The sequence below is a fragment of the Lygodium microphyllum genome, chromosome 4, assembly GCF_053477565.2.
Source record: "Lygodium microphyllum isolate KBCC chromosome 4, Lygodium_microphyllum_v1.1.10, whole genome shotgun sequence".
In the NCBI taxonomy this organism is placed as follows: Eukaryota; Viridiplantae; Streptophyta; class Polypodiopsida; order Schizaeales; family Lygodiaceae; genus Lygodium; species Lygodium microphyllum.
The window spans coordinates 142,822,341-142,894,429 of NC_141138.1; the positions used below are offsets into that span (position 1 = coordinate 142,822,341).

The 72,089-nt window shown below is 41.5% G+C and overlaps 1 protein-coding gene across 4 annotated transcripts; it reads left to right on the forward strand.

Annotated features, from left to right (window-relative positions):
* Positions 1 to 1,095: 1,095 nt before the first annotated feature.
* LOC148037707 (O-fucosyltransferase 39-like) lies at positions 1,096 to 58,181 on the forward strand. 4 transcript variants are annotated; one of them, XM_087676643.1, is made up of 11 exons: positions 1,096 to 1,511; positions 1,700 to 1,765; positions 33,253 to 33,336; positions 33,902 to 33,973; positions 34,100 to 34,188; positions 51,555 to 51,764; positions 54,746 to 55,123; positions 56,809 to 56,947; positions 57,117 to 57,317; positions 57,409 to 57,587; positions 57,752 to 58,179. In XM_087676643.1, the coding sequence occupies exons 1-11, from the start codon at positions 1,266 to 1,268 to the stop codon at positions 57,936 to 57,938; spliced, it is 1,851 nt and encodes a 616-aa protein (XP_087532769.1). In that variant the 5' UTR covers positions 1,096 to 1,265; the 3' UTR covers positions 57,939 to 58,179. The 4 variants fall into 4 exon arrangements, with proteins under 4 accessions (XP_087532769.1, XP_087532771.1, XP_087532772.1 ...); XM_087676645.1 differs by having other exon boundaries at positions 1,374 to 1,511; positions 33,258 to 33,336; positions 57,752 to 58,180; XM_087676646.1 differs by having other exon boundaries at positions 1,438 to 1,511; positions 51,565 to 51,764.
* The last annotated feature ends 13,908 nt before the right edge of the window (positions 58,182 to 72,089 follow it).

Consider the following 72,089-nt stretch of genomic DNA (forward strand, 5'->3'; position numbering starts at 1 on the left):
GCTAGATAGAAAGAGTAAATAAGTGGTCGGGGAGTTACCTTCGACATTTTTGTCATTATGTATAGCATGTGTGGAAATTTTAGTTGCATTTGGTTGAGCTTACTTATAATAACTCTACCCGTGCTAGTATTGGGATTTCACCCTTTGAGGCTATGTATGGTTACAAGGTACCCTTGCTCATTGTTATTTTTAGTGAGAAGCTAAAGCCTCATGGGAAATAAGAATTTGAAAGAATGTAAGCCCTTTTTTAATAATGGAAGCTCTACCTGTCTCTATGAGGATATAGAGGAGGAAAAAAAAGATGGATGGGAAAAAATTTACAGTTAAAAGAGAAATATTTGGGGAGCTGATGAGAGGTTGCCATGTGGCACTCCCCAAAAACCTTCTCTCAATAGATAGTAAAGATAATGAAATAAATCGTGTGTGTGTAGACATATGTGTGTGTGTGTGAGAGAGAGAGAGAGAGAGAGAGAGAGAGAGAGAGAGAGAGAGAGAGAGAGAGAGAGAGAGAGAGAGAGAGAGAGAGAGAGCCCACTTATCAAGGAGCTAGAGGATGAAAAAGGAGAGGCAGGGAAAATTTTGTAAATAAAAAGAGAAAGTTTTAGGGGATTGATAAGCCATTGCCAATGACACCACTCCAAAACCTTCTCTTAGTAGATAGTAGGTATAGAGATAATGCAAATAATTTTTTATTTTTTTAGGTAAGAAAAGACATTCTACCTCAAGTGAGTACCATCCTACTACAACTAGAAGATCAAGGCAACCAAGCAAGTAGATCTAAAACCACAAATGTTAAAAATAAGACGACAAGATAAAACACCCACACACAATCCTACTACAATTAGAAGATCAAGGCAACCAAGCAAGAAGATCTAAAACCCAAAGGTTAAAAAATAAGCTAATAAGATAAAACACGCACACGTGCGCGCGAGTGCACACACACACACACACACACACACACACACACAATGTCCTATATGGGTAGTCAGCTGCCCCTAGGGCTTAACTCATGAAAATCACACCCCCATGTTACAAGTAGAGTTTTCTGATAATTTTGATATTTCTGAGAAATTTTATGACATTCTCAGATCGGAAATCCGAATGTTGGAAATTCCGAATGACAAGAGAAAATTTCAAGCATGCATGCCGAAGGAATTGCAAATTGGGCATCCTTTGGATTCATTGAGCAGCTGACGAGCTCTTACACAGGAGATAGCGTAATGGCAGCAGGCAGGTGATACCTAACATATACTCTGTGTGGACAGATGGGCCGCAGCAGCAGAAGCTTCAAGTTGAGAGAATGGCCCTCCTCCCAAGCCTTGGCTAGGTCTCATGGCGGCGACAGCCCATCGACGCCATCATCAGCAGCAGCATTGTCTGCGGCCTCGCCTGTCTGGCTCTCCCTTTTCATCTGGGCTTCTGCCTTTGCCATCGCTGGTTTCAGTGGCTATGATCTGGGGGCAGTTTGCTACAATTGCATCAACAAGATGTTGATCAACCGGTTGTTTTCGGTATTGTCGCCTGCTTAAACTCTGTATACATTTGCACGCAGGTGGATTCAATTTGCCTACTGCATGTTCCCCCTTGCACACACAGATTCTGCACATTTACATTAGTACTGCTCGCATACATAACAGTTCTGCTTAGATGTATGTGTCTTGGTCTTTTACATTCTAATGAGCAGAATTGGCTTATGCAGGAGTATATTCTCCCGGGACCGATGCACATGCATTTGATCTATGAAAGAAATCGTTCATTTAGTCAGGTCTGCCCTTCTGAGAACAAGCACCTGGATGTTGGATGTTTCCCTTCCATGCAATTAGATCGATAGAATCACTTGGCCCATTTACGTGTTATGTGTGCAAGCTGTATGATTTACTCTGCACGATGTGAGATTGCAGAGTCTAGGTAAAATCACAAGTTTTGATCTAAAAGATGCATGCAAACTTCACGGTAAAGCTGTCAGAGTTGAAGAAACGTGAGTTGCATTTGGCTGTTAATATTCATCAGAAAAAACACCTTAGGCCTGAACTGTTGTTGGAGTTAAAGTAATGTAATTTTCTGTTGTACTTGTTAAACTGTACCATGGGGTTTCAGTTATGGGCGGGATTATTTTTTGGCAAACACATAGCTGTAAGGATAGAATCTCGGTTAGCCCAAGGCTTCTTGTTAGGTCAGTTCTCTTGATGAGTCTGGTATCTTTTTTAAAGTCAATTGGATTGCTCCTATGAAACATGCAGTAGGCACAAGACTGACATTCTGCTGATGTACTCAATTGTACGTCCAAATTGCTGGAAAATCTTATTTCATGGGGCTTGGATGTTGCTATATTAAGCACTGGACATAATTGATGTTTCCATCTTGAGAGATGGAAAATGCCCCAAATTTATTGATTTGTTGGTCCCTTCACTTGAATTTGATTGAAAACAGATTCAGCCCTATTGAATTCAAGTTTTTGGAGTCTCCAATTTCTAGCACACTTCCCAAGGCTGTTATTAAACCCTTATTTCTGCTTTGCAGATTAGGGTCTACAATAGAGAAATCTGAAATTTCTCAACCTCTGGTGATCTCAATGCTGTAATATTCGGAGCAAGGCTGAAAAATGAGAGAGAATGTTGAGCAAATATAAAATTCAGACTTTCTTCGCAAAGAATTGAAGAAAGTCAGTCATTTATTGTTGCTTCCCTTTCTCAACAGCCTATAGATGTTGTCGCTTGTTATTGGGAACCCTCTCTCTATTGTTGTGTGCAATAAATGCTGCCGCGAGCAGCCCTGATGTCATCACTTGCAATTTGGGGCTCCCCAGGAGTTGTCGTCTGCAGCCAACCTGCTCTTTCCTGCTAGAAAATGGAGGAAAAACAGTTCCAATTAGCTCCAACTTGCTCTTTTTTTGCTAGAAAATGGAGGAAAAACAGTTCCAATCAGCTCCAACTGCCCCCCACGATTCGTAATAGTAGAATGGTTATGTTCTTTCTCTTCTTCAGCCTCCCACTAGTCTTCATGGGCAAGTTTGCCAAATGGTAGCCTTCTCAAACAGTTTTCAGTCTTTAAATATTGAAAATTAATCTAATAATTATTTTGCGTGTCCAAAAAGAATCAAATTGGCCAATAATTAAATTGGCTAGGCAACTTCCATTTCCGAGCATCTCTGCCCTATCTTTGATCATCAGATTGGCGTTAGGTACCATTAAACGCCACTTCTCTACTGTCACCAATTGACACTTATGGCCAAATTAAGGACCTAGACGAACAGCTGGCACCAGATACCACCAAGTACCTATGCAATATAACTTATAGTAACTTTTGCTTTTGACATCCTGTGATTTCCTTGGATCTTGGGCTCGTAAATTTACTCTAACCCTAGTTGCACCTTACATGTGCAACAATTACTTAACTATGTGATAAAAAATTAATCCACATGTTAACTGAGGTTCAAAAATACATATCCTCATCATGACAGTCCTCCCCCTTAAAATCCTTGCAATCGTCCTCAATTGCTTTGCTAGATGCATTAAAAGCAAAATAGTGGATTAGAATTTCCACAAGGCATTATAGTTAACACAACATTGTGCACTACTGCTCAACCATTCCATATGCCCAACACATGTTGAAAATTACTAGCCAACATAACATAACACAAGACTCGTAAAGAATCTCAAAAACATAACTAGAGTATCATGTGATATGTCTATTTTTCATGAGCTCAACTCATTTGGCAAAACCAAACCATAATATAGCATAAACCAAGCATAAACCATGGCTAAAACATCAATGGTATCATAACACATGTTGCTGTCTAGAAAACCATCTGAATACCATTGAATATTAATGATTATACATTGAAAACCAACATTCGTTAATGGATCCCCGATGATCATTAATCAATGCAAATGTACAGTGCTGTAGTGAAAACCATACCCATGTCCATACTAAACATAGTGACTAGTACACTGAATAGTAATCTCTTGGCAAACATACTGTTAGCTATAGTACCTTGAATGTATACCGAATACATCCGAGATCCATTACATCTAGAGCTGTCCATCGCTGAGGAGCAGAGGTGCTAGCTCCCTCACAAGCATTGCGTAATACTCTTGACCCCTGCTTTGTTGAACTTGATTGAGCTCGAGCTAAAGTTGGTTCTAATTGGAAAGCATCAAGGTAAAGCTGCAACAACTGAGGATGGTCTGCCAAGTCATCCTCCTCCATCCATTTCATTGGTTAATAATTGTGAAACTTTACCAAGTAGCTTTTGAAAACCTTACCCCTGATCTTCCGCTCTTTGTGTGCTAAAATCTGCTATTACGAGTATTTGACCGAGCTCTTCAACCTCAGGCTGAATTTCAGCAGATACATCCTTTGGCACATCACCATGAAAAGGCCCAAGCAAGCTCACATGAAAGACATTGTGTATCCGCTAGTGTGGGGGCAATTTCAGCCTATAGCACGCATTAGTGATCCTCTCCAACACTTGAAATGGTCCGTAGTACCCATGCTCCCATGGATTGGCACTACCAAGTTGGCAATGCATTAGCACTTGTGCCTCATGGGTACCAATTGTTTGTGCTCATTAGGCATTTTGGGCTCTTCCAAAGAAGGCTCAGGCATTTTCTTTGGTTCTTGTGGCTGTTTCGAAGTTGTAGAAGGTGTGTTCTTCTCTTTGCCTTTGCTGTTCTTCCTTGGGGCATTCACGATTTAAGAAAACTAGGGATCCTTTGCCAATTTAGCAAAAAGATTTGCTGTTGTACGCATTCGATCCTTGAAGCTATCATTGAATTCTTCAGCCCCTTGTTGGTCATCAACCTCTTTATGCATTCAAGTGTCAACATTTGGGTCATTTCCCACATTTTTAGCTTGTTGTCCGTGTTGAGAACCATCCCCAACATCGGTCATTGTATTTTTCCCTTTACCATGTGACTGACCAAGGAGTGATGCATCCTCTCCAGTTGATCCCATATTACCATGTGAAGACATGCTTCTTGTAATTCACTGCTAAGAGCAATTTCGGCACTAATGCAATAATCCCAAGCTGCAATCAAATGCCATGAGCCCACCAATTCAGAGGATTTGATGGTATCCTGGCAATGCAACCATGAAACTAGCCTCCCTTCCATTGATGGGTGGTAATTCCCTGATTACAACTTAGTTACAGTAGTAACATTTATTGCAAAATTGAGAAATGCAAATTAACTTATAATCTTGGATAATGGACACCCTGTTGGCCCCGAAATTGGTGCCCCTTTCGGTATTTCTTTAACTTAATTGAAGAAGAAGTTGACGTACAATGGGATTTTCCCAATCTCTTTTCAAATTCCAACTCCCCTTGCTGTCCAAAATGACCATCAATCTGATTTGCCCCTTGATTCGGGCAGTCAATTGCCTTCACCTGCTTCGATGGAGATGGAAAATACCCCAAATTTATTGATTTGCTGGTCCCTCCACTTGAATTTGATTGAAAACAGCTTTACCCTATTGAATCCAAGTCTTGGAGCCTCCAATTTTTGAAACACTTACCAAGGCTGCTGTTAAACCCGTATTTTTACTTTGCAGATTAGGGTCTATAGTAGAGAAATCTGAAATTTCTCAGCCTTTGGTGATCTCAATACTGTAATATTCGGAGCAAGGCTGGGAGATGAGAGAGAATGTTGAGGAGAGAGAAAATTCAAACTTTTTACGCGAAAACTGAAGATAATCAGTCATTTACTTCTTCTCTGTTTCAACAGCGTATAGATGTTGTCGCCTATTATTGGGAACCCTCTCCCTGCTGTCACCTGCAATAAATGCTGCGGCCAACAGCCCAGATGCTGTTGCTTGCAGTTCGGGGATCCCAAGGAGTTGTTGCCTATAGCCAATTTGCTCTTTCTTGCTAGAAAATGAAGGAAAAATAGTTCCAATCAGCTCCAATTGCTCCTCACGATTCACAACAGCAGAATGGTCACATTTTTCCCTCTTCTTCAGCCTCCCACTAGCAAAGTTTGCCAAATGACAGCCTTCCCAAATGGTGTTTGGTCTTTAAATATTGAAAATTAATCTAATAATTATTTTGGGTGTCCAAAAACTTAATTAGATTGGCCAATAATTAAATTGGCTAGGCAACTTCCATTTTTGAGTATCTCTGTGTCATCTTTGACCATCAAATTGACATTAGGTACCATTAAATGCCACTTCTCTAGTGTCACCAAGTGACACTTATGGCCAAATGAATGACCTAGGCCAACAATTGGCATGAGATACCACCAAGTACATGTGCGGCATAACCTATAGCAACTTTTGCTTTTGACATCCCGTGATTTCCTCAGGTCTCGAGCTCGTACATTTACTCTAACCTCAGTTACACCTCACATGTACAAGATTTACTTAACCATGTGATAAAAAATTAATCCACATGTTAAGTGAGGTTTCAAAAATACATGTCCTCATGACACCTCCAGTGTGATGGAGAAGCTCGAAAGGCATTGTGGGATCCCAAAACGAAGGAGTTTGAGACATTGTGAATTGGTTACATGTCGTTTGTGTATCTTGCACAAACTATGCTCTCCACAATAAGTGCAGGATACTCTTGAGAAGAGTGTCAACTCTGATACCATGTGAAGTGATGCTAGGGTTTGCACTGAGAAAATAGAAGTGAATGCATCAATGCAGTAAATGAATGAATTAATGACAGATGCTCGAAGGTAGAGCAATGGAAGTCTATGATTGAGAGGTATGTGATCCAAAGGTTTGTGATCACCAATTGGTGCTGAAAGTGAAAAAGCAGTAGGTTAGAAACCAAAATGCAACAATTTGGAACAATAGGCGAGAGTAGTAGATAGGTTACTAGGGGTTGGTAATGGTGTGGTAGTAGTTGCTAGGATTGGAAAGCCATTGAATGGGGGACTGATGGCTGAAAACTTGCAAGAAGAGCGATGACTTGCAAGAGAAGGGATGTAGTGAGGGGCTTGACAGCCTCCTATTGATAGATGTGGATCCTCCCAAAATAAGGGTTTTGACTTATGGGATTGGTAATCTTTGAGTTTTTGGGCTGTTTTAATGAGTTGATGAAGATTTAATGTGCAACACATCTTCTTTAGCTTAATATTCTCACCAACATGAAGATGAAGCTAGTTTTTTCTCTTTTGATATTGAGTTTCAGGCATCTTCAACTATCACCTTGGCTACTATTTTTACTTTAGGGTTCCAACTATGATACGCAAGCTTCTTTCATTTTTAATTAGGTTTTTGGCACCACAAACTGATTTGGGCTCTTTGTCCTAAGCCATGGGTTTGATGGTGTGGGGGGGGGGGGGGGGGTTCCTTGCTCTTCTGCTACAATTAGCTATTCCTCAGCCTTGGCAGCTTTACTGTTGGGTTTGACTCACGCCTACGCTCACAGAGGAGTGTCAGTGATCTTTAGTAGGACACTGGGGCACTTTTTACTCTCCATACGAGAGGTTTTTCCCCCCAGATTTATTTATTTTATTTTATGTGCCTATGTTACATAGTTTTAGGCACTTATCGTGTTTTACACTCTTGGGGTGTGAACACTCTCTTATAACCCTAAGGTTTAAGGGTTGTACTTTGTACTTGCACCTTACACTTCAAACTATTGCATTGGGTGTCGGCTCTCACACTCTACACTGTCAACTATACTCTTAGTTGAGCTTCGATCTGTACTTCCTCTCACATTTGGTATCAGAGCTCAGCTTCAGCTTAGTTGTCCTCTCGGCCATCGTCAGCAGCTCCTCGGTCTTCATCAGCCTTCCACCGCCAGCTGAGTCACCAGCTCACAGCTCCAGCTTCTTCCAGCTAGTCCACGGGTCTCCATAGCCCTCTTGGTGAGTTTGCCAAGACTACCACCTGCAGCGTCCCTTGCCTGTTTCGCCTCCAGTCCCAGTCCTGTTGCAGCCCTGCCCAGACTGCTTGCGCTATCACAGGCACCTGCCTGCCCTGTGCGTTGCCACCAAATCCGCCCACCAACTGCCAGCGTGATTGTCTTAGACGCCGCTTGGCTTTGGTCCAATGAGCCACCACGTGCCTGTCCTGCTCACTTCACCGCGTTTGTATGCCACCCGTGTCTCTGCTTTTTGGTTTGCCAGCAGCTGAGCCGCCACAGGTCCACCTGCCACAGTCGCTGACGTAGCTTGGTCTGCACTGCCTTCAGTCACCTCCATGGCCAGCTCAGTCCATATCGGAGGTAACAAGCAAGCAAAATTTATCAAATTTTTATTCACATTTAATGCTCTGGAAGGGGCCTTTTGCCCGGGCAAGCAATCTCAGTTCCAGCATGTGTCTGGGACAAAATTACTGCAGAGTTTTTGTGCATTTTGGGCCAGACATTTGGGGTTTTTACAATCAGGTCAGTGATTAACAAATGTACATCTGTGTCAGTCTGCAATAGACTGATTTCGTGCATTTTGGGACAAGAAATTTTGGAGCTTTTGTATTTTCAGTGCTGTTGAGCACTCATTGCACCTTGGACAACGTGCATTTCAGACAGTTGTTGACAAAGTGTGATTAAATTTGCTAATTACAGCAAAGTACTTGTTGTAATTTCTGGAAATTCTGAGATCTCCAAGTTGGTCCAGCTTGAGATATTGCTCTTTTGCTCTCTGATCAGTAACATTTATCATGGCTAATCAAGGAGGTGATGCATTTACATATGTATCCAAGGAGGATAGGTTGGATGGCAACAACTATTCCCTCTGGTCCTTGATAATGAAGAATGGTGCTGATTGCGAAGAATCTTTGGGATTATGTCAGCGGTGAAGAAGTGAGGCCCAGAGTTGTGGCTCTTGCTACTCCTCCTCCAGGAGGATGTGGACAATGGGTGAATCAGCCTGCTTAGCCCGCTCCAGCTCAGCCACTTTCCCAGAGATTAGTAGCACAAAAGGCATGGGATACATGGGATGCACATGCTTTGTCGCTGATTGCATTGGCAGTTCAGCAATCTATCATCCCTCACATTCGGTTTGTAGCTTCTTCACGAGAAGCATGGCTAACCTTAGAGCAAATGTTTGCAAGAAAGAATGAGACATGCATCTCTTTCTTAAAGAAATAGCTTGAGACTGTGAAGATGGATGAGTGTGATTCTATGCAGGATAATCTAAACAAAATTCAGGACTTGCGTGAGCAGCTTATGAATGCAGATGAGTATTACTCAGATGCACAATTGATATCTACTACCTTGAATTCATTGCCACTCTTGTACTTGGCCTTTCATATGGCCTTGAACCTCACTATGAGGATTTCCTCATAGCTACTTACTTTCCTTTAATTGGTTAGTTTGCTCTTAGAGGAAGACTAGACACGAAAGAACAGTGGTGTGGATGTCATAGCCTCTGAGCAAGCTTTTATGGCAAGGCAGAAGGGCAAGGTTAGCCAAGTAAAAAATGCTCCGTCTATTGCAAGAAGCTAGGGCACTACATCATTGAATGTAGAAGGCGCATAGCCAAGGAAAAAAAGGAGGAGTTAGGGATGTTTATTTTCTGATGCACCTTCTACTGCCATTGAGTTCGTGTCCTTTGTTGTAGACAGGGACTATTGTTTTTACTCATGCAAGTATGACTCTTCTTGGGCTGATAGAGCATTGAGCTCTACTGAGGATGTGAGCACATGGTTTCTTGACAATGGTGCTTCTAGGTATATCACATCTTGCAAAGATTTGTTTGCTTTTATTATTTCAACCCTGGTTGGCAAGTTTGTACAGTGTGCTAATAATGCATCATACCCTGTTAGAGGCATTTAGGGAGATTGTGTTGACAGCCATTGATGGCTCTATTCTCCGTTTGCAGGATGTCTTGTTTGTGCTAGGCATAAAGAAGAATTTGTTATCTATTTCTTCTTTGGCAAGGTGTGGTTTGCAAATCACCTTTGATGAGACAAATGTATGGTGAGAGATAAGAAACACATGATTGGCTACATGCAAGCAATATCAGCCTTGTCTACTGTCCTACCACTAGTAATGTGGTAGATATATTCACCAAAGCTCTTCCTCGTGACAAAATTGAAGCATTTTGCAATGCTTTAAATTTGATCTCCTTTGGTGGATGACCCTTATATCTTGATCACTCTTCACTCTAGGGGGGTTCGTTGGGTTTGACTCACACCTGTGCTCATAGAGGAGTGTTAGTGATTTTCAATAGGACACTGGGGCACTTTTTACTCTCTGTACGAGAGGGTTTTTTTTTCAAATTTATTTCTTATATTTTATGTGCCTATGTTACACAAATTTAGGCATTTATTGTGTTTCACACTCTTTGGGTGTGAACTCTCTCTTACAACCCTAAGGTTTAAGGATTGTACTTTGCACTTGCACCTTACACTTCAAACTATTGCATTGGGTGTCGTGCTCTCATACTCTACATTGTCAACTGTATTCTTAGTTGAGCTTCGATTCGTACTTCCTTTCACATTTACCTTGTTAGATCTTTGTCCTTGACATCCTTGCCAAATGATTGTCCTTTATGGGGGATGCTATCATTAGTAATTTATTTAAACAAAAGAAAAGCAATTAGATTCTTTCACTTGGGCTGCCCAAAAAGAAGATATCTATTGCCTTTGTGATTGTTGTAGGTCCTTGGATAGTCTATCATGACACCCTTGGTTTGATGCCTTGCTCGCTTTGGGTTGGGACCTTTTGGGTATATGAAGGTAGAGTTTCTCTGAAACTAGCCTTTCTCCTTGGATAGGGTGGTAAAACCTGATTTGGCACTAATTACAGCAAGCATAAAATTCACATACAATTGAAAATGCATACTTTACCACTTTAATCTTGGACATTGGGCATCCTATTGGCCCCAAAATTAGCTATGCTAATCCAAGTGCCTCTTGTTATCAAAATCGACCAGCAAGCCTCCAAACCAATTTGTCCCTTGGTTTGCTTGGGAATTGGCTTTCACCCTGCTCCTTAAAAGACAAATTCAGCCCCAAACCTGATATTGGATGATTGGCCTCTTGAATCTCCTTGAAATTTCTCAATTTTAGCTACTGGAATTCAAGCCCTAGGCTCTCAATTCTGAGCATGCATCTCGAGGCGCTTACCAAACCCTAATTTGTGCCCTAAAGTAGGGTTTACAATAGAGATTGACTGAAATCTCTTTCTTTGATGGCTCAGACTACCGTAAAATATTGAGATAACTTGAGAAATGGTTGCGGAATGAGAGAGAATGCTATAGAGAGAGAAATTTCAGAGTTTCATCATGAGAAACTTTGAAAAACTATTGCTGCCCTGCTCAAACAGCCATGGAAGCTGTCACTTACAGCTTAGGATCATTAGAAAAACTGTAGCCCTATCTTATATGCTGTCATCTGTGTTGAGCTAAAAATGCATTAGCTTCACTTAAACAACTCCGAAACATGCTTAATTAAGGAAGAAACCTTGTTTATTGAAAAGGAATGCGTTTCTAGAGAGTGTTTGTGTCCCATAAGCACAAACCCATTTGAGAGGGTTCAAACTTTCTATAAATAGGTATGCTGTCCTCCATTCAGTCTTAATCTCGTTTTTGCAAGTCTCGGGTGTTTACTGTCCACACCTCGTTCACAGAAGACATCGCAGTCCAAGCTTTCTATTGTAATTTTTACTTATCTGGTGCTTGTTTCCAGCCTGCCATCATCATTTTGCTACTGTTTTCAGCCAAGCGAATGCTGCTGTCTTCCCATCTAGTTGTTGTATAGTGTGCCACATCAACATTCTACTGCATTTGCATGCCCCAGCTGGCACCTTGCTAGTTTTCTCTCTCCTCTCAGCTGTTGCTGCTGTTTTCTCTCTCCTTTGTGTTGCATTTTGCAATTTTCTCTCTCCTCTAGCTGTTGCCATTATCATCTTAGTTTGCGTTTGCAGATTTTCTCTCCTCAGTCTGCGTTTACAGCGCACACTCTGTAGATTGCCGTCTACATCAAGTCCAACCACACATAGGTTGCGTTTACTGTTGTTCGACACTCGGAGGCTGCCTTGTTGCGATTCGGGATCCGTTCGTAGTACGACTCTCTTCAGCTCATTACCCTTGTCTTGATCCTTGAGATACAAGAGTTCGAGGTTCAATATTCATTCATGGCATAGTGTGTTTGCTGCATGAGCATTGTATATTCAATAGTTACATCACTTCATTCATTCTCTGTGTTCATTTTCTTTGAGTTACCCTAATCCTAATTGTGTTCTTCTATCAGTGTGCTTTGTTGTACGGTGTTATTTGTATTTCTGTGTTAGGGTATTTTCTTCACATGGTATGAGAGCCGAGTTCTCTGAGAGACCTAGGCCTTGATCTAAAAGCTCTACACAAGAAGTAGGAACAATAGAAGGACAAATGACTTCGAATTCTACTTTCACACCACTTCTCACATTTGAGCTAAATCCATTGAGTCAGAGTGGGCCTCGTAGCTTGCTTCACAAGCTTCCGACATGGCCGGACAGACATTGGACTACCATGGAGTTCCATGACCTTACGAGATCATTGCAGCTGAGTACGATCTCAATTTGATGCATGGAGCCCAACAGCAAATAGAAGGTAAGTGTGAATTTCACCCTTTAGATTTGGTACACCGATCTACTGATCATGTAGGAAGGGTGGAATCTCCACTTAGGATTGGCCATCCGCAAGTAGAAACTAGCACAGAGTATACTCCATTGCCTTCATACTTATTCTCTTCAGTGACAGGTATGTCTACCATTTCAGATTCTGTTAATGATGATTTCTCTTCTCCTATTGGTATGGATGATTTTCATGGTGAAGGACGTATGCAAAATAATTTCTAGTTTATGAGTAATGAGGAAGACATATATTTCTTTATGAACTCAAGCCTAGGTAAGCAGTTGAAATAAAAAACTGTGAAAACAATTTTGTTTTCAAAGGTCAAAATGAAATAGGTGCATCTTTATCATCATTATTTCAATTTAATGTATTTAATGGACAAAAGGAACCCACATTATTTTCCACATCTACACCTATCACAAATCCATTTAATCTCCCTTTCATCCCATTCTCTTATTTTGCTGCCACATCTTTTCAATCTCTATTAAGTGCACCGCATGTTGCATCTCATGTAGGATCACATGTGTTTTCATTCACCACATTGGGGGGTTCTTTAAACTTAGACATAGCCGTTAGGACCTCGTCTCTTCCTCAATCGAGTGGTGCTCCACCTTTTCCTCACTCACTTTCAGGATAATTGCAGCTTGGGTATTTTCCCTAGTCTCTCCCGAGTGTGGATTAGTTGGTATCACAATTTGCCTCCATGGCATTACCTAATGGACCCTCTGGTCATTATGCTATGTTCCAATCGACATTTGGACAGGGCTTATGTGTCCCAGTGCCTCCATCTCCACTGACACCTTATGGAAACATTCATGTTTTAGTGCCTTCGTATCAATCAGCACTTATTGGACACTCACTCTCCTCCTCCTTATCAAACGGATCCACCACCACCATCACCACCATCTTACCCCACATTCACGATACCTCATGGTTCTACCTCATTTTTCGCCAAGCATGCATTCAATGACAAGACTTGTTTTAATGGGTCAAACTTTACAACTTGGTCGAACTTGATGAGACATGTTCTTGACTCACAAAACCTATGGGATTTTGTGCAGGGGTTGAAACCCCAATGCGATCCTGCATTTGTTTCATACAAGGTCATTCGCTCATGGAAGGTTAGGAATGCCTCTGCTATTGTCGAGCTGATGCAGGGCTTATTGCCCAAGTCTCATTCTCAGCTTCAGCATTTTGACTTAGCGTTAGAGCGATGGGTACACTTGACTGACCGCTATGTGGTTCGGGATAGGACCCGTTGAATAAATCTCAACCATGAGCTTTAGAACTTCAAAATCTCTGATCGAGATGTCTTGAAAGTCAAGTTGGTTGAGTATTGGTATCTCCTTTGTTGAATTTTTCACTATAAGGACTCCTAAGTCCTCTGATGATTAGGTCACATTGTTTCTTAACAAATTGCCATATAAATACTTCAATTTTGTCTAGCAAGTGGTTTCTTCATCCAATTTACCCACATTCTATGAATTTTAGTGCTAGTTATTGCGTTATACACGGCTGTTTGATCAGTTTCATATGAATAATCCCTCAGAGGAGGCTCATGTTGCTCATTCTTAGAAGGGACAACAAGGAAAGGGTAAACAAAATCAAACTTCAAATCAGACAGGGGAATCACAAGGAAACTTTCAGTCTCAACTCAAACCCGGATGGCAGAATGTATCTTAGAAGAATATGTAGTGTCAACATTGTCAAAAGGTTGGTCATTTTGATGATGAGTGCCAATCAAAGGCAAGAGGTGCAATATCAAAACCCAAGTCATAGATCTCCACCTCTCAGTCGGGCAAACCTCGATCAAGGGAGGCAGGTTGATGGCAAGGGTTAGTGGAAAGGTCAGAGTCACAATGCCACCGGTCAACCATCTCAGTCGACAACATTCTCAACTCCAGAGGGCTTGTCTGATTGGTTTGCATAGGCCCACATTGTCTCTGTAGAGACATCCGATGTGAGTTTCGTTTACATCTGTGAGTTGCCTTTTGATGAGGTTACTGCAAAGGCCCATTTGTCATAGCCGAACACATCAATACCTGTTTGGATTGTGGATAGTGGAGCTACACATCACATGACTTCGATAGAGGATATCTTCTATACTCGAGCTCCTGTAGCCGGGCGGGTTTATGTAGGAAATAACTTGGTTAAGATCTAGGCTTAAGGTTGTGTCACTTTTGCCATTGACAAGGGTCCTGATCTGGCTTTGCTGGACAATGTATACTATGTCTCTCGGCTTGAGGTGTAATATTCCCACCCGTGAATATTGATTTCCCGCACACGGCGTAAACCTCGTGCAAAGGTTATCTTTCATATTGGAATTTCCGGCAGTGTAATCTGTGACCTGCACGCGGGAAATCGGGACCTCCGCATTGGCAAAGCAAAACCGAGGATTCAAACCCACAAATCGCACGTAAACACCCTCTTGGGAGGGGCAAATTGAATATTATCAAGGCAAATTTTTTTATTTTTACCCCTTTTCCCCAGCCGATGCACGGCTGGAGGAGAGGGAGTGTGGGGGGATGGACTTGGTGGAGACGTGGGCTGCATGGGGAGGGGGGGAACCCATGCAGGGGGCCACGTGGTGGAGCCCTTCTCTCCCCCCCCCCCCCCCATGCCTATATAAACACCCGCTAAGGTGTTGAAGAGGGAGAGGGGAGGACAGACGGCTGCTGCCATCGCCGCGTTGGAGGGTGGAGTGCTGTCGACGCTGGGAGAGAAGAAGGACGCCGCCGCCTTGCTGGAGACCACCAGGCCGCCGCCTATCCTCGCCATCGCCATCAAGCCCTTTCCCTTGTCCTCGACGCCTTTCCCTTCCCAATCATTGGGCCTCCCACGACGTCGTTGCTGGTCTCAGAAGCTTCCTAGAAGCTTCTTTAAGAAGCTTCTAAGGATAAGGCCATAAGCCTTGGTCCTACGCGGCCTTTCCGGTTTTAAAACCGGGCCTTCCATAAGCCCAAAAACCCGCAAGCCGGTACTCTCAAGGATCCGCACTTTGGAAAGGATCTCCGGCGTACGAAGGAAAAGGGGAAAGATCTTGAAGCTGCTCGCAACGGTTAGAGAAGACTCATCGATCGCGTAAGGGTAAAGGCAAACCGGAAGTCCGTAAGCACGCTAACGATGGCTCCCAAGAAGTCGCAAGGCGCGCTTGCGGGAGGTTCTTCTCCTAGCATTCACGTGGACATCTCCCTGAACCCACAGACCCAGGTTTTTTTTTTACTATTGTGATTTCATACTAAAGTAATGCGTTAAGCATGACAACTCCATGGATTAGGAAGCAACCGTGCATGTTCAAATTCACCTAACCTAAGTTAAATGCAATTGGTAAAAATTGGTAATTTCAATATAAACGCTAATCGTCCATCCATCTTACGACCTTAACAGTAAATTGCCTTGTCGTGCATTTTCAAAGGAAAGCCACATATTGCCTAGGGTTAAAGAGGAAATTGTTAAGTGCATTGGTCATGAAGGAAGGGAGTATTTTTGCAATAACTCCCTTCGTTAGGATTCGCATGAGGAAATTGTTAATTCCTGTTGCACGGCATGAAAAAGAACCCCGATCTTATATAAGTTGCATGGGAAAAGATGCTTGCAATTAGATTAAATCGACACTTGCCTTAGTATTGCATGAACTTCATTCACGATGTTGTTGTATCTAAGGGTCGCACTTATACTTTCGCAAATTTCATTTCATCAAGTAGCATTTAGGAATGATTGCATGGCTTATAAAAGCATGAAATGCAAATACTTAGACAAAAGGTTGTAGGTGTTATTCCTTGATGTAAATCCTAGTAGGCCCTATGTAAGTTATTCTTAAAATTATCATGCCTTTTGACTTTAGCAAAAAGGGATAGGGCCATTGCGGATCTTATGGTGCGTAGAATTAATGAATTACATGTTTACATGTATTGTAACATTTTGCAACTATTTTTCTACTTTAGATCAAGTTTATCTTCTCTAGGAAAGAATTGTCCTTGTCATAAGACAAGTAGGTCAATTTACCCAAGTCATTTGTAGTATCATGACTGTTAGGGTTTCGTATAGGCATAACTAGCCGATTCAATAAAAAACCTCAAAGTACTAGCTAGGGCTTGGCACGTTAGAAATGCAGCCAAGTATCGTACTTGGACACCAAGTCGAAGTCCTCAAACCCAAAGGTCCTACCCACCTTTCCGGAATGTTGAGTCAATTGGACGCTCACGCAAATAATGATCTAGGGTTTCTACCCTAAGGATCATTCGACCTAATGCTAGAACTTGGGTTGAGTTGGATCCCTATGACCGAACGTTGTCGACCTAGTGCGTTTAGGATTGGGTTGAGTAAGAAGACACCCTAAACCTTACTTCTAGCCTAATCATAATTCCTTGACCAGAAAACACCGTTCAATGGGTGAAATGATCCCTTGGAATAGAGGCGACACTTGTGCAAACAAGTTGCAACGTCGCATAGACTTGGGGTTAGTTCACAAGAGAGTTTTGCCATTTCTTGAAATGAGGTTGGCAAGTTATTGCGCAAATTTAACTTACAAGAGGATGAGAAATCATCCTGTTACATCACCTTTCTTGGGGAATAATTGCCAAGAAAAAGGGGAGATAGGTATTTGCCTGGAAGCAAATGACCAATGAATAAATTGAAGTGACATGGTCGCCAGGATTTACTATTAATAAAACCTAAGGTATTGGTTAAGTTGGGTTAACAGGGTATGGCCCTAACCCAAGGACAAAAGGGTGAACAAACAAACCCTTGGGGATCTTGCCAAGTCGCAATTGATCCCGGATCGAATGCTGGATGCATTCGGAGAGAAGGATTCACTCCTTAACAGTTGGCCAAATATACGACCACTGGAAATTGATTGTGCTTGTAATAGTTTAGAAAGCACTGTTTGCATTGTTTGCTCAAGGAACTAAAGGATGAAAAGATATCTAAATGCTTCAGGTTGAAGGCCTGAAGGGAGAGGCAGCTTCAGTTACCCCCGACTGCCTGCCTGACCCTAACCAAGGGGGTTGTTGACCGCGCCGGAAACGTGGGCCGAACCCGCTGCGAGAGGTCTTTCCGTTGAGCTCTACTTGGAGCAGGAGGACGCTTGGGTGCCAGGGGGGGCTCTGGCCGTAAATCCCTCGCCTTCCGGGTCCTGCACAAGAGGCTAACGTGACTCGGGATTGGATCTCGAGGCCCGCATACTAGTCTACGGGCAGAAGCTTGGAATAGTGATCCCTAGCGGATTACTGGATAAGCCTTCGGGCGGATTATGGACAAGCCTACGGGCGGAACTCCTTGTATTCCAAAGATAAAATGATGAAATGATAATAAAGAAGTTGTTTGATATTGTTTTTCTATGTCACGTGATAAGATTACATGAAGGAACCAGTGCTTAACAGGGTTAATTAAAGAAGCTGTTTGTTATATGTCAAATTAATGTGTTAGATAATTACATAACTAAAACAAACCGAGGAAAGTGCGGAGGATGGACCATGGGTCCATCCTATGGCTGGGTGGTCCCGGTTAGCCGGGAACTTTTCTCAAAAATCTCGAGGAACAGCGGGATGATCATCATCATCAAAACGAATAACGAGAACGATGACCTAGAGTTACATCTTACCCAAATTTACGTTGTTTTAGGGGAACGGAATGGGACTATGCCTTATGGCAGAGAGATTGAGCCTTGCATCCCTCTCGTTTCCCATTCTCCTTGAACCAAGTGCAGCGTGAATCCGCTTCAGACCTGGCGTTTCTGCGTAAAGTAGTTCGATCGGGTCTGACGCTAGTTGTTGTTAGCTAATGACCAAATAGGAAAACCCTAATTCCGGTCGATCCTAAGTGGGAAACGGCCAGGATACTTCCGCTACGTGGCAGACGCGGGAAGACCTAGATTGCAAAACCCGTAACATTCCATGGGAGTGCCGGGCGGAGTTTTCTAGACATCCTTTCCGATGGACTGCCAAGACGTGTCCTAGATGATTCTAGTGGACACATTACATGGGGTGAACTTGTTATTTGTTAAGTAGCATTGCTGGTTGGGGCAAGCAATTTTCTTTATAGTGACCACAGTCGAGGTCCTTGACTCTTAGACTGGTTTAGTGATTGCTTGTGGTGAGAAACAACCTAATGGCCTAGATCACATGACCCATTTTCTTGTGAAGTCGATAGTCGAGGGCTTCGTGTCCCATAGCTTCTAGGCATTTGTCATGAGGACATGTATTTTTGAAACCTCACTTAACATGTGGATTAATTTTTTATCACATGATTAAGTAAATGTTGCACATGTGAGGTGCAACTGGGGTTAAAGTAAATTTACGAGCCTAGGACCTGAAGAAATCACAGGATGTCAAAGGCAAAAGTTGCTATAAGTTATGCCACATAGGTACTTGGTGGTATCTGGTGCCAGTTGTTGGCCTAGGTCATTCATTTGGCCATAAGTGTCAGTTGGTGACACTAGAGAAGTGGCGTTTAATGGTACCTAACGCCAATCTGATGGTCAAAGATGGCACAGAGACACTCGGGAATGGAAGTTGCCTAGCCAATTTCATTATTGGCCAGTCGGATTATTTTTCAGGGCACCGAAATAATTATTAGATTAATTTTCAATATTTAAAGGCTGAAAGTTAATATTTAGTTTTGAAAAATGCTGAAAAAACCATTTGGGAGGTTGCCACTTGTCAAAAATGCCCATGCAAGACTGAAAAACGTCTTTAGAGGTTGGAGAGAGGCATTTTTATAAATTCGGCTTGCAAGAGAGAGGGAGGAGAGGCTGGTTGCTGGTCTGATTTGCAGCCATTGGAAGACCTTCTGAGGCAGCCAGGGGCAGAAGTAGACCAATCAACACCAAGAGATAGCATTTACAGGTTGTTGAGATAGGGCAGCAGCAGTAAATGACTGATTTTCTTCAGCTCTTTGCATCTACAAGCTGTTGTGGCAGGGCAACAGTTGCATTTGACTGATTTTCAGTCATTCTTCACGACAAAACTTTGAATTTTCTCTCTCTACAGCTTTCCCTCTCATCTCCCAACCATTTCATAGCTTTGCTCTGAAGATCTCAGCATTTGGACCCTTGGAGGTTGAGAAATTTCAGATTTCTTTGCTGTAAACCCTAATCTGCTAAGGTTTAGCAACAGCCTCAGGAAGCATGTCAGAAATCGGAAGCTCCAATACTTAGATTTAACAGGGCTGAAGCTGTTTTTAGCCTATTCAAGTGGAAGGACCAGCAAATAATTGAATTTGGGGCATTTTCCATCTCTGTCAAAGTGGGTGAAGGCCAATTGATTGCCCGAATTAAGGGGCAAATCGGATTAAAGACTTGCTGGTGATTCATCACAGCAAATGGAGTTGGAATACCGAAAGGGATTGGGAGAATCCCATTGTAAATCAACTTCTTCTTCAATAAAGCTAAAGAAATACCGAAAGGGGTGCCAATTTTGGGGCCAATCGGGTATGCATTGTCCAAGATCAATAGGTAAATTTGTATTTTCAGATTTGCACCAAGTGTTTGTTGCTGTAATTAAGTTGTAATCAGGGATTTACCACCCATCCATAGAAGGAAGGTTGGTTTCACAATAGTCACATCTTGGGAGCCTACGAAGAATGAGCGTCTTTGGCATTTCTGCCTATGGCATCTTGGCTATGACTCTCTTTATGAGTTGTCTTGTCGTGAGATGATTGAGGGTCTTCCTTGGCTGAAGCTAGCTCGAGATGTCTATAAAGCATGTCAACTCGGGAAGCAACACCGTATCACGTTTCCTCAACAGTCTACACATAGAGTTGAGGCGCTTCTTAGATTGATTCACGTTGATTTTTGTGGGCCAACATCCACTGCCGCCTTGAACGGCGTGTTGTTCTTCTTTTTGATAGTGGATGATGTTGGAAGCGATAGAGATGCAGCTCGAGCAAGAGTGAACGAGTGAGTGTGACGGCTTGAGAGAGTGTGAGCAAAGTGAAAGTACGAGACGATAAGAGTGTATCAACAATGTGTTGGTACACAAAGAATAAAATGTATTTATACTTAGGGCATGTAAAGGGTGCGTTTATATGTACAATGTGTGTGTACTATACACGAAGGTTACCGGGCTTTTATATCCCAACAACCTCCCAGTTAAAGGTCCGATATGAACCTCTAGCTAACCAACTTCCACTAGTCGAATGCAATGCTCGTGATGAGCTTTGCTTAAACTTTTAGTGAGAACATTTGCAGGGTTATCTTGTGTTTTAATTTTGGTCAATGTGATTTGACCATCTTCCAGAATCATTCTGATGAAGTGATATCACACATCTATATGCTTTGTGCGTGAATGATACATGGCATTCTTAGCCAGATACATAGCACTCTGGCTATCACATCCTAAAACTGCAGTACCCATAGAGATGCCGAGATCATTTGCAAGTCTGCTCAACCATATAGCTTCCTTAGAAGCTTCAGTAGCTGATATGTATTCAGCTTCAGTGGTACTCAATGCAATAATATTTTGCAACTTGGAACACCAAGAAATAACCCCACCAGCAACCGTAAAGACATACCCCCTGGTGGATCTACATGTGTCCAAGTCACCTGCCATGTCTACATCACAATAAGCTTGCAAACTAAGTGTACCTTGCCCATACAAATACTTTTTCTTTGTGTACCCTTAAGGTATCGAAGAATACACTTGACAGCCTCCCGATGTGCTTTGCTAGGATTTGACATAAACTTGCTAACAACTCCCATTGCATGAGCAATGTCTGGACGAGTAGTAACCATAGCATACACAAGAGAGCCACAAGATGATGCATAAGGAACTCCTTTCATAGCATTTGCTTCCACGTCATCTTTCGGGTTGTTGGCTTTGCTAAGCTTGAGATAAGGAGGTAAGGGTACCCCAAAAGGCTTAGCTTCAGCCATGTTAAATCTGTCCAGTACCTTTCCAATGTAATTTTCTTGAGATAAAAACAACAATTTCTGCATTCTATCTCTACGAATCCTCATGCCCAAAATATGCTCTGCATTCCCCAAATCTTTCATGGAGAAAGCTGATTTCAGCTGATTTTTGAGAGCATCCAAGCTAGTCTTTCTTTTCCCAGCTAGTAACATATCATCCACATACAAAACAAGTATGATGGGGCTGCCATATGTATCCTTTTTCATGTACAAGTAATATGGCTACGTGTTAACTCATGAGATAGCATAAAAGTGTCAAACTTTTTGCACCTCTGCCGTGGTACTTGTTTCAGCCCATACAGGCTGCGTTTTAGATTACACCACAATTTGCTCTTTTCCAAGAACTACAAAGCCCTTGGGCTGTTTCATGTAGACTTCCTCATCAATGTCACCATGCAAGAAAGCTGTTTTTACATCCATTTAATACAACTCTTAATCCAAAACAGCAGTAAGAGCAAAAAGCACACGTAAAGTGGTCATCTTCACAACATGTGAGAAAACCTCTTGGAAGTCAATCCCTTCCTTTTGTGCATAACCTTTGGCAACTAGCCTTGCCTTGTACTTGGGTTTCCCATCAACTGTCTTGACTTTGTACACCCATTTGTTTGGAAGTGGCTTCCTTTCCTTTGGCAATGACACAAGATCCCAAGTACCATTTGCATATAGAGATTTAATCTCTTCCTGCATAGCTAGCTCCCACTTACTGCTGAACTCACATGACTTGGCCTCTTTGTGTGTAAGAGGCTTGCCCTCATCTGTAAGCATCACATAATGCAAGGAGGGGTCAAACCTATGTGGTTGCCTTCTTACGCGTGTAGACCTGCATATCCAATGATCAACATTTTCAGGAATTGGGTCTGCATCTGGAGGTATATTATTTTCAGCATTTATTGGCTGCTGTAAATCATTTTCAGCATGTTGTTCATGCTCTACAGCACCTTCATTTTCATCTCCAATACCTGCATTTTCATAATCAGCAAGCCTATCTTGCTGTCCATGACCTCCTTGTGCTTCTATTTGCTGTCCATCATCATCTGGCTAAAAAATAACCGGCCGATCATCAGTTTCAGTCTGTGGTACAGCACCTTGAGGCTCATTTTCTGAAGTAATGGATGGCTGTAAACTCTGAAATTTCACCTTTTTTAGATCTTCATTAGAGGCTAAAGAGCCTTTCAGCAATTTTGCCTCATTAAACACAACATTATGGCTGCGAATAATTTTCTTGGACTGAGGTAACCACACTCTGTAGCCAAGTTCACCCTCATCACCATAGCCCATGAAAATGCCTTTGGTGGATTTTGGGTCAAGTTTGTTCCTCAGCTCATCCCTAACATGCACAAAAGCATCACAACCAAATATGCGTAAATGGCCATATGAGGCCGATTTGCCAGACCAAACCTCCTCAGGGATGCCATTATTTAAGGACCTGTTTGGAGAGCGGTTGCAAATGTGAACCGCAGTTTTGAGTGCCTCTCTCCAAAATGCATGAGGGAGATTAGTAGTGGATAGCATGCACTGCACTCTTTCACATAAAGTCCTGTTATATCTTTTAGCCACCCCATTTGAAGAAGGGCTGTAAGGGGCTGTAAGCCCCCTCTTAATATCATGTAAGTCACAAAATGACTTGAATTCAGTCGATGTGAACTCACCCCCATTATCAGTTCTTAAGCATTTCAGCTTTCTACCTGTCTGAGTAGTCATAAATGCATGAAAAGTTTTAAAAACTACAAACAATTCACTTTTCTTTTTCAGCAAGTACACCCAAATCTTCTTGGAACAATCATCAATAAAGGAGACAAAATATGCAGCACCACCCAATGATTTCACGGGCATACTATATACATCAGAATGCATTAAGTCCAAGACATTGGACTTACGAGAGACACCAGAGTAAAATGAAATTTTTATTTGCTTTCCAAACTGACACTCATTACAAAAATCAAGTTTAGAGCCTTTTCCATCAACCCTCTTTAGAGAGGTAAGGACATTAAGTCCTTTTTGGCTCATATGGCCTAATCTCTTATGCCATAACTCCAAGTGGCTGCAAATTTCAGCAATTGCAAGAAACTTGCCATTCAAGGCTTTACAGTGCAAACAATACAATGTGCCCTTCTTGGTGTCTTTTGCAATCAGCATAGAACCCTTTTTTACTTTCCACAAACCACCACCAAACAGTGTGGTGTAGCCATGCAAGTCAAGCTGACCAATAGATAGTAAACTCTTTTTAATGCCAGGCACATATCTGACATATTTCAACACAAGCTCTTGACCATTGTCTAAAGACAAGTGTATGGTGCCAATCCCATCAATGCTGCAAGTATGGTTATTTCCAAGGTACACCTTTCCATAACTGCGTGCATTGAACATAGCAAAACACTCCAAGCAAGGAGTTATATGGAAAGAGGCCCCAGAGTCTACAATCCAAGTCTGAGTGACACCATCATCAATTGACAAGAGTGCATCAATCATATCAGCCTTGGTAATCTGCATATCTTGCATGTGACATACAAGGGCATCATAATCAACTGCACATAATACATTAGCCTCTGTATTTGAAAGCTCTTCTATGACCACGCTAGAGGCCACATTGGCGTTCTCTTTGCCTTTGGTTGTCTCCGATGTATCTGTCTTTTCTTCTTTCTTTTTTTTATCTCTTGGATTCTTCTTTCTCTTTTGTTCCTTCTTATAATACCTGCAATCAGGTTTCTTGTGGCCCTTCCGACCACAATGATAGCAAGTAATGCCACTCTTATCCTTTCCTTTGCTCTTGCTCATGTTTCTTTGCCCTGCATTTGCATTTTTCTTTTGAGCCCGCCTCTTACATTATAAGCTGAGTTGCTGCCTTCTCCACTAGACATACGTCTAATTTCTTCATTCAAAATAGAACCCCTCATCCCATCATATGAGAGATTGGGGTTATTGCTGAGTGAAACCACCAAGGTTTCCCACGAGTCCGGCAGTGTCATGATCAAAAAGATCGCCCTCAACTTATCATCAAAGTCCAAGTTTGCATCTTTGAGCTGATTTAGAATCCCTATAAATGCACTCAAGTGCTCAACTGCAGGCTTTGACTCATCCAGTGGCATATTCACCAACTTGCGCATTAAATACACCTGATTAATAGGTGTGGTGATCTCATAAGTAGTTTTCAGCTTCTCCTATATTGCATAACGTGTGTCTAAACCCTTAATGTTTGTCAGAATGTCATCAGTGACACCCATCTTTATGTAAGCCACAGCCTTTTTGTTCACTCTGGTCCAATCTGCATCAGACATTAGTGCGGGTTTATCTTCCTGCAAAGCATCCTCACAATCCTTCAGGAACAAAATGCCCTGCATACGGTCTTTCCAAAGGTCAAAGTCATGACCATCAAAGCGTTTGATATCCATCAAACTCTTGATGTGTGAACTGGAAGAAGTTGCAACCATTTTATCACGAACACAAGAGTAAATGCACTAATCTGCGGAAGCACAAGCTAAACCAACAAAATACCCGGCTGTTTTTCCTCAACCAGAAATAAATCTCTGTTGTTTGTACATTAACCAGCCACTGCATGAGCAAAAGATGCAGAAATTTACCAAATTTTGCACAAATCCCCAAAATTTCAAGTCCAAAATTACATGATTGTCAGTCAATCTTACCTAGCTGAGTAAATCTTTGCCAATACATGAAAAGCCCCAAATTTTTGGGATCCAATGTCAGGAAATTTTATCCAAAAATGCAAAATTTCGACAAAATTGGCAAAATCCCCAATTTAATTGAGGTCACCGCTCACGATGTCTGCAATTTCTGACTCAAAAGTCACTGACAGGCATGAGCTATGTCAAATCTGGGAAAAGCCCCAAATTTCTGGCTCGAATCCTCACAGATTTGTGATGTGTGCTTTTGGCGTGTGAACTCCCGTCAAAAGGGAGAGTTTAATTAAAATTAAATGGATTTCTAAAAAAAGACGGGGGGTGTTTGATCCGCCGACTTGTCATGTTTGACGGCCTGCAGGCGTTTGTCCCGCGTATAGTGCTGTCGACTATCGTCTCGCGTGCACCTGATTGTCGTTCCCTGGTCTGCCGTGTGCACCCGGTTGTTGTGTGCGCTTGCATGCAATACCCTTCAACGTCACGACGTCTCCCTTGGTCGCTCGCTGGACTACCACGTTGGTTCCCCCCATTGGACCCGTCTGGTCACGACTTGTCTGCTGGTTTCCGTCGGTAGCTGGACTGGTCTCGCTTGGTTGCCACGAGCAGTTTTTTGCTCAGCTACTGGTCTTCTTCGCCTGTTGACTGCGTATCACTTGTTAGCTGTCTGTCGACTGGGAAGATGTTGGGAAGCGTGCACAGAACCTTAAGCTTTGATACCAATTGTTGGAAGCAATAGGGACGCAGCTCGAGCAGGAGTGAACGAGTGTGTGACGGCTTGAGAGAGTGTGAGCAGAGTGAAAGTAGGAGACGATAAGAGTGTACCAACAATGTGTTGGTACACAAAGAATAAAATGTATTTATACTTAGGACACGTAAAGGGTGCGTTCACATGTACAATGTGTGTGTACTATACACGGAGGTTACTGGGCCTTTATATCCCAACAGATGATCATTCGAGATACATGTGGGTGTATTTCCTCAAGTATAAGTCCGATGCTTTCACATATTTCTCTACTTGGGTGCTGCTGGTTCATAACTAGATAGGTCATCGTGTTGGTTGCATGAGGAGTGATAGCGGTGGTGAGTTCATCTCCCACGAGTTTTCTGAGTTTCTATAGCAGCATGGCATCTCTCGTTGGCTCACCTCTACCAACTCCCCCTCTTAGAATGGAGTCGTAGAGTGTAGGAACTCCACAGTCATGGAAATGGTACCCTCTATGTTGTTCGCAATAGAGCTCCTTGAGCACCTTTGGGTTGAGGTTGCTAACATTGCGGTGTACATCCTCAACCTGTCCCCTACCCCCGGTTGTGGCTCTTCCTCAGAAGACCCCATACGAGGCATTATTTGGCTCTTGGCCTGTCAAATCCCACTTCAGAGTCTTCAGGTGTCGTGTATACACACATGCTTGATGATAAAATATAAAAGCTCACTCCTCCAGCTGATCTCCTTATCTTTGTCGGATATTTCTCGGAAGTGAAAGCCTAGCATTTGTTTGATCCTTGGGCAAACAACTACTCGCTCCCGACCTACCTGCGCATTCTTCAGCTCCTAGGCCCCCTTTGTGAGACCTGTTATCTTGTTGATACTCGTAGACCATGCGGGATTCGGGGATCTTACGACTGGATTCCACTCCGGAGGGACCTAGAAGATTTGTCCGGCTTTCACCTCAGGCATCATTTACATCACTGTTTACAGTTGATTGCATAGCGCATTTTGAGTTGGATACATGACAGGAGACTCTTTAGCACTTTGAATGGCGAGAGGCCATGGAGAAGGAGCTAGAGAATATTGACCGCAATGAGACTTGGACATTGGTGGTTCGTTCGAGCAACAAGAAATTCATTGGGACAAAGTGAATTTTTAGTACTAAGCTAAAGGCTGATGGGACTTTAGACAAGTACAATGCTCGTCTTCTCATGCGAGGGTTTCGACAGAAGCATGGTATTGATTATGAAGAGATCTTCGTACCTACTGCGCGGTCGACATTTTTTTGGTTATTACTCGTGCTAGCCATTCACTACGGTTGGCCAATACATTAGACGAATGTCAAGAGTGCCTTTTTGAATGGTTATTTGGAGGAAGAAGTCTATGTGAAGTAGCCACCCGGATTTCCTTTTGCGAACCCGAGGGATAAGGTATTCCGCTTACAGAAAGCTCTTTATGGGCTGAAGGAAGCACCACGGTCTTGGTTCCATAAGATAGGCGAGTTTTTACAAACTCACGGATACCATTCTACCCCTTATGATCCGAACTGATATGTTCGATCTATTGCAGAGGGGGTCAACTACTTGGGAGGGCCCAAACTTTCTATAAATAGGTATGTTGCCCTCCATTCAGTCTTAATCTCGTTTTTGCGGGTTTTAGGTGTTTTCAGCTTGTTGCCCATACCCCATTCGCAGAGGACATTGCAGTCCAAGCTGTCCATTGCAGTCTCCACTCATTTGGTGTGTTTCCAGCTCTCCATCATCATTTTGCTATTGTTTCGAGCCATGCGATTGGTGTTGTCCACCCATCCGGCTGTCGTATAGCTTGCCACATCAGCATACTTCTGCGCTTGCATGTCCTAGTTGGTGCCCTGCCATTTTTCTGCCTCCTCTCGGCTATTGCTGTTGTTTTCTGTCTCCTTCCTATTGCATTTTGCAGTTTTCTCTCTCCTCCAGCTGTCGCCATCATCTCCTCAGCCTACGTTTATAGCATACACTCTCTCTAGATTGCCGTCTCAGCCACACATAAGCTGCGTTTACTGTTGTTCGACACTTGGAGATTGCCTTGCTACGATTCGGGATTTGTTTGAAGTACAACACACTCTCCAGCTCAGTACCCTTGTTTTGATCCTTGAGATATAGGAGTTTGAGGTTCAGTATTCATTCACTGTATAGTGTGTTTGCTACATGAGCATTGCATATTTAGTAGTCATATCACTTCATTCATTCTTTGTGTTCATTGTCTATGAGTTACCCTAACCCTAACTATGTTCTTCTATCGGTGCGTGTTTTGTCGCACAGTGTTATTTGTGTTTCTGTATTAATGTATTTTCTTCACAATCTGCACCAGAAAGACCTTGGGCTGTTGTTAGCTGTTCCTGGAGGGCTCCAAACTGCTGTCACATACTATAGGACTGATCCCTAGTGGCTATAAATCACATTAGTAGCATGTACTTGCTCTCTTACGACCTCCTCCCTCACAATGGCTAGAATAGACTCCACCAACCCCTAAAAATGCTTTTTTCACTTGCATGGGCAAGTTTTGCCAAGTGACAGCCTTCTAATTCTATTTTTCACTAGCCAATACTTCAATTGGCTAGGCCAATTTGTCTTCCAAGTATCTCTGAGCAATTATTAGCCCTTAGACCGGCATTAATTGATTACTTAATATCTAGTCTCTAATATCATCACTAAAATTAGTAGCCGATGAATTGGTCTAGGCCCAAATTTGACATCGGGTACCACCTAGTACTTGTCAGGCATAACTTATACAACTTTTGCCTTTGACATTCAATACATTCTTAGGGTCCTTGGCCTGTTACCATGAAATAACTGCCATGTGCACCACATGAGCTAACAACCTTGCACATTTGATTAATAGCTTAATTAAATGTTATCGGCAAGATTAAAGCATCTCAAAATTTTGACGTCCTTGTGACACACACTCTCTCTTCACATGGAGTGTCTCAAGTACATTACAAATACAATGGTTGTGTGAATAAACAATCTTGTCGGGCAAATTGCTAGACCATCTAAGGGGCATGTGGAAAAAAGGAGCTAAGTTCGTCCCAGGTCCCTAGGAAGGCCTTTCTTCTTGTCCTCATTGTCAGATCCTCGCTGCATTCTCTTCCATCCCCTGCAAAGAGTGTGGATGATCTCTATTCAAATCCTCGATAGAGTTTCAACTGTGGGTACATCCTAGAGATCAATAACGTGACTATACCTTGTGGCCCAGATGTACCAGGCTATAATCAACTCCCATTTGTGTCAATGTCCTTGGGTTCACTCTACTTGCAAGTAGTTTGGTGTGGGGATCTTGCTCAGATGTTGTCCAATAACAAGGACAAGCTCCCTCGAACATTCTTATATCCACATGTTAGACCTATATCTGTGGCCCAAGCTACAACCCCCTAGGTCATGACTAGGGTCTTTGTTGTGCTGTGCAATGTCATCTTGGGGGATTTCCTCCATAGCTCTTGAGCTTTGAGACAGTTCGAGAGGCAATGCCTTTGTGTCTCCTCTAGCTCATTACATCTCGTGCATGCCATTCGGTCCTTGCCGTATCCAAGCCAAGTGCCAATTGCTAAACTCTTTGGCTACACTAGTAGGCTCATCTCTATTCTCCTCCCCAGCCTACTAGGTAGCCAAAGATGGCCAGGTCACATGGCCGATCAAGAAACGAATCCTTCACATCCACTCTCCACTCAATATCTCCACCCATCTACAAGATAGGTCACTAGGTCTAGGTCAATGTGCCACTTTTTGGGCTTGAGAGGGAGTGTTGAGCAAGTAAAATTAAAGGATTCAATTATTGGAATTGCCACATGTTTCAGCCTAATTTAACTCCATAGAAACAGTCTCAAAAGAATTATTCGGAGGAAAATATATTTTATTTGGTGGTAGGACAGATGCCCAAAAATCTCCTGTAAAGGACATGTTGTGGGCATTCTATTTATGAACATTAAACTGTGATCAATCATCATTCCGATCCTCTCCTCCACCTTCCTTCATCATCTCTCCCCCTTCAAGTGGCCGTTGGCTTTGCCTTGGTGGCTGGCACCTGCAGTCACCTTGTTGCAGCCCTCTACTTCAAGGTGTCACCTTGCTTAGCAGAGGCTGCTGCCAGACTACTAGATCTGCTGCCCGGCTTGGAGGAGCCAGCACAAGTTGCTGTCCTAGATGCTGCCTACCATGTCATCATCATTTGGAGGTACTATCACCATGTTATCATCATTTGGGGTAGCTATTGCTTGTATTTCTGCTCTGCAGGCTGCATTTCCAGCTGCCAAGAGGACTGTTTCTGTCATTGTGATGACCATCATCTAATTGAGATTGTGCTGCATTTCAGCTTGCAAATGTGAGGTTTGCTTCCCTAAGTCTTCATGGGCATCTTGCTGCCCAGAGGATTGCATTTTGCTCCCTTCATTGCTGCACACATTAGCATTGGTGGATTGCTGCACTCAGGTTTGGTAATTGGAGAACAACAATCTTTGGCACTTTGCCTTCGCTCACTCCTAAGAGAGTGGTTCTCGGATAGCCTCTACTCCTTGAGCTCCCCTATTGTAGTTTATTCATCATTATTCATTCATTATTTGGGTTTCTGAGTTTTGGTCAGTTTTAGTTGTTTTCATACACGTGTTTTTTCCTTTGCAAAACCCCACTATTGCCTTGGGGGAGATGCTTCCAAGAAGGTAGTTGCTTGGAGGAGTAGAAGAAGCTAAAGGAAGAGAGCAAATAGTTCACATGTAAACCAACAGGGTATATTGCCAAGAATTCCCTGAAGAAGCCTAACTAAAAAGACAAGACTTCCAAGGGAGAAGTCAAGATTGTGGATGTGGCTTCAACCTTGTTTGTCATGGCTTGTACTCTTCTGTTAGCACCCTTGGGAGATGTGGATTCTTCTTGCTTGGGGTGTCATGATCTTGTGCTTGTGCAAGTGATGGTCATGGGATATCCTACACGTTGCTTGGAGGATGGTGGAGCATCTTAACAAATGAGCCAGGATACGTTTATTGAGAACTATCATCTCCAAATGGTACTCACGATGTGGCACAACTTGTGTGGCAGAACTTTTGGTTTAGGAGGAAGACCAAAGCTAAGAAATACTACTTAAGGGAGTAGGTGTAGGACATGGCTATCCAAATAGAAGATTGCAAGGCTCGAGATACTTGTAAAGAAATACTCGAGCACAGAAGATAGACATAGAGTGTATGACAAAACATAGTGATAGAACAATAGAACTCAAATGTGAAGAGTAACTCAGGATGAATGAAGAATGAATGCTGAAAACACATTATGCAAAATTGAATACAGAATCTCAAACCTCATCTCAAAATGGACTAGGACAAAGAACTGGAGAGTGTGTCAAGCTCTGAATGGAACATGAATCAGAGCAAGCAGCCTGTGCATGCAATCAGTTGTTGTAAATACAAATCAGAGTGATGACTCTGTCTGGACTAGGCTGTTCAGAGGTAGTGGTAGCAGGGCAGCCTGCACAGTGGTGAAAATGGCAGGGCAGCAGCTGGAAACACTTACTAGCCTGCAAAATGCAATGGATAGCAGCAAGGTGACTGCACTTGGAGGTTGGCAGGATGGTAGTCGGCAGCAGACAGCTGCAAACACAGACTTTTGGGGCTGCTCTTGACAACCAATCATGAAGAAGACCTCCAGGCTGAGCGTAGCAGCAGCTGGAATGGCAAATACAAGGGCTGAAAGCTCCAAAACAGGCTGTAGATGGTGGGCGACAGCTGTGAAGGGTATACTCAGCTGGGGCAGGCTAGATACGTAGTCCATGAATTGAGATACCCTCTGTGCAGAGTGCAGACAGCAGCAGTGGAACAGGATGCCAGCTGATCAGCTGTGTGTAGATCTGCAAAATAGGGATGGAGCTGGTGGCTGGGCAGGCTTCTATTTATAGATGTGAATCCTCCTGAAAGTTTGGGTGTTTGCTTATGGGATACATAACTTTTGGTATTTTGAGTTTTGGGGCTGTTTTAAAAGAGCTAAGGAAGGTCTAATTGGTAATTGTCATTTTTTAGCTTAACAATACTATGAAGGTAGCTCCTTTCCTAAATGTTGATGTGATTTTAGGGCAGACATGGATGATGGCTCTATGATCACATGGGCTTGGTGGATCATCACTCAACACTTTTTCTAGGAATTCCAGTGGCTTGGTATTGAGAAATTTACCAAGCTTTCGAGGAGTTGAAGGGCAAAACCGGCGACACAGCCTGATTGCCTTAACAAGAACAAGACCTCACTTGTCACTTGCTACCTTACTTCTGTCAAGTGATAATTATCAAAGCTCTGATACCAAAACATAGAGTGAGTGCGGCGAAAGGCGGAAGCGAGAGAAAATGAGCACTGAGCTGAAAGCAAGAACTGAAACAGGAGGGGCTAGAGACTTAGAGTGAAAACCTTGTATTGCTTGTGAATTGCACTCTGTCAAATGAAAATGCAACGCGGTATTTATAGGCTTCAGAGGTGGATGCACACTCCTGAGAGTGAGAAGATAAGGAAGCATCTGGGTAGAGGTTGCTGATGAAAGAATATTTATGCCTTATGGCAAGAAAATGGAAAGGTGTTGTACAAGCAACATTATGAGGAATATTGTACATGACTTTTTACATTTTTCATGGTGGTTGTCGAGACAATAAGTTAGCTACAGTGTTTTGGATGTCGGGAACATGTTGGAATGTTACATCAAGGACATCTTCGTATCTTGACACTTGTGTTGAGATTGCTAGATCTCAATGAACCTTTTGTGGTAATTTGTGATGCGAATGGTTGTTGTATAGTGGTGTTACAGTATTGTGGCCATCTGGTGGCTTTTGAAACTTAAACTCAAGGCAGCTGAATTGAATTATTCCACCAGTGACAAAGAGCTGTTAGCCATTTTTTCATGCCTCAAAGGAATGGAGATGCTATTTAATTGGATAGGATCTTTGTATCAAGTTTTATTAGCAAGCTTTACACTATCTTCTCACTCAGTCTCAGCAGGATACGACTCCTTGTTAATTGTAGCAGTGGCAATTTTTGTCTTAGCCCATGTTCACACATTTAGCTCACACGTGTATACAATTGTGCCCCTATGAACGTCGTACTTGTATTCTGTGTAGTACATGGATGGCTACAACTAATAATGTTTCCTTGTATCTTTTCATCGTTAGATTTATCTGCTAACAAGTATCACAAGACATGCTGATCACTAACCCATATGATGCTAGTGCAGTGCACATTGGATGACAATCATACAATAGATTTTGATATTATGTGCTCATAATATATTGTAGCGAACGTCTGTTTGCTTCCATCTTGAATGAGTTTGTGTCCATATGAAGGTTAAACTCTTCTTGATATGCAAGAGGGCTAGCTGTATTTGTATCATGCTGGAGCTCTTGCAGTGACTTGCAGCTTATTTGGCAAGAAAGATTAATCTGTTATTTGTTGCTAGTGAAGGGTCCGTTAATGCCATTGAATGCTCACATGTTTTTTTCAGAGCAGCATTGAACCATCTGGATTATGGAATCCACCAAAATCAAATGGTTGGTGGCCTTGTCTTCAAAAGAAGTCAAACAAAATAGTAAGCTATTCAGATTTGCCTAGCAAGTTTAATTTGAATGAACTGTCCAAGCAAAGAGTGCTGCATGCTTATTGAGCAATTTTCATATTAGCAATACATGTAAGAAGATCTTTCAGTTAGAACGTCTGCAGCTTTTTTGATTTCTTAATCAGTGGAGGGATGCTGATGACTTGCGATATTGATTGCTGGCTTATATTTTCTAAGCCTTCACTAGTAGATTTATCAGGCTTTAGGCTGATCTCATATCCTTCTCTTGCTGTCTTTATGCAACTAGAGCCTTGTATGCTTGAGGTTAATTGATCAATCCTGCCACCTTATCCAGAATGCGAATCTTAGAGTCATATTTGCTATGGATGTGGATGGTGTGAAGTAGCTGGGTTGTACTCTTTCTGCAGATCATACTTGTGAGATGAAAGCAATTAGGGCCAGCTAATCAAAGATTGATGGATAATTTCTGGTCTTTGAATTTGAAACAAATTTACAGTGAATCTGTTGTTAAGATCTTTCGTACAGAGTGATTCTATATGCCTTTTATTTCTGATTAGTAGTATTTTAAATGGTGTAGATATTGGCTGGTGTAAAGCCACGCTTTATACAAGTTTTCTGCACAGGGGGCTTATTTCAGCTTCACATATGTGTGAGTACAGTATAGCTGATGTAGTTATACTTACTTCAGTGCATTTTGAATGCTGTTGTTTATCATGCCATATTTCTTGTGAACTGATTAGTAATGATGTTCCAAATTTTTGGTCTTTCTGTGTAGGTTTCCAATGCTGTGGCTGTAGCATGGATGTTAAATGCTTCATTAGTGGTCCCTTATTTTCAAGAATCATTAGTATGGAAGGATCCGAGGTGTGGCTTACTGGGGCATGATTTTATTATTAGTAAGTTACTAAGTTGTAATGTTCTATGTTGCTAGCTCTATGATTGCTTGCATTTCAATGTTAGTCTTTTTACCTCTGTTTTATAGAATGTTCAGGAGTGATGCTTGCATAAGAGAAATGTTCTTTGGTGTGATGTATGTGTCTTTCTTCTTTGTTGGTCTACATGTCGAGTCAATGAGAGAGAGAGAGAGAGAGAGAGAGGTGTGTATGTGTTGGTGTCCTTTTAGATGCCTCAAAGGTGGGTGGGTGGGTGTGTGTGTGTGGGGGGGGGGCGCTTTGGGGGGGTGTGAAGCAAAGAATTCTTTGAAGGCTATTATTAACGGGACACACACACACAGAGCCCATACCCTTAGAAACATGGGTGGTGGAGCTATTCTTGATACAAAGACTCGTATGATGGCCCTTCCCTGGTCACTCTTTTGAGCTATGTGCACTGACTGTCAACCCTGGGTCTTTATTGTTTGCTTTTCCTTGGAAGATGGGGGCCTCGTTTATGGTAATACTAGCATACAGGCTTCATGGTGGCACATTCTTGACTCTGATGCTCACTTTTTGACATCCTCCTCCTCTTTGGTGAATCATTTAGTTTGTTCTTGGCGCCTGGTTCTTCAAAAGGTGCATTGGCATCCAGCAGAGGATCGTTTGACAGCTAGTTCTTTTCGGGTGGAGCTATTGGCTATGTCCCGGCTGCTCTCTTGGGATGGGAAATAGAAGATCGCCCGCAAATTTAATTGTATGGCATGCTTGGGTCTGTCTTCTGTTACTGATGCCACTCTAGTGAGCTGTGGGTGCTCATGTCCTTCCACATAGCTAGGAGACTTTTTCAATTGCGAGTTATGGGGTTAGCTTGACAAGATGCTACAGCCTATGCAACCTTTTCTTGCACCTATTCTTGATCATCCTTGGCAGGGCTGGGATCTTGTTGGCTGTCTTAACCTTCAAAAGGCTTTGGCCAACCAAGTGTACCATCTAATGTGATTAAGGATTATCATTGACTGGTCACCAAAGCCAATGTGATTTGGGGCATGTCTAAATCTAAGGCCTGGTGGAAGATGATTGTGATGGAGGGATGGCTGAACAAGATGTGATGGAGGGATGGCTGAACAAGACGCCTTTTAAATGCAAGGTTTCTCTTTGGCGAGTGGTCATTGGAGGACTACCCCTTGCTTCAACTCTTTTGAAGTAGCGAATATTGAATGGTAACTGCTTCTTTTGCATGACCAATGTGGAGTCCTTGTGAGTCATGTCATAGATTTATTTCTTGATCTTTAGCCAAGAAAATTTGGACCCTCTTGTCGGATATTTGGAGAGCTGTGGCTAGGCCATTCTTGTGCCCCTTTGATTGGGTTTTGGCTAGGCCAAATTATCCCACCCTTGTGCAGCTGCATATGAACATTATGTTTCATTTTTTAAGATTTTGGGTTGTTGGTGTAATTGGATCATTGAGAATGCTTTCGTCTTCGATTTTGTTGCCACTGTGAGGGACTTACTGCTAGAATCAGGGGTCTTTTGCACTGGTAGTTAGATCTTATCTAGCATACTGATCTTCTCCCTAGGGCGGATTTAGTTCCTTGGCATATGGAGGATCACATTGATTAATGGCCACATTGATGTACTAAAATACATAAAACGGGTTTATATAGAAAACTCTAATACTAGATGTCTTAGCTATTATAGGAGATTGTAACCCTAGACATACTAGGTGTTCTAAGTGTCCTAAGTATCCTAGTTGTCCTTATTGATAGTTTAGACTAGCTAGGAGACCTAAACTAGGGGACAAAAGGGCATCTCTCCATGGTATGGGCTACTTGATTTGGGAAAACATAGCAAATCCTAGAATTATATATATGTGTGTGTGTGTGTAACCCCCTTCCATGGTATGTGCTAATCTAGGAAAACATAGCAAATCCTAGAATGAATATAGATGTGTGTGTGTGTGTGTGAGGTCATGGTTGCACAAATCCATCCAAATGGATACGGTAACCTATGACAATACAGTGAATGACAAATCATGTGTATCAAATGTAAAGCTTGTCGAAAGGCTTGAAACTTTGATGGAGGAAGAGCTTTCATACAAATATTTGCAAATTGTCTTTTGAGTAACTTGCCATACACACACAGGGGGTTATAAAAAGCCTTGGGATTTTCCCCCAAACCTTGACCTAGATCTACATACATTGGGGTGTGTTCCCACATGATAATGTAATGTATGCTCACACATAAACGTCTTAGATTACTAACAAATACAAATCTTTTTGGATAAAGATCTGGGTAGAGTACATCACACATCTAAGGCATCTTTTGGAAAGGTCTTAACACGTGTGAGCAGGGCTAGTGCTAATTCTGAACACATCTTTATTATTTTTGAATAAAATTCAAAAAGCATACTTAAATGGTCTTTTGTCATCATTGCCTAAAGGCAATGATTGAACTAAAACAGTTAGGACTTTGGCAGATGTAGAAGGTGGTTCATCTGCATTAGTCATTGCTTGGGCAGCTACATAGTTTGCATATTGCTTCTCCTAATGCTTACTCTTCTTTGTGTAGCAATCATCAATGGTGAGATGTAGAAGGTGGTTCATCTGCAGTAGTCATTGCCTGGGCAGCTACATAGATTGCATATTGCTTCTCCTAATGCTTGCTCTTCTTTGTGTAGCAATTGTCAATTGTGTGACCTATGTTTGTAGTATTTACACTTTGGTAGCTTGCTTAGTGTGTAAAAAGCATTAGGGACTCTATTGGCATTCTCATTGCATCGTTCATCCAAGAGGGATGGTGACCATTTCTTCATATTTCATCTCCCTAGCAACTTTGAGGGCTGTCAGAGTCTCATTGAATTTATCTTCCTTTGTGAGGCCATTAAGGAGAATGGCCTTCCTCTTGTCATTATCCAGACGATTGTTAAGAGTAGTCAATTGTTGAAAGAGAAGATTGAGGTGATCAAGATGTTATTTCAAAGAATTGGTGGGATTGTATGGAAGGTGGTACAATTGCATTTTCAAGAACAATTTTGAATTATTGATGTCACCTCCAAATGTTGTAGCAAGACCATCCCATACCTCTTTTACTCTTTTTTTTGGTAAGGTTAAGATGATGGAGTGGGTTGTATTGGAGAGGCTGAATGTGATGATGGCTATTGTGATCTCATTCTTTTCAAGCTGATCTCAATGAAGCTGGGGATTCCCTCGAATATTTTCCAGTTTTATGCATGCGACCTTCCATGCGCCTTTGGGCATGAGGATGAGCTGAGTCTTTGTCTTCTAGATCAAGAACCTGACACCAGAGAACTTTTCAATGGTGATGCCGTATCTAGATGTGTAATTGGTGGATGCAATTACTTGTTGGTCGATGGGAACACTTTTTCTTCTTCTTCGTCTTCTGTTGCTGCGCTGTAGCAGCACTTCGAACAATATGCTGAGGCAGCAGTTGTTGAAGTCAGGTCGTGACACAGTGCAGAGAATGGCAGTACTGGGAGCAAGACAGCAGTGTGTGGTAGCTTAAAGGTGTGGTGGCGGTAGCATTATGTGGTGGCATGGCTGTAGGTGGGGGCAGACAGAGAACATTGCTGTTGGCTAACATGGCGACAGGTGAACAGAATGCAGGCTGTGCCGTGCTGCTAGCTGTGGTGGTGACAGATGAAGAATGTGTAGGGCAGAAGTGTGTGGCTCAGGTCAGAGACAAGCAGGGTGGTGTTTCAGGTGTTCAGCATGGCAGGGCGATGTCATTTAGTTGATGCTGATTGTAGATGATTTTTTGAGGGTTGATTGCTTATAGGTTTGTATTCCTTCAGATCGGAGGGTTTCCTTTAGACTTCTCTTGCTTTTTATCTTCTGGCACCCTCTTCTCTTCTCTTCTCTCCATGTTCTTTTACTTCCATTGTACACTCTCACATCGTCATCATATTAGTTGTTTTGTGACATCAACTTGGAGGAAGCTCTCTATGTCGTCTGTGTGTGGAAAAGCCACATCTGATCCAGGAAGTGTTTTCTTTGGTAGTCTTCTCTTCTTTCTCCTCATGATTGTGCATCTCCTCTTTGATCTTGGAGATTTCTTCCGCAAATTTAGTTCGGATTTTTCTCCTCTCTATCCTAGAGCTCTTCTCTTCTTTCTCCTCATGATTGTGCATCTCCTCTTTGATCTTGGAGATTTCTTCCACAAATTTAGTTTGGATTTCTCTCCTCTCTATCCTAGAGCTGGCCCGCACTTGCTCCAACTTATTCTTTGGCATTGCCATCTCTTTGTCCTTGGCCTCCGCCTCTGTTTTTAGTGAAGCACATTCTGTCTCAAGTTTCTTGATTTTCTCTACATGCTGCCAGTTTTCTATGATGAAAGCATTATCTGCTTCTCTTTTTTGCTTGTTGATGGCATTTGTAATCAACAACTCAATGTTGACCCTCTCCATCCTTGTACAGAAGGGAGCGCCACACAAACAAGATGGAATTAGCTGGTGTGCTGGGACTGATCAGAATAAGAAGTTAGAGGTTGGCTAGGAGTGGATGACATTAGGAGGGGGTGCTGGGAGGCATGAAGGTGGGTAGGTAAAGGTAGACATGGTGGATAGAAAGCAAAGCTGATAGGCTGGCAGTAGTATGAAGAGCTAGTGAGAGGACTGGAGATTTGGCATGAGAACTGAGGGCTTGGTGCACAGAATGCTGGTGGCAGGAGGGGCAGGGCTGGTGGGACAGAGCAGGACTGTGGGAGGGGCAAGGCATAGTGGGACAGAGCAGGAGTTTTTGGGGGGAGAGAGAGAGAGAGAGAGAGAGAGAGAGAGAGAGAGAGAGCATTTATGAAAAAAAGAGAGAGAGAGAGCAGTGAAATGAAATGAAGGTAGGAGGTCAAAATGACCTATGAGATCATGAATTACAACCATTTGTAAGAAAATACAACTTTCTGGACTCTGAAAAAGGATTAGTAAGTAAAAGTTAAATGCTACATGGAGCGGGCCTAAGGAGGCCATGAGAGAGAGAGAGAGAGAGAGAGAGAGAGAGAGAGAGAGTGACAGATGACTCTGATGAAGACCCTTAAAGCCAGAGGAAGCAGTCCGGATGAATGAGCACGAGTGATTTCTTTCACCTCCCAGCCTTGCCTAGTATATTGCTGGCCAGACCATCGTGATCCGATTGCCAGCCATCAAACCTTGGTGAGTCCTACTATTCTTGGACTCTCTTTAGTTCTAGGCTCCCCTTAACCCCGTTCGGGCGCCCAAGAGCTCGGACGGTCATCCTCGTGCGTGTTCCCCTTGATTTACCTTAATGTCACATTAAATGTCACTTTAATGTCACATTCAATGTTTGTGACCTTAATGTCACATTAAATATCATTTTAATGTCACATTTCCTTCCCCTTAAGAATCGGTTTCGTCCTCGAAAACGATACTTGGAAGGTCTAACTGTAAATTGGGAAACCTTTTCTTTAAAGTACTTACTCGCTCCCATGTTGAGCTTTCTTCTGAACAATCTTTTCACTTAACCAAACATTCTTGATAAATAGTATTCCTTGTTCGTCTATTACGAACATTTAATATTCTTTCTGGTTCATGTGGATTAGATTGGTCATTTAATAGCTCCTCAATATCATCATTTAAGATTAGATTATCCAAATCACCCAGCTTCTTCATTAATTTATTTACATGAAAAACTGGATGTATTGTACTACCAGCAGGTAGTTGGAGCTTGTAAGCCAATTCTCTCACCTTTTTAAGTATTATGAAAGGACCACAATACCTTGGTGAAAGCTTTGGACATTGTCCCTTTTTCATAGTTTTAGTTTGTTCAGGCACCTTAAGATAGACCAATTCTCCTTCTTCAAAGGAGATGTCTCTTCGGTGAGGATCTGCATATGCTCTAGCTCGATTTTGAGCTTTTTTAATATTTTCTTGAGCAAATTTTAACATACTATTCATATCCTCCAAAAAGTCTTTAGCTGCCTGAACCTTTTCCTTATGCAGTCCTACTGCAAAAGGAGCTCTGGGCTGAAACCCATACATTAACATAAATGGACTATATCCAGTGGAAGAGTGCTTGGAACTGTTATATGCAAACTTTGCTATTGGTAAATACTCTTCCCAATTAGTTTGGCTTTTATTTACATATGCCCTAAGCATATCTTCAAGGATTTGGTTAACCCTTTCAGTTTACCCATTTGTTTGCGGATGATCCGCTGTACTCATGCTAAGTTTAGTATCCAATTTCCTAAATACCGCACGCCAAAATTGGCTATCAAATTTTCTATCCCGATCAGAAACTATATTTGCCGGAAGGCCATACAATCAGTATATGTTATCTACGAACAATCTAGCCAATTCTGGTGTTTTAACATCAGTTGAAGTTGGAATGAACCTAGCCATTTTGGTTAACCTATCCACAATCACCCACACAGAGTTGTGCCCCCTCTGTGTTCTGGGTAAAGCAACAATAAAGTCCATGGAGATACTCTCCCATTTTCCCGAAGGAATCTCTAGTGGATGGAGAAGTCCTCCCATTTTCAATCTTTCAGCTTTATTAATCTGGCATTTATTACATTTGACCAGATAGTCAAGGACATCCTTATTCATTCCAGGCCAATAGAACTGCCTTTTAATAAGACTGTAAGTCTTATTAACTCCTGGATGTTCCGCGCTAGGGGTATCATGACACTCAAAGAGTATCTGGCGCCTTATTTCTGTATCTTTTGGGACACATACCCTACCCTTGTAGAGTAAATAACCATTATCAATGGTAAAATTCTTCCACTTTGAAATATGACTTCGGGAAAGACAGAGAAAAACGATGAAAACCCTGAGCACGAGTCCCCCTTCTCCTCCCAACCACGCCTAGATAAGTGCTGGCATCTCTCTCCCCGTTTCCTCTGCCAGCCGTCGACTTTTCTTGAGTCCTACTATTCTTGGACTCTCTTACTCTCTAGGCTCCCCTTAACCCCGTTCGGGCAACCAAGAGCCCTGACGGTCATTCTCGTGCATGTTCCCCTAGACTTACCTTAATGTCACATTAATGTCACATTCCATATTTGTGACCTTAACGTGGCATTAAACATCAGTTTTAATGTCACATTAATGTCACATTTCCTTCCCCTTAAGAATCGGTTTCGTCCTCGAAAACAATACTTGGAAGGTCTAACTGTAAATCGGGAAACCTTTTCTTTAAAGTACTTACTCGCTCCCATGTTGAGCTTTCTTCTAAACAATCTTTCCACTTAACCAAACATTCCTGATAAATAGTATTCCTCGTTCGTCTATTACGAACATTTAATATTCTTTCTGGTTCATGTGGATTAGATTGGTCATTGAATAGCTCCTCAATATCATCATTTAAGATTAGATTATCCAAATCACCCAGCTTCTTCCTTAATTTACTTACATGAAAAACTGGATGTATTTTACTACCAACAGGTAGTTGGAGCTTGTAAGCCAATTTTCCCACCTTTTTAAGTATTATAAAAGGACCACAATACCTTGGTGAAAGCTTTGGACATTGTCCCTTTTTCATAGTTTTAGTTTGTTCAGGCACCTTAAGATAGACCAATTCTCCTTCTTCAAAGGAGATGTCTCTTCGGTGAGGATCTGCATATGCTCTAGCTCGATTTTGAGCTTTTTTAATATTTTCTTGAGCAAATTTTAACATACTATTCATCTCCTCTAAAAAATCTTTAGCTGCCTGAACCTTTTCCTTATGCAGTCCTACTGCAAAAGGAGCTCTGGGCTGAAAGCCATACATTAACATAAATGGACTATATCCAGTGGAAGAGTGCTTGGCACTGTTATATGCAAACTCTGCTATCGGTAAATACTCTTCCCAATTAGTTTGCCTTTTACTTACATATGCCCTAAGCATATCTTCAAGAATTTGGTTAACCCTTTCAGTTTACCCATCTGTTTGCGGATGATCCGCTGTACTCATGCTAAGTTTAGTATCCAATTTCCTAAATACCGCACGTCAAAAATGGCTATCAAATTTTCTATCCCGATCAGAAACTATATTTGCCGGAAGGCCATACAATCGGTATATGTTATCTACGAACAATCTAGCCAATTCTGGTGTTTTAACATCAGTTGAAGTTGGAATGAACCTAGCCATTTTGGTTAACCTATCCACAATCACCCACATAGAGTCGTGCCCCCTCTGTGTTCTAGGTAAAGCAACAATAAAGTCCATGGAGATACTCTCCCATTTTCCCGAAGGAATCTCTAGTGGATGGAGAAGTCCTCCCATTTTTAATCTTTCAGCTTTATTAACCTGGCATTTATTACATTTGACCACATAGTCAAGGACGTCCTTATTCATTCCAGGCCAATAGAACTGCCTTTTAATAAGACTATAAGTCTTATTAACTCCTGGATGTCCTGCACTAGGGGTATCATGACACTCAAAGAGTATCTGGCGCCTTATTTCTGTATCTTTCGGGACACATATCCTACCCTTGTAGAGTAAATAACCATTATCAATGGTAAAATTCTTCCACTTGAATCCAGTTTGAGCAACCCCTGATGCTCCATTTTCTTGTTGAACATCCCCAGATATTCCTTCCTCAGTAGAAGCACTTTCATTTGGATCCCCATTTTTTATTGCTTCCCATATGTTGGAATATGCCGGATCAACCTGGCATTTCCCTTTTAAAGATTCAAGCAAGTTGGAAGTGAACTGAGTAAAACTCAATTCATTAATGATGGGCATTCTGCTGAGTGCATCAGCTACTATATTATATTTTCCTTTTCTATATCTTATCTCATAGTCGAACTCTTGGAGGAGTTCGGCCCATCTGGCTTTACGCCCGTGTAAATCCGGTTGATCATTAAGCCACTTAATGCTTTCATGATCCGATAAAATCAAAAGTTTGGCACCATACAAATAGTGTCTCCATTTCTTCATTGCATGTACTATTGCATACAACTCCCTCTCATAAACAGAATAATTCTGTTTTGCACGGTCTAATTTCTTGCTTTCAAAAGCAACTGGTCGACCCTCTTGTAATAAGACCGCGCCTATTGCCTTATCACTGGCATCAGCTTCAACCACAAATGGTTTATTGGGATCCACTATTAATAATACTGGAGCTGTAGCAATAGCTACCTTAAGTTTTTGAAAGCTTTTATTTTGGTCTGTTCCCCAATTAAAACTTTTTCCTTTCCCTTTAAGTTGGTCAGTCATTGGAACAGCTATTTTGGCATAATCTCGAATGAATCTACGATAAAATCTAGATAAACCTAGGAAGATCTGCAGCTCTTCCAGGTTCCTTGGAGATGGCCATTCAATAATTGCCTTTACTTTTTTTGGATCCATGTTGATTCCCTCTTTCGAGATAATATGCCCCAAATATTTGACCTCTTGTGCAAAGAATTCACATTTAGTTTTCTTCGCATAAAGGGAATGTGTTCTTAACAGTTGGAATACTAATTGTAAGTGTTCCAAATGTTCTTCTCTTGATTTACTAAAGATAAAGATATCATCCAAGAAGACTACTACAAAATGTCCTAGATAGGGCCGTAAAACACTATTCATCAGCTTCATAAAGGTAGCTGGTGCATTAGTGAGGCCAAAAGGCATCACCAAAAAATCATAATGCCCGTATCTAGTACGAAATGCCGTCTTGGGAACATCTTGTGCCTTAATTCTTACTTGGTGATAACTTGATCTTAAATCTATCTTTGTGAAGAATTTTGCCCCTTGCAATTGATCAAAAAGATCTTCCATTCTGGGCATAGAAAATTTATTCTTCACCGTTATTTTATTAAGTGCTCTATAGTCAATACAAAGTCGCATAGAACCATCTTTTTTCTTTACTAATAAAATTGGTGAAGCCCAAGGTGAATTACTGGGTTGAATAAACCCTTTATCCAGGTAATCTTTAATTTGTCTTTCAACTTCTTGATGCTGTGTTTCACTTAACCTATACGGTGGTTTTGAAATAGGATGTATATCCTTATTTATATCAATTGGGTGATTTATATCACCCCTATCTGGTGGAAGGCCACTTGGTAAGTCAGAAGGAAACACATCTTTAAAATCATCTAACAAACTACTTAATTCATTATTAACATTCAACTCACAAACATAAGAAAATTGTTGCTTTATATTACAGAAAGTAAAAGTATTCTGTACAGGAAGAGACCATAACATATATACCTCACAAACTCCCTTCTTTATCAGCTTCTGAACTTCAGTAGAACACAGCAAAGGATTATTAGATACTTCATGTTCACCTTGAATGACAAAAGTCTTATCATCCCTTTCAAATTCCAGTGTATTATGGTGATAACTACGTTTTAAGGATGGTTCCAATCCCCATAGCCACTCCCTCCCTAGAGCAATATCAGCTCTTTCCATGTTCATAATTTGGAAATCAAGTTTATCTTTATATTCTTGAATCTCAATTTCCAAATTGGATACCGTTGTATCCCATATTTTATTATCTTGGCCTTGCATCATGCGAACAACATATTGATGTCCACTCTTTTGTTGGGGAAGTTTCAATTTTTTGACAAGTGCATAATTTATAAAATTATGTGTGGCAGAGTCATCAATCATGACTCTAACCCTTTTTCCAGCTATCAATCCATGTACTCTAAGTAAAGCATGTGGCCCAAAAGTAGGCTGCCACATAGAAGTTGACATACAACACTTATGTTGTACATCCATGTGCAAAACCTCTAAAGATTTGTACTTTTTATGGCCCTTTAATTCTAAGGTCTGCACTACATGGATTTGTTTTTCTTTTCCCTTGCCCTTGTCCTTATCCTTTCCTTTGTCTTCCCCCTTTTTCTTTTGAGGGCAATTCCAAGCAGCATGGTTAGGGGATAGGCAATTGAAACACAACTTTTCTTTTTTGGCCTTATCAAAGTCATCAGGACTTAACTTTGGCCTCATATATGGTTTCTTTTCAAAAGGTTGTTTTTTACCCTTAAAAAATGGCATTTTCCTTTTAAAATTGCCCACAAATTTTGAGGTTTCCAATTCCTTAGACTTGGGCTCTGTATTAGTGAGACTAGTGAGTGTACCTGGACGCATACTATCTTCATGAATTAATGCAAATTTAATTGCCTCTTCCAGCGCCTTAGGTAAACTCCGTTTTACTTCCTTTTTACAGGCTTTATCTAGTCCCCTAATGAATCCTCTTGTTTTTTGGAATTCATCTATTCCTTCCAGTTTGAGGATTATCTCACGATATTCCTCCAGATATGTCAACAGGGGTCTTCCCTTTTGTCTGATATAATCCCAATCTTCCCAATTTCTTTCCATTTCATTTTCAGGAAGAAATTCTTTCAAAAAGACGGATTCAAATTGAGCCCAGGTTTCCGGTATTTTATTCGCCTCCTTTAAAGTTCGCCACCACTTATATGCTTTGGGCCCCAAAGTGAAACTAGCCTCCAGTGCTTGGAGATGTGGTGGGGAGGTGGTTTCATATCCTTTAGAACTGGATTATCCCTCAATTTATGGTAAGGTTGGGGTTCCTTAGGATCTCGCATAGTCACATCTAAATCTTTCGATGAAGATGGGACATCTGACATTTCTATCTTATTTTTATCTCTTTCCAAGAATAAAGTTAATTGAGATTTTATTTCAGTAAGTGTTTGAGTTAAAAATTCCATTTGAACCCCCTGAGTTTGCACACGAGCAGTAAGATCATCGAATTGCTCTCGCGTAACAAAAAATTCTTCCCATTGTTCTTCTTGTATTTCTGGTTCATGGGGATCTACCATAGGTTGGTCCCTAGAACTAGAGCTTTCCATTACCCTTTCTTTTCCTTTTTCTGCCATTAATACACTGGAATTGGAAAGCAAAGATAAGAAATTTGCATACAAAGTAAAGTACTTCAATGATTTTAATGGCAGGCGGTGGTTGTTGGCTTGGAAAGAAGCCCGAAGAGTAATGAACAAATTTTATCTTCCCAGACTAGAGCAGTGAAACAGTCATGCTGTAAATTCAATTTCCTGACTTCAGTCGTGTATGACATTTTTCTGTCCCTCTCACAGCAGTCGTGACAACAATTGTGTCACGTTTCATGTTTTGCCTCCGTCTCCACACCTGGTCCTCGCGACCCCGCGCCTGGTCGTTTCGTCTGAACGTTCCTTCTGCCCGTAACGTGTCACTTTTTACGTGACGTGGCACGTCTCATTTTTTTTTTCCTTCTTCACGGCCCGTCACGCTTTCACGGCGTCTCTTTTCGGCCGATACTCATTAATGACGAGTGACACGCGACCTTGCGAAGGATTGACGACCTGGCGGACGACTGACGACCTGGCGAACGACTGACGACCTGGCGAACGACGGATCTGGCCGTTGAACCATAGGCTCTGATACCAATGAAATATGACTTCGGGAAAGACAGAGAAAAACGATGAATACCCTGAGCACGAGTTCCCCTTCTCCTCCCAACCACGCCTAGATAAGTGCTGGCATCTATCTCCCCGTTTCCTCTGCCAGCCGTCAACTTTTCTTGAGTTCTACTAGTCTTGGACTCTCTTACTCTCTAGGCTCCCCTTAACCCCGTTCGGGCACCCAAGAGCCCAGACGGTCATTCTCGTGCATGTTCCCCTAGACTTACCTTAATGTCACATTAAATGTCACTTTAATGTCACATTCCATATTTGTGACCTTAACGTGGCATTAAATATCACTTTTAATGTCACATCAATGTCACACTCTTGAATCCAGTTTGAGCAACCCTTGATGCTCCATTTCCTTGTTGAACATCCTCAGATATTCATTCCTCAGTAGAAGCACTTTCATTTGGATCCCCATTTTTTATTGCTTCCCATATGTTGGAATATGCCGGATCAACCTGGCATTTTCCTTTTAAAGATTCAAGCAAGTTGGAAGTGAACTGAGTAAAACTCAATTCATTAATGATGGGCATTCTGCTGAGTGCATCAGCTACTATATTATACTTTCCTTTTCTATATCTTATCTCATAGTCGAACGCTTGGAGGAGTTCGGCCCATTTGGCTTTACGCCCGTATAAATCCGGTTGATCATTAAGCCACTTAATGCTTTCATGATCCGATAAAATCAAAAGTTTGGCACCGTACAGATAGTGCCTCCATTTCTTCATTGCATGTACTATTGCATACAGCTCCCTCTCATAAACAGAATAATTCTGTTTTCCACGGTCTAATTTCTTGCTTTCAAAAGCAACTGGTCGACCTTCTTGTAATAAGACCGTGCCTATCGCCTTATCACTGGCATCAGCTTCAACCACAAATGGTTTATTGGGATCCACTATTAATAATACTGGAGCTGTAGCAATAGCTACCTTAAGTTTTTGAAAGCTTTTATTTTGGTCTGTTCCCCAATTAAAACTTTTTCCTTTCCCTTTAAGTTGGTCAGTCATTGGAACAGCTATTTTGGCATAATCTCGAATGAATCTACGATAAAATCTAGATAAACCTAGGAAGATCTGCAGCTCTTCCAGGTTCCTTGGAGATGGCCATTCAATAATTGCCTTTACTTTTTTTGGATCCATGTTGATTCCCTCTTTCGAGATAATATGCCCCAAATATTTGACCTCTTGTGCAAAGAATTCACATTTAGTTTTCTTCGCATAAAGGGAATGTGTTCTTAACAGTTGGAATACTAATTGTAAGTGTTCCAAATGTTCTTCTCTTGATTTACTAAAGATAAAGATATCATCCAAGAAGACTACTACAAAATGTCCTAGATAGGGCCGTAAAACACTATTCATCAGCTTCATAAAGGTAGCTGGTGCATTAGTGAGGCCAAAAGGCATCACCAAAAAATCATAATGCCCGTATCTAGTACGAAATGCCGTCTTGGGAACATCTTGTGCCTTAATTCTTACTTGGTGATAACTTGATCTTAAATCTATCTTTGTGAAGAATTTTGCCCCTTGCAATTGATCAAAAAGATCTTCCATTCTGGGCATAGAAAATTTATTCTTCACCGTTATTTTATTAAGTGCTCTATAGTCAATACAAAGTCGCATAGAACCATCTTTTTTCTTTACTAATAAAATTGGTGAAGCCCAAGGTGAATTACTGGGTTGAATAAACCCTTTATCAAGGTAATCCTTAATTTGTCTTTCAACTTCTTGGTGCTGTGTTTCACTTAACCTATACGGTGGTTTAGAAATAGGGTGTATCCTTATTTATGTCAATTGGGTGATTTATATCACCCCTATCTGGTGGAAGGCCACTTCGTAAATCAGAAGGAAATACATCTTTAAAATCATCTAACAAACTACTTAATTCATTATTAACATTCAACTCACAAACATAAGAAAATTGTTGCTTTATATTACAGAAAGTAAAAGTGTTCTGTACAGGAAGAGACCATAACATATATACCTCACAAACTTCTTTCTTTATCAGCTTCTGAACTTCAGTAGAACACAGCAAAGGATTATCAGATACTTCATCTTGAATAACAAAAGTCTTACCATCCCTTTCAAATTCCAGTGTATTATGGTGATAACTACGTTTTAAGGATGGTTCCAATCCCCATAGCCACTTCCTCCCTAGAGCAATATCCGCTCTTTCCATATTCATAATTTGGAAATCAAGTTTATCTTTATATCCTTGAATCTCAATTTCCAAATTGGATATCATTGTATCCCATATTTTATTGTCTTGGCCTTGCATCATACGAACAACATATTGATGCCCACTCTTTTGTTGGGGAAGTTTCAATTTTTTGACAAGTGCATAATTAATAAAATTATGTGTAGAAGAGTCATCAATCACGACTCTAACTCTCTTTCCAGCTATCAATCCATGTACTCTAAGTAAATCATGTGGCCCAAAAGTAGGCTACCACATAGAAGTTGACATACAACACTTATGTTGTACATCCATGTGCAAGACCTCTAAAGATTTGTACTTTTCATGCCCCTTTAATTCTAAGGTCTGCACTACATGGATTTGTTTTTCTTTTCCCTTGCCCTTGTCCTTATCCTTTCCTTTGTCTTCCCCCTTTTTCTTTTGAGGGCAATTCCAAGCAGCATGGTTAGGGGATAGGCAATTGAAACACAACTTTTCTTTTTTGGCCTTATCAAAGTCATCAGGACTTAACTTTGTTGAAGGCATAGCTTCACCAACTACAGTTAAATGCACCTCCTCTTCTTCAATGTCCAAGCCCCCACTATTGTCTATTCTTGTCAATTGCATACAATTGACCATTATGTACTTCATGATCTTTGCTCTTATATACCAAACATGCTCACTTGTATAGCAATCACATATGGTTTCTTTTCAAAAGGTTGTTTTTTACCCTTAAAAAATGGCATTTTCCTTTTAAATTTGCCCACAAATTTTGAGGTTTCCAATTCCTTAGACTTGGGCTCCACATCAGTGAGACTAGTGAGTGTACCTGGACGCATACTATCTTCATTAATTAATGCAAATTTAATTGCCTCTTCCAGCGTCTTAGGTGAACTCCTTTTTACTTCCTTGTTACAGGCTTTGTCTAGTCCCCTAATGAATCCTCTTGTTTTTTGAAATTCATCTTTTCCTTCCAATTTGAGGATTATCTCACGATATTCCTCCAGATATGTCAGCAGGGGTCTTTCCTTTTGTCTGACATAATCCCAATCTTCCCAATTTTTTTCCATTTCATTTTTAAGAAGAAATTCTTTCAAAAAGACGGATTCAAATTGAGCCCAAGTTTCAGGTATTTTATTTGCCTCCTTTAAAGTTAGCCACCACTTATATGCTTTGGGCCCCAAAGTTAAACTAGCCTCTAGTGCTTGGAGATGTGGTGGGGTATTTTTAAGTTTATGTAAATCTTCCCATTTTTGGAGGAAATTAAAGATTGTATGTTTATTTCTATCTTTTTCCTCCCCGTGAAACTGAGGGGGTTTCATATCCTTTAAAATTGGATTATCCCTCAACTTATGGTGGGGTTCCTTAGGATCTCGCATAGTCACATCTAAATCTTTCGATGAAGATGGGACATCCGAGGTTTCTATCTTATTTTTATCTCTTTCTAACAATAAAGTTAATTGAGATTTTATTTTAGTGAGTGTTTGGGTTAAGAATTCCATTTGAACCCCCTGAGCCTGTACACGAGCAGTAAGATCATCAAATTGTTCTCGTGTAGCAAAAAATTCTTCCCACTGTTCTTCTTGCATCTCTGGTTCATGGGGATCTACCATAGGGTGGTCCCCAGAACTAGAACCTTCCATTACTCTCTCTTTCCCTTTTTCTACCATTAATACACTGGAATTGGAAAGCAAAGATAAGAAATTTGCATACAAAGTAAAGTACTTCCCTGATTTTAATGGCAGGCAGCTGTTGCTGGTTTGTAAATAAACCCGAAGAGTAAGGAACAAATTTTATCATCCGAACAAAGTCGGTCACGCAGGAAATGGAGCTTCTTTGCAGAAACGACTAGTGTTCAGTTCCCTTCTTAATAATCACGCAGGCCATCAATGCACCTTTCCTGAACTTGTTCTCTGCTGAGCTTGTACTTGTGATGCAAGTGCAGTCGGGGCTGGTGAGAAAAATTCCAGAGCGTGCAGTCGACTGATCACTCATGAACCAGAAAATAGCTTCAGTTTCATGAAACTGAAGGACCAGCCTGCGGAAAGGTGAACAAGACGTCAGGTCCGTTGATGCGTTTACAGACGGGCTCCAGCCAAAATTCGTCGCGCGATCCAGCATACAGCGTTTGATGTAAAAGATAGCTTCCCCGCCATAAAATACGTGACGTAGGTAATCGTCACGTCAAATTTTATGTGACGTGTCACCAGGCGCTTTAGACCAACGGCTTCACGGGTCGATGAGGTAAGACCCGTCGACTGAAACCCGTCGACTGAAACGAATAGGGGGACCCGTAAGACCCGTCGACTGAAACGAATAGCGGGACCCGTCGACTGAAACGAATAGCGAGACCCGTCGACTTTGCCTTTTCGTTGAAGAACTTCATAGATCCACACGACTAGACCCGTCGGCTTTGATACCAATGACAGATGACTCTGATGAAGACCCTTAAAGCCAGAGGAAGCAGCCTGGATGAATGAGCACGAGTGATTTCTTTCACCTCCCAGCCTTGCCTAGTATATTGCTGGCCAGACCATCGTGATACGATTGCCAGTTGTCAAACCTTGGTGAGTCCTACTATTCTTGGACTCTCTTTAGTTCTAGGCTCCCCTTAACCCCGTTCGGGCGCCCAAGAGCCCGGACGGTCATCCTCGTGCGTGTTCCCCTTGATTTACCTTAATGTCACATTAAATGTCACTTTAATGTCACATTCAATGTTTGTGACCTTAATGTCACATTAAATATCACTTTAATGTCACATTAATGTCAGAGAGAGAGAGAGAGAGAGAGAGAGAGAGAGAGAGAGAGAGCTCTTTGTACAGGTTTGACTTATAATCTCTGGACAGTAAATTTCAGGATCTATATGATGTCGATCACTTTATTTCATCGCTAAAGAAGGAAGTGCGAATTGTTCAGCAGCTTCCTTCTAAGTATCAGTGGAGCACTCCTGAGTATTATGATCGAAGATGTTTGGAGCGTCCCAACTGCTTTTACTTTGTGCCAAAGCATGCAACAATGGAATGGTATTTTGTGAATGTTCTCCCAATTCTGGAAAGGTATGACACTCAAAAATAATTAAGATAGTATTTTGTTTGTTGTTTCAGAATAAACTCACATCACCACTTTATTTCATCTTATACAAGACATTAGCTGATATCCTGCATGCTTGATTCTCCAGCGCTCCAACCTGCAGCCTGATAATCAGCATTGCAGCCTTGATATGGATCTTAGAATATTCTTGAAGCAAGTTGTTTGCTTCAGTTTGCAGTGATTGAGTTTGCTTCGGGCCAATAATTATGTAGAACTTTTAGCTTCTAGAGTAAGCTTCCATGCACATATCATCATGATGTTTAGAAATGTCTGAATTGGAGATCCCAAATCGCAACCTCTGCAAGCAGTGTCCTCATTGCACAAACTCCTGAGTGTGGCACATTTTGCCCTATACTCTGCCTTTCAGAAGATGGCACTGACAGATGCAGTGGATCATCCAATGTCGATATGACCATCTGTTGCCTTGCATATGGTGCAATATCCAACATGCAAGCTGCCAATGTACCAAAGGAGGTCTTTAGACAAAAGAACTGAGACTGGCTTAGTGGGAAAGACAAATCATGTCAGATGTGAATAGGCCAAATTAATGACCCAACCAGCTTCCTGTAACAAGGCGCATTTTCCAACTCACCATGTGTCTCTGGCAGCATCTTAGGTTCTAGGGTAAGGGAGCCAATAAAGTGAGTCTCCCATGGCAGCACAGGTCAACCCCTAGTAGAGTGGCACTCTCTCTGACCTTTTCCTCTCAAATGACAATTGTTTGTCCTAAAAATTCTAAGCATCAGTTTGTACAAGCATGTTGAATTCCAGTATAGGCACTGAAATTAGTGATCTATTTGCATTTTTGGTAGGTGTACATTTTTCTGTTACTCCAATGGCTCTATACCCTAGCACTATGAGGTATGAAGATGTTCTGACAATCAGCCATATTAAAGGCTGACAGTGACTCAGCTGCACACCTCTGCTGTAGGAAAAAGTGTAGATAGCCAAGATCTATAATAGCAAACTCCCTAGTAACTCGTGTATAGGCACTATGTACACCAAGTCCTTTGCATATAGTGATTAAATCATCTGAATACAAGTTAATGTAGAATTGGATTTCTACTTCCTTCTAGGGATAGAGATTGACATTTGCATCTAACCTCAAAGAGCTTTCTGCTGGTCATACTCATGCTCATTCAGTCTAATGGATGCGTGACATGGATCTTCTTTTGCAAGTTCCCATTTAGGAAGCTGATTTGATGTCTATTTGTAAATATATAATTAGTGATATGGGCAGCCAACACAATGATTGTCTCAATGATAGTAATCATCTATCCTGAAATGGGGTTTTGGACCCCTAATGCCATTTCCGAAACCTTTCTGAAACTCCAAAACACATTCAGGATTGATCCCTTTTTTTTTTGGGTTTGTGAAAAGTTGTTTTTGTTAGGGGGGGAGAGGCCTTGAATGTTACCCACCCGTGTTTGAGCTTTTGGCCGACAAGCAATGTGTTGCAATTCTTAGCTTTCAATTCTAGCCTTCAAAAGCACTTTTATTGCATATGTTTGCATGCCTATTCCTCTTTGTTAGAGCCATTTAGAGATGGTGAGAGGATGGAAGCAGTCACACAAAGATTTGCTTAAGTAAGAAGGTAGTACTAACTCTCAACTCTTGCTAACAACCTATAGCTACTAAATAGTGACACAGGCTTGAAACCCTCAACTTGTCACAATTCTTTTGATATAGGAGATGTTGATATAGGAGATGGAGACAAGTTCATGTGACATGAAGTATCTATGTATGGATGTAATGCTAAATCCAAAATTCCTCCCCGCCTTTCCAAACTGGCTGAAACTCTGAAACTCCATTTTTGCTGTTTTTGTTTCCCCTGTTTCTGTAACTTTCCTGTTCATCATCATGCAAACAAAAGTCTCCTTGTGCTCAAGATTGGTCTTTCGAGCAAAACCCTCGGCAACAAGCCTTGCAGTGTACCTGTACAAGGTATACCATCAACCATGTACTTGGTCCCAGATCACATTCGTTTGAAGAGGTCTAAAATGCAACTCCCATAAGTAAGTCTGCTCTTGAAATCCAGCTCCTTTTGCATTGCTCTTCACATCTCCTAAGAAAAGTCCTCAAAAAAAGAACCAGCTTTGCCTCTTTGCTTGTAAGCCCTTGTGTGTATAAGTCACTTTAGCTAAAGCCTCCTCAATACTAGTAGGGGTCCTACCCTCCATAATCCTTGTCATCAAGGCATAGCTCACACTGAAGGACTAACATGATGCTGTCCCTGTTGCAATTGAATGACCCCTATGAGCCATCTTCATGTGGTGCATGAAAAGAATGAACTCTTGACTCCTGTTCGAGAGTCTTGAACCACATATTTGGGAACTGGCTTTGGCTCCTTGAGATGTCCCAAAGTCTTGCATCATAAAGTTGCTACTCATCATTCTCCTTGGAAACATCAATTTCCTCTAGGACGAGCTCAACTACATTTAGCTTGGCTGACCACAATCTCCATTGTGGGACAAGCTATGCATCAATTTTCCTATTTACAGAGTGGTTAGCCAAAGGTGCTTATGAGGTAGCCTTCAGTATCATTTGTTGTCTTCCTGGAGTGCATTAATCGACTAATGAAAGAATGTATTCTTGAAAAACAAAGACTAAAGTGAGGCATGTCCTTTACCCATATTTATGTGATTGCTTTGCCCTCTCTCTTTACCACACTGGAAAGAGCGATTCCTAGTTTAATGCACATGTTTTTGGCATTTCAGGATCACATCTCTTATGTTTATTATTTTTATTTCACTTAAATTTGTCTATTTTATTTGAGCTAAATTTACTCGCTTTTAGATATATCTACTGCTGTTTTGCCACATTTTGCTTTTGCATATTTTCTGTCATCAAAAGCTCAGATTCATGTTCATTTTTGAACCTAAGGTTGAATTTGAAAATCGAATATAACTGTTGTTGCTTACAGTGGATTTGTTTTGTGTTTTTATAGTTATGGTATAGCTGTCTTGGATAGATTTCACCATAAGCTAGCCTTTGAAGGGTTGCCCATTGAGGCAACAAGGTTAAGATGCAAGACCAACTTCCATGCACTGAAGTTTGTGAGGTCGATTACCAAGCTCGCACAGAAATTGGTCCATCGTATGCAGCAAAATATAACTCTGCAGAATTTGGCACTGTTAGCTAATCAATCCAAGTCTGCAACTAATGATACAAATTCTGGACGAGTATTGGAAAAAGGGTATAATGGACATTTTTTTGGTCTCCATTTGAGGTTTGAGAAGGATATGATAGCACATTCTGCATGCTATTATGGTGGTGGTCAGGCAGAGCAACGGGGTTTAGAGTCGTATCGTCGCAAGTATTTCAGGTAATTCTATCATCTCTTGCTTAGACTTGAATGCGGATTGTATATGTTAACAGCTATGTGAAACTGCAACATAGTCTTCTACTCTTAGTTAATGTGGCTAGTGGAGTTAGACCAACAACTTTGTCACTTATTTCAATCTAGTTGACCTTTATCAGGTGGAACCAGTAGCATTGGTGCTTAAAAGCAAGTTGTACACAACACAGAAGAATTGCATATGATGAAGTCGTTTTCAAAGAATCCAAACTACATGAAAACAACCTGAAGAAAAGCTAGACGATGGCAAGTATTTGCCATTGTTCTCATTGTAGGTCTTAACATGGAGAGAATACACCAAGGAACTCCCTATATAGAAAGACCTCAATGCTGGATGTTGACCTGGTCCAAATCCAGAAGCCTATATTTTCTGACATAGATGTCCTCTTGGTTAGCCTTCTCACAAGGACTCCACATTAATGTTCTTATTCCTGCAGTGCACACATGTCAGCCATTCTCATACTCATTCTTATTATGGTATTCTCATGCAGTTTCAAGGCAAGTTTTAACACATCAGCTGCCACATGCTCCATTAAGGGTCTGTAAAGATCATCCTCCTCTTTGTTAACACCCTCCAAAACAAACCTTTTGATTGTTAGCTTCTGACATAACTCCAAAACCTTGTAAGGGAGGGAGGGGGAGGGAGATGGAGAGGGTGAGAGCTATTGATGTTTGTTTGGAAGGAAGCCATCCAGCTTGCTGCATGTGATGAGAATGCCTGCTTCTCAAGAAGTCCTATCATTGAGTTTTGGCTTCCCATGTGTGCAGAACAAAACCTGAAGTGATTCAGGGTGCCTTCCCATGTGTGTACATCTTGAAAACAATGTGCAGTAAGGTGCATGTATTTTGCCTATACCCAACCTGTGTCCTCCCCCTTCCAAAGATCTAGGGCAGAGCGAATCGAGTGTCAGTGGTTCCCACTGCTCAATCTTTTCTTGGCCACATATCTGCTAATTGAAGCACCAACAAAAATATGTATGTCATACATGCTCCCTGCTCTTTCTTGCAGCTTCAGAGTTTCCATCAAGGTCCCTTGCAACCATGCATGTGGCTCTTGGGTGCACCTACACATACAAGGTGTCCAAAAAATTACATTGTTAGACTTGCAAAAGGCTAAAACCTTAAGTTTTACATTAAGACAGCAGTATGAGTGAATAGTTGTGTTCACCTGCCTAAGTGCCATCGATGTAATAGTGAGCAGCCAAAGGCACAGTAAATTCAAAGATAGTTATTCAGGACACAAAAAGTGCAGAAATCCCATCATCATAAAGTACCATTTTTGCAAAAGTCTTGTTTTGAATGCATCACTGAATCCACTGTCCCTCCTTTAACCTTAGAGATCATTATGTGGACTCACGTATGTGTGTGCACATGGTGCTTTATGCTGGAGTTAAACAAAATTAGGGAGGTCATGTCATGAACTCACGCTAGGTAGATTCATGTACATGTGTGTGTGGAACTTTATGCTAGACATGGACAAAGTTAGGGAGGTCATGAACTCTCATTATGTGTCACATGCTTGGTTTGTTGAGTTTTGTGTGGTTTAAACTTGCATATTTCCATTCAGTTTATTGCTAAATTCTGGCTTGTGTTATGAAGATCGATCAATTTAACATGAACTATAATTCATACAATTGTTTTCTGCATTACAGAAACCCTGTGCCGAAGGCTCAGTTTAGCCCCACTTTTTTAAGAAGAAATGGAAGCTGTCCATTAACACCTGAAGAAGTTGGGTTACTGCTCTCAGGCTTGGGTTTCACGAATAGGACACTGATTTATGTTGCAGGGAAGGTATGCATGTTACAACCTGATGCAAAACTTGTTTGGAAATTATGATTAACATTCTTGGGGAAAAACAAAAATCCATGCACGGTTGTGGCTAATGCAAGTAACAAAGCTTGTATGTGTGTCCCAGCAGTAACTCTTTCAGTAATGAGTGTACGATAATAATTAATTGCAGGATATATATGGTGGAAAGGCAAGGATGAGGCCATTGCTAGAGATGTTCCCTTTTATGCAAACAAAGCGTACTTTAGCCTCCAAGGAAGAGTTGGAACAGGTTATGCCTTTTTCACACAAGCTGGCTGCTGTGGATTTTATGGTTCTACTGGAAAGTGATGCATTTTTATCAAACTCAGCAGGGAATTTTCCTAATATTCTTGTAAGTATGCCCATAGTAGGTCTTATGAAGAGAGGTTCTTTTGTACGAATTGAAGCATCTGGTGAAATCATAACCTGTGTACTTTTCTCAGACTGGGCAGAGAACTTTTTGGGGTCCAAAGAAATCCATACATCCAGACAAAGCAGCTTTATTCACACTTTTCTCCAATCAATCCATGGGCTGGGAAGAGTTTTCTTTAGCAGTCAGGGTGGCACACAAAGATCGGCTTGGTGCACCAAATCCTCGAAAGGAGAGGTTTTCAGTGTTCAGGTATCCTGCTCCAGATTGCATGTGTCAACACTAAGGATATAACAGAAAAGTTACAGGTGTATTTTACTCATTAATCATTGAGACCAGACTTATTGGCATCTGCACATTTCCCTATCGAGAGTGTTGTAACACAAATTTTGACATTGGATATTCGATTCCTGCAGAAGGGCCTTGTGTGGCCAAAGTAAGCGTTTGATATTGCAACCGTGCAGTCATTCTGCATTGGTATCACAAGTGCAATATGAGAAAGGAATTTGCACTTATTGCACCCATAGCACACTAGGATTTTCATTTAAAGCCATTGATAGGGCTACTGGCCCAGGAATCAATGAATGTGTAATAAATTTCTGATTGTGACGAGCAATTTTAGACAAAGCACCACACTAGAGGACAAGTAAGAGGCTTCTTTTCTCATCTTGCTTTTCAACATAGTTTTGTAGTGGGACATCAGAGTGTCTTAGTACATAAAGGTTTTGCAAACTGATGAAGGGAGCGAAGCCCCAAATACAGTAATTCTAAGTCTCCTTGTTCCCTCCACGTCTTGAGCATGTCACAAATTCTCTTCCATAGCTGACTGCCAGAGTAGTTTAAATAAATGTGGGGTTCATTTTTGCCTTGGGACAAATTATGAAAATTTTTGGTTTGCTCATTTGCATTGACTTCTTTGAATCATAAAATAGATAATTGGCTTGAACCACAAGGATGGCATGAACCACAAGGATGTAGGTGACAATGACCACTTAGAATATTTGAAGTTGTACAAGCTAGAGACCAAACTAGGACTATAATTGGAAAAGCAAGGGCTTAATTGTATGACCCAATGACACATGACTGAGCAAGGCAAAAATCAAGCAACTTTTGAATTTGGAGACACACAAGATGTTGAAGCTAAAGCAATCAAAATGTAATTGTTACAAGGGAATGAAAGTGCGAGTCATGAATGAATTCACACTAGCACGACTCAAAGTATAAGTAGGTGAGATTGGTAAGATAAAGGAAACCAGGAAAGAGGACAAATATGTAGTCTATTCAGGTGAAAAAGCCATCTTATAGTTTCAAAATCCGAAGCATTAGGTTACTTCATGGTTATTGATTTATGTAGCAACTCTTGTAGCTTAGGTAGTTGATTTTTGTTTTGACTGATACACCTTTGACTTTTGTTCTATACACCTTTGGAGTAGCTTATAGGATGTTAATATAATTTCTTTCTTTCTTATATAGTTTTCTCTTTGTTGAGCTAAACACACATGTGAGTCCTAAATGAAACTATTATTTGAGGAGCTTCAATGCCCTTAGACTCAACCACTCAGTCGTCTACTTCTTGTCACTATCCCAAGTAAGCAAGAAAGCAAACAATCGAAAGCTTGTAGTAGACTTACCTTCTTACCTTTGCACATTGTCATTTGAATGCCTCGATAGTTTATCAATACTTTATGACTCAATTGTGGGTCCTTCAATCACTTGTGTTGCTCCCTAGATTGATCCTTGCCTTGAGTGCTCCAAGGGAGAGAGAAAATGTAGAGAAGAGGGAGACGTGGCAGCTCAATCTTAACTCCATCTCGCATGCTCCAAGCTATGAAAGAAGGGGAATAAGAGAAGAATGTGAGAGAAGAGCTGAGCTTCACACACACACACACACACACACACACACACACACACACACACACTCACACACACACACACACACACACACACACACACACACACACACTCTCTCTCTCTCTCTCTCTCAATGTGGTGCATAACAAGATAGGATGGAAGCAAGGAGAAGAGAGCTCTCAAATTTGCATAGGCAAGAATGAGTGCTTTTATTCACTTTTTGGCTTTTATATATGGGTTTGGGATTTAGGTCTCTTTCCATAAGTTGGGCAGCCTTTACACTTTTAGTTCTTAAATGACCCTTTTTAATACATGCATATACCTCGTGTTGATTGGACTATTCCCTACAAAAGTGAATAGAAGATTGGTGCCCATATTTCTCATGGGTTACATGTCTTTCTATCTACTCTGAACAATTTGCATGGGACAATTTCTTTCCATAAGCTGGGTAACCTTCCCACTTTTAGCTCTTAAGTGACCCTTTTTAATGCATGCACATAACTCATGTTAACTGGACTATTCCCTACAAAAGTGAATAGAAGATTGGTGCCCATAACCTCTCATGGGTTACATGTTTTTCTATCTACTCTGAACAATTTGCACGAGAGTGAGCCTAGCTCTCAAAAGATGTGATTGTAAGACATAATTCAAATACACCACGGTTCATACATTGTGGATGATAATAATGTAAAGTAAAGTAATGTGTTTTGAAAAATAATCCTTTCAACATAATTCTAGCACATTACGTTTCCATTTGACTTTGCATTCCTTTTCATTATGTTTTCATTTGACTTGTGTCAATATGGGACTATAGGTTGTAGTAGCTAGATGAGTCGTTCACGAATACGTGATGGTGAGAGAGTCATCACCATCTTCGATATTTGCAATAGACAACCTTTCATGTGTTCTCTTTTTAGGTGGAGTGCTAGCCTTCTTTTTTGTACACAAGACATATTTTATTGATTTGGAAGATGGGTTGAAGTCCAAGCATGCCTCAAGTGTTATCCCACACTTGAAGATCTGAACCATGCATAGGTTTTTGTGCAAGTAGTTATGTGCAATTAAGGACTTGCTTAGAAGATGGCTCCATTGGTTCTTCATGATGGCTTGGTCAATGGAGCAAGGGATGCAAGAGATCGAAAGAGTTGTCGTTGTTGAGGAAGGAATGCTTGAAGAAGACTATAAGGAGGCACCATATTGAATGGTCATTGGTGTGGGGAAGGGACTTCCATGGTCACCATTGTGGGTGCAATTATGATGATTGGTTACTTTCTTAAATGCCTTTCCTACCTTGCTTCCATTGTTGAAATGATGGCACTAGGGTGAATGAGAAGTAGAAAAAGAATGTGCTAGTGACTTAGGGAGGCATGCCTAATTATAGACGAGTTGAGTTTTGTAGGTGGGGGAAATTGAGATGAAGGGCTAGGGGGTTAGAAATGGAACTAATGGACCGAGGCCACCAGTCGTCCTTCTTAACTTGAGGACCCCTAGAACAATGTAGTGGTTGTGCATGCACATAGATCTCTTTTGTTTTCTTTTTCTCTCTTTATTTTCTAGTTTTTGGTTTAAATAAATGTAAGTGCAAGGTAACAAGGCTTCCATAATCATGGAACGTTGAGGATTGAGGGTCAATTATAGTAGAGATTTTGGCTTTTATAGTGGTTATGCATTAGATGGATGTTGGGCCGAGATGATTGAAGTGCAAGCCTTGATGCTAGAGCGATTGCTATGATTGAAGAATCATGAGTATTGATGGTGATTGTAGTTCTTTGAGAGATTCACACATCCCTTGAGAAAGTAAAGGCTCTTGAGGTAGATGTTAATATACATCTTTTGTGCAAAATGTAGGGCCTTGATGTTGATGGTTCCTTAAATGCCTTAAGGGTAGGAGATGCTCTTGAGTGTTTTAGTGTCTCCATTTTTTCAGTGCTCTTGAGCTCTTCCAAGAAAGTTTTGCCATGTTGTTGCATTAATGTCTTTCTTAGTCTTGAGCATACTACTTGTCACTTGTTTTGTCTTGCAATCATCACTTGAGAAAACTTGAGAGTACATGCAGATGATTCTAGTTCAAGAAATTGAAAGATTTTGGCTATGAATCGAAGTACCACATTACATGTACTTTGATTGGTAGCTCATTCTATCCCTCACATAAAAATATTGCAATGCTTTTAAGCACTAGAAGGGCTAGATTCTTATTGTATGCATGGATTAGAGTTACGTACAACCATATGGTAAGGTTCTTATTTACATACAAGCGGGTGGTTGTAGTACAATGCCAATTATAAAAGTTGAGATCGTATTGAAATGCTACATAAGTGCTAAGCAATTGTGGGGATTTTTTGAAGAGCATTATGTAAACAATAACATTTCTTATTATGACATTTCCTTGGATCTCAGCAGCAATATTTCGTGCAATACTATGGGCTTGTTGTTTGGTAGAGTTGACTATTTCAATTGTGCAATCGGGGGATGTAGCCGTTTCACTTGGGCTTGGGAAGTAGTTATGGGGTCAATATGCATGGGCAGTTGTGGGACATTACAAGATGGTATCTTGGTATTGGTTGAAAGCACATTGGGCCTTGATTGGCTTGGGAACATGTGGGACATCACTTTTTTCTTCCTTCCGTTGTGCACCCACTATCTCTTTATCCATGTTAATAGTCTTAGTAAAGTCATGAGGCTATTCTTGTTGTGTTTCTTTAGTCTTTTTGGGTTGCAAAAGGTTTGGACTTAAGAGACATTGGGTGTTCAATTGCACTAGCAACCATCACAGGTAGTTGTGTGTCATCATTTGATTCTTTCACCATCTTCATGTTTGGTTTGTCTAGGTTGGATTGCGTAGCATTTCTAGCCTTTGAAAAATTTGGCTCTTATACTTGTGGGGACGACTCCTTTGGAGCTTTGGATATTACCAATGTATCATCAATAGCCTTACTTAAGTGGTTAAATTTTGAGTGTTGTAGGTTCGTAGTTTTCCTTTGATAGACGGGGGTCGATTCTTTAGAGAGTGATTGGGATTGCCTTGGTGCTACAATTTTCTTGGGCTCCTTCACTTGTAGAGATGGCTTCTTGTATACCTTTGGTTTCTCTTGCAAGTCAAAAATAGCATGAGCTAGTTGCACATTAGGTGTTGTAGGCTCTAGAGTCTTCTTTTGATATATACGATTTTTTTTTCCCTTAAAAGTACTAAGATGGTTTTGAATCAAGTGTTGGCCTAACTTTTGTTTTAGAAGTTTGTCTAAGTCTAATGATTTTCTATCATGAGTGTATTGGAATCTTGGCCGCATTCAGTAGTGGAGGTGGTGCTATAAGTGGTTTAGGCAATGATAACCATTGGTTTCCTATATAGTACCCTTGCACATATAATAGAGCCAGGTGGACCCATCATTACTTTGAGTTAGCTCTCTATCAATGTTTGTATTTTTATGCTCTAGTTTCCCTCCTCTATTTTGGTGGAGGTTTTTGGCATTTAGCTATAATGGTCCCTTGGAGGTTGTCACCCCATGTCTATAGCAATGTGAGTTGCCTTATCTGTACTCGGAAGAGTAGTAGTGGTCTTCAATTCTCTTTTTATGCTTTAAGAAACTCTTAGAGGACTTTCTAAGTTTCCTCTCACTAGGCTTCATATTTGACTTAGGGGCTGGTTCTTTCCTCTTTCCTTGGGAATGCACAAGGTTGCCTAAATTGATAATTGCAATTATTTTGACATTAGGTAGTATTGGCTATATTCGTCGTGCCCTATAATTGACTTCATGCTTAGTTGCATATTTGAAAGGTTATTAGAGTAGCACTTACTTTCCTGTATTCTCATGATTGGATATGATGCAGAATGCTACCAACAACTGACTTTCAGTCTTAAGTCTCAATAGCCATAAGGACTTTATATTTTCCTTGGAGGGAATACAAGAATCCTTCAAAAGAATGGATTATTGCCTTTGTAAGTACAAGCTCCATTTTCCAATCTCAGTCTATGTAGTGGTGGTGACATTCAATCTTAAGTATGGAGTGTAAGAGAGTTGAGAGAGAGAATCACACAAGAGAGTTTTATGGGTACAACGAATAGTCCCCTTATTCCTTTTTATCTTCACTTCTATATGGATGTATAATGTGTATAATGTGTACTTATACAAGGGGTGCCTGTCACCTGGCTATTGGCCGTTAGCCTTTATCCAAACCTCACACTTAAAGGAAAATGTACTTTTTGTTGGGGCTAAAGGCTTATGTGACACCTACATTTACTCACTATACATTGTACCCACATACTTGTACACTACGAGTGGCGAGTGCCATCACTGCCACTTTATTATTCTTTTAGTGACTATTGAATAAGGGAAGGATGGTTACACATTTTGATTTTAGAAGTTCCCACATACGATGTCTCTCTCTCTTGCTCTCTTACTCCATTCGTCATAGTTTTTTCTTTGCTCTTGCTTCTGATTGTGTGCTTCCACTTGGGCTCAACCTTTCAAATGGTATTAGAGCTTGGACTCAAGGAGCTTTACCAATCATTTGTCTCAATCTGTGAAGAAGCTTCAAGTCAAGGCTTCATGGCCATCATTGTTTCTTCCTCGCGAGGTATGCATTGAGTCTTCCCTTCTCCTGGCTTATTCTAGCTTGCTCCTAACTTGTCAAATAGCTTTCCAAGGCTTAGTTAAGCCTTGCCAAGTGCTTATTGAGCTGAGAAGCAATCATTTTATCCATTTTGAGTGGATATAGAGCATGATGCAAAAGTCGTGGATAGCTATGGCGGTTTGACAACACTATTGTATTTTGGCCACTATAACTTTTGTATATGATATCAAATTTTGATATTCTATAGCTAGAAACAAAGACACAATGAGAGCTACAAGTCTGAGCACTCATAGAGTTGATTATGTGCAGTTTTTAGTTCTGCGTTTTATAGAGAATAGACCAGTTCTGGTTTGGACAACAAACATTTGATTAGTTTATGCTCTACTGATGCTTATGGGAAATATTTGCAATGCTTGAATGATGTGTTGATGCTTTGTAAATGCTTTTGGGATGATTAGAGCTTGATTAGCTCGTTTGTTAAGTATTTATTGATGTAGTAACAATTTGGAAAGTAAACATATAATAGTGAGCTTCATGCTTTGAATGCCTATTGTGTCTACATGGTATTTTAGGTATGCTAGATGTCTAAGGTGATGTCTAGCATTGATATATGAGCTCGGATATGGTCATGAGATGCTTTGGTATTTGCATTTGAGGTACATTTGATGTATGTTAACCCTCAGACAAACAAGGTGGATAACTCTCAAACGAACAAGATGGAAAATCTGAAAAATCTAAAGCAGAAGACAAGGCCAAGGAAAAAGTGAAACAGAAGACGCAGGCGCGCCAATAAAAATCTAGAAACATAAGAAGTGCAAAAAAGTCCTAAATTAAGGAGAGAGGCGCACAAGAAAAAGTGCAAGCCAATACTTTTATAAAAGAGCGCAAGGTGTACCATGATTTATTTTGTAAAAGAGCATCGGGCTCTCACATGTGCAAATTGTAAATGGTTAGAAGCACAGGTCGAGGTCATGCCAATAGGGAAAGAGGAGGAGAAGGGTTGGAGGAATGGGGCCGAGCCGGGACTAAGAAGGGATGGCTGCCCAAAGGAAATTAGGGTTAGGGTTTTGTATAAAAGGCAAAAAGTGAATGAAGAAGCTCATTCTTGTGTGTGGCTAAAAGTAGCTCTCCTCTTGTTTTTCTTGTTTTTCTTGTTCTTATTCTTGCTTGCTTGAGCTTGTGCTTGAGAGAGGGAGTGTAAGAGTGTGAGGGTGAGGGATCGTGGTGGAGAAGCTCTCCACCTTCTCCTCTCTTCTTCTCTTGTCTTGTCTTGCTCGCAGCAATGGAGGTTGGAGCATGGAGCTTGAGGATCGACCTCGCTTGAAGCTCGCACTTGGATCGTAGAGCTACTAGAGTGCTCAAGAGAGGAGGCAACTCGATCGGGCATGGAGGTAAGCTCACTACACTCGTAGAGAGAGATAGCGCATCGGCTATGTGAGAGGTCGCCATTAGTGCTTGGCTTGAAATGCTTGAAAGAATAAGTGGTCCGTGGGTCTTGGTACTTGAGCTTGAGCTCGCCTCTACATTTTGGTTTCGTTTCAAGCCTTGAGTGCTTGCATGCTCCGAATTGAGCATTGAAGTAGGGTTTTTCTTGAACCAGTGCTTGAGGTAGATAGGTAGGAAGTGAGGGAGTTTGAAGGGGTATTTGATCTCCTTAGCAAGTAAGTTTCTGGTTTTTTGGATTTGGAAAAGTAGGTTGGAGTAGTGTAGGTGTTTGCTTTGTGATTTGAATGCATTAGGGTAGGAAAAAATAAAGAAAAAAAAGAAAAACAGGCATTAGGGTTTATGTTATCATAAGAGAGCAAGAGGGTTTGATTTAATTGCCGATTTGTATTTCAAAGTTTATTTGCTATTCAAGGTATATACAATCCTTCATTAGGGTCTATTCTTACATTCTCATAACCAAAATCATTAGATTCGAGTTGATTTTCGTCATCCCTAGAAACTCGTCCGCATAAGAACCAGACACTATTAATAGAGCTCGATTCCCAGAATCGGTTCGATTCCCCAGAATCAAACCTGAAAGGGAAGTGGAACCCAGGAGAAGAAGCTTGGCGGTGAGAGTTATGGCGGATGGAGAGCAAGAGCCAAGAGAGAGAGAGACTCAAAAGTGGAAACTCCAACAACCACAATGTGTGGCCAGGCCTTTCTTTATTCAAACTGTCACTAAAAGAATAAAGAATAAGTGACTGTGACAGGTGTCTGCCACTTGCAGTGTGCAGTGGCAGGTACTGTCAATGTAGTAATACACGAGTGGCTAGGCGGAGGCGCCTTTATCCCCAACAACCTTCCACTTAAAGGCGAATCTGCTCTAGTGAGAGAAAAAAGAAAAGATAGAATAACATGTATACATGTACAAAAGGATGAGGAAAAAGACGTCATCTCATCCAATGCCCATCAATCTCCTGAGGAAGGCAAAGCGCTCGGTTGTGAGGCTCTTTGTGAGCAAGTCTGCAAGATTCTGCTTAGTCAGAATCTTGACAAGGTCAACAGACCTGCCCTCAACGACCTCGCGAATGAAGTGATACCTCACCTCAATATGTTTCGTCTTCGCATGGAAGACCAGATTCTTGGCCAACTGAATGGCACTCATAGACTTTGAATGCAGTGTAGGCATAATATTTGTCATACCAAGGTCTGCAATCAAATGGCCTAACCAAATAGCCTCCTTGCAAGTCTTTGTGGCTGCAATATATTTGGACTCTGTAGTAGAAAGGGCCATACACTTCTACGCCCTGGACATCCAAGTGATAGCCCCTCCAGCATAAGTGAACACATAGCCAGAAGTGGACTTCCTACTATCTGCATGTCCTGTATAATCAAAGTCAGTGTACCCCACGACTCATGTATCCTGGCTACCATAACAAAGGCACATATCTGTTATGCCCTTCAGGTACCTCATGATACCCTTCACGGCATCCCAATGTTTCTTGTCAGGTGTAGCCATATAACGTGCCGTAACTCCAACTGCAAAAGTAATATCTGGACGGGTGACTATCATGGCATACATAAGACTGCTCATGGTTGATGCATAGGGAATCTTGGCCATCTCGGCCCTCTGCTCATCTGTTTGCGGACAATCGGCTTGTGAAACCTTCACATGAGAAGGTAATGGATAGCCAATAGGTTTAAAATCTTGCATGCGAAAGCGCTCAAGGACTTTATGAATGTACTCCCTTTGTGAGACGGATAGAGTAGTCCCTGAGATCTATCACGCGTAATGCGTATACCAAGTATATGAGAGGCCTGTCCCAGATCTTTCATCTCAAAGCTCTTCTTGAGCTGAGCCTTAAGAACATGTAGCTCCTCATGAGTTGTCCTTGCTAAAAGCATGTCATCCACATAGAGTACCAAAATCAGTAAAGAACCGTCACAGGATTTCTTCGTGTACAAGCACGAATCCATAGCATTGCGGTTGTAGCCCTGTGACTGCATGAATGCATCAAACTTGTGGTACCATTCCCTAGGTGTCTGCTTCAAGATATATAGACTTTTCTTTAGCTTGCACACTAGGTGTTCCCTGCCAGGGTCTGCAAAGCCCTTAGGCTGCTCCATGTAAATCTCATCATGCAAGTCCCCATGTAAAAAAGCCATCTTGACATCCATTTGGTACAAGTCCAGGTCAAGCTATGCAACCAAGGCCAAGACTAAGCGTAGGGTGGTCATCTTGACCACAGAAGAAAAGACTTCATCAAAGTCAACACCATGCTCCTGCTTAAAATCCTTAGCAACCAATCGAGCCTTGTATGCCGGCTTGGGGTGTCCAGGGGTACTTTTCAGCTTGTACACCCACTTGCATGGCAAAGCTTTCTTACCCTTGGGCAAGATAACCAAATCCCAAGTCTGATTCTTATGCAATGAGTCAAGTTCAGACTGCATAGCCCTCTCCCAAGAGTGACAATCACCCCTGCGCATAACCTCATCATAAGTGAGAGGCTCTCCTACATTTATAAGTAGTACATAATCTATAGAGGGCGCAAAACGGTCAGAAGGTCGTCTATCTCTAGTAGAACGCCTCAACCCAGGCTTTGCTGCTTGACCGACATCCTGTCTAATATCAACATGTCTAGTATTTGGGCCATGAGCATCAGGTGATGCCGCACGCTGTATAGCTGGCCATGGAGCGGGCTGAAAGGGAGCAGGTGGCTCCTCCTGAAAGATAACTATGAGTACCTCAACCACTTTCTTAGGCTGCATATGCATTTTGTCCTCATGAAAGATGACATCATGGCTGTGGATCACTTTAGGATCTAGCTTATTGCGTTTGTCCTTGGGTTCATGGCAGAATGCCTCACATCCAAAGACACGCAAATGATCATAAGAGGGGGGCTTGCTTGCCCATACCTCCTCTGCAACTTGAAAGTCAATGCCACTGCTAGGCGACCTGGCCTATTGATTTCCTCAGTCAATAAAGTACTCTCAACATCTTTGATTTTCAGCCCATCAAGCTTGTTCGTGCATATGGCAATATGGAAGACATCCCATGATTCAGGCAAGGTGCCAAGCAAAAACATCAGGTGCAAGTTGTTTTTGAACTCAATACCGTGTGACAATATACTCTTCATGGTAGCATGAAACTGACTAAAATGAGATGAAAGGGAGGTCCCCTCCTTCATGTGAAGGTCCATTAACTGCTTCAGCCAATACATGTGTGACGCAGGACTCTGCTGTGTATAGAGCTCCTAAATCTTCTCCCATAAATCCTATGCACTCTGATTCTCATCTTCAACAACATTATGATGGACCTCTTGTGAGAGTGACAAAATAATGATAGACTTGCATAGCTCATCAACTTCCATACAAACATCATCATCCATATCCTCAGGTTTAACACCTTTGAAATGTAAGGGTTTAATCTGCAACTTCTGCACCAAAACCTACCATGTTTGGGACTTCCAATACCCATAGTTGGTACCATCAAACTTGGCAATGTTAAAGAGAGCTGTATCTTTGAGATGACCAGCCATACTGTCCCAAATCAAAGCAAAAAAGAAAAATTGTAGGTTGCTGTAATTAGCAAAAAATGCACTAAAACCATCGCTAAAACTGGTTGAAAGGGTGGATTTCACCAAGAGAAGTACCTATCCACCAAATATGACCAAGATAACATCAAATAGTAAGTATTACCCTTATAGAAGTGCTCAAAATCTGCAGATTTCAGCTTGCTGTAATAAATGACAGTAGTATGTAAAACTGTCCCAAAATGAAGCAATCATTGATACATATGTCACTGCAACTGCTAGGTAGTAAGATACATCCAACAGTGAGTTTCCAAGGGCAAGAAGGTACCAAGAACTGTCAAACCAATCACCTGTCAGGCAAGAGATATCTCATAGGTCTAGAAGTCATGCATATAATGGATCTCGTGGTAAGAGAAGAGACCAAACACAAGCACAACTGATAGAGCAAGAAGCTCAATACATAACCATCCAAGATGCATACAAAATTGACAAACCTGTGACTGTAAATAAGACTCTGTGTACATCTGAATATACCAAGAGGCTCCCAATGGAAGTGAAGTCAGATGCAAAGAGAGCAAGCAACACTCTAATACATCAAATACATAGCATCAGACATGCCAAATCCCAGTAGGGTACATCTGGAGCATAAATACCAAGCTATCTCAGACCCGTAAAGCATAAGCCTGAAAGCATTCAAAGAGCATGTAACTAACAACCAAATGTAATGCCCAATAGATCCAAAATGCTCAAATATATTTGAAGATGAAGATCCAAGTAATTGTCTAGCATGGGCAAACCAAGTGGCATCCATATCTGACCAAAGCATAAATGCAAGAGGCCTAAATGTCAAGCAGTGACAATAGGCATAGACCGGTCCAAAGCATGCCAACTGAAGCCAAATGCTAGTGAAGGACGACCAAGTCAGAGCCTAATCTAAGCTCAAAAGCATTCGGGAACCAAGAAGAAGCATTTGACAACCTCCAAATACATCGGTATGATCATTCAAACCTCTAGTAAGCACCCCGTATCCATGAACCAATGCATACACCAAGTAAATGAGCTTCAGCCCACTGTATTATAGCAAGTAATTTACTATTAAATGAAGCTCAAACGGTGCTCAAATCTACTCAAAATCAGTCCCAAATCATAGACATAGCATCCCATAACATCTGGGCATCAATAAACATCAAACGAGCAATGCCAAGAAGCATCAAATAGTAAATGTCAAGTGTTGCCCTATTTTGACAGTCCTGGGAGTGTGTATACAACAAAGGACTGAAGGGGGAAGCACTCGAATCGATCACCAGGAGCCAAGCACTAATGCCAGGGAGTCAAGCAATGGTTCGGAAGGTTACCTAGAGTGCTGGGAAGTGGAGGAAGAGCAGGGAAATGTCGGGAGCAGGTCAGCCTAGCCCCCTAAAAATGCACCGAAAATTGTGCTGGCTGTTCTCGGGGATGGGGGATCTGCAATAGTCCTCAGGGACACTTGGCAATGTCGAGGGGGCTCCAATGCAGCCTGGGAAGAAGCCGATGAAGGTTTGGAAGCTTGGGGAGGAGGCGAGAGATCAAAACATACCTACAAATGAAGGTGCCATGGCTGCCATTGAAGCTCGGGTTGAAGCTCTTCAAATCCGGGCTGAAGAGAATGCCGGGCAAGCTCCAATGCCTTTGCTCTGATATTTGTTGAAAGGGAAGTGGAACCCAGAAGGAAGAAGCTTGGCAGTGAGAGCTATGGCGGATGGAGAGCAAGAGCCGAGAGAGAGAGAGAGAGAGAGAGAGAGAGAGAGAGAGAGAGAGAGAGAGAGAGAGAGAGAGAGAGAGAGAGAGAGAGAGAGAGACACTCAAAAGTGGGAACTCCAACAACCACAATGTGTGGCTGGGCCTTCCTTTATTCAAACTGTCACTAAAAGAATAAAGAATAAGAGGCTGTGATGGGCGCTCGCCACCTGCAGTGTGCAGTGGCGGGTACTGTCAGTGTAGTAATACATGGGCGGCTAGGCGGAGACGCCTTTACCCCCAACAAAACGGTCCAATTTTTGGATTCGAATATCCTAAAAACCCATTCGATCGAACACACGGGACTCATACTCGAATGCTCGGACAATCAGACAACCGGATGCTCAAAATTGAACTACCTAGGAATCGGAAACACAAAAATTGGACTACTTGGGAATTGGAAGCAGACACACAAAAATCAGACCAACCCAACCACCAAAATCGGAGCAACCAAAATCGTACCACTTGGACTCGCCCTCCGTTCGGCCGATCGGACCAATCCAAAATAGGACGTCCGATTTTGATAATCGGACTCCTGAGAATCAGACATAAAATTGTCAAAATTGGACAGGTGAACATAATACAAATTTGACACATCTAACCCCTGAAACCGACCTAGAGACTGTATAGAGCCGAAAGCACATCATAGATCTATCACTAGGCTGAAATCTAGAGCAAGGCTGGAGAGAAAATGCACGTTGTGATAGGTCCTCCAAATTAGATCCTAGTGTAGTAATGGCTCTGCACAAGCATAGATTCTCACTTGCAAAACATCAACCAAAAGCCCATACCCGAACAAAGACAAATAGAGACCCTAGAACCTCAATGGGCCAATCTAGCCAATAAGGGCAGAAAGGCCACACCATAAAAACATGCATATGTTGCGGTCGGCGGACTACATCTAGTCAAAGCAGAATGCAACAACATCAAGCTACAACTATGAGGATGACTAGACACGACAATCCTGATGATGGATGCACCTTGAATGACACTGCACAGACGACCCAAGACATTAGTAGAGAATCCATGTCTAGTTGTGTAGTTGGAGACTCAAAGGCATGTATCAGAAGGCTTGAACTTAAGCTAAGACCCGGAAGATGAAGACGAAGTATCACCTGCTTATCTTAGGGTCAAACTCACTGCAAAAAGAGGGCACAATGTTGATGCTCTCAACGATGAAGGAGCAGATTTTAATATCTTGACCTATGAAGTATGGGCTCGACTACTAGCCAGAGCTCACACCAACTAATGCAACTCATAATCCTTACGGGGGACACCCACAAGCACTTATAGGGAAGTGTAGAATCCTTGTAACTATTGAAATGGAAAGCTTGCCTATCCTATTCTATGTTCCTCCAAATAGTGTAAATTGTGGAAAGAAAACCCTCCTAGTAGGAAGACCCTTCAAAAGGGTGATGAAGTGTGAGGTCGATTATGTAGCTCAGAGGATATACTTGACACTACCGAGTGTGAGGATAATCACAACCTTTAGTAAGGGTGACCTCATCAAACCTTGAGAGAAAGATAATAAATATTTTGACATACTAGGCAAGCCTAGTAATGAGAGAAAGGACGTTGAAAGAGTTGATACAAG

Excerpts from the sequence above, each read along its gene's own strand:
- LOC148037707 (XM_087676643.1), top strand. The coding sequence starts at position 1,266 with ATGGGCCGCAGCAGCAGAAGCTTCAAGTTGAGAGAATGGCCCTCCTCC. Across the intron at positions 1,766-33,252 it reads GAAATCGTTCATTTAGTCAG|AGCAGCATTGAACCATCTGG; the intron begins GTCTGCCCTTCT and ends TGTTTTTTTCAG. Across the intron at positions 57,318-57,408 it reads GGAATTTTCCTAATATTCTT|ACTGGGCAGAGAACTTTTTG; the intron begins GTAAGTATGCCC and ends TACTTTTCTCAG.